At 45.0% G+C, this 71,647-nt stretch overlaps 4 protein-coding genes and 1 pseudogene across 4 annotated transcripts; 3 read left to right on the plus strand and 2 right to left on the minus strand.

The window, feature by feature from the left end:
• Positions 1-17,264: 17,264 nt before the first annotated feature.
• LOC125514737 (DIS3-like exonuclease 2) lies at positions 17,265-22,439 on the plus strand. Its single transcript, XM_048680090.1, has 6 exons — positions 17,265-17,791; positions 17,911-17,964; positions 18,055-18,120; positions 19,048-21,264; positions 21,358-21,429; positions 21,515-22,439. Exons 1-6 carry the CDS (start codon positions 17,405-17,407, stop codon positions 21,902-21,904), a joined length of 3,186 nt encoding a protein of 1,061 aa, XP_048536047.1. The 5' UTR covers positions 17,265-17,404; the 3' UTR covers positions 21,905-22,439.
• Positions 22,440-23,350: 911 nt separating this feature from the next.
• LOC125514738 (alpha-amylase type B isozyme) lies at positions 23,351-25,431 on the plus strand. Its single transcript, XM_048680091.1, has 3 exons — positions 23,351-23,645; positions 24,030-24,974; positions 25,081-25,431. The coding sequence occupies exons 1-3, from the start codon at positions 23,463-23,465 to the stop codon at positions 25,330-25,332; spliced, it is 1,380 nt and encodes a 459-aa protein (XP_048536048.1). The 5' UTR covers positions 23,351-23,462; the 3' UTR covers positions 25,333-25,431.
• Positions 25,432-29,915: 4,484 nt separating this feature from the next.
• On the minus strand, positions 29,916-33,114 carry LOC125514739 (putative F-box/FBD/LRR-repeat protein At5g56810). Its single transcript, XM_048680092.1, has 4 exons — positions 32,544-33,114; positions 30,766-31,647; positions 30,499-30,651; positions 29,916-30,417 (listed from the first exon to the last, which is right to left on the minus strand). The coding sequence occupies exons 1-4, from the start codon at positions 32,547-32,549 to the stop codon at positions 30,046-30,048; spliced, it is 1,413 nt and encodes a 470-aa protein (XP_048536049.1). The 5' UTR covers positions 32,550-33,114; the 3' UTR covers positions 29,916-30,045.
• Positions 33,115-35,180: 2,066 nt separating this feature from the next.
• On the minus strand, positions 35,181-36,852 carry LOC125512578 (annotated as a pseudogene).
• Positions 36,853-45,907: 9,055 nt separating this feature from the next.
• LOC125512579 (ethylene-responsive transcription factor ERF109-like) lies at positions 45,908-46,995 on the plus strand. Its single transcript, XM_048677669.1, has one exon. It carries the CDS (start codon positions 45,990-45,992, stop codon positions 46,554-46,556), a length of 567 nt encoding a protein of 188 aa, XP_048533626.1. The 5' UTR covers positions 45,908-45,989; the 3' UTR covers positions 46,557-46,995.
• The last annotated feature ends 24,652 nt before the right edge of the window (positions 46,996-71,647 follow it).

The following is a 71,647-nucleotide window of genomic DNA, read 5'->3' on the forward strand; positions in this document are numbered from 1 at the left end:
CGCAGACATCTTTCAGCACTCACCCTTTGGCGATATTATAAAATCACTAAAGTCTCTCTTTTTATCAGAAGAGCCCTGGCCGGACTACGGTCAGCGAGATTGGGATGCGGACGATGAAGAAATTCAAAGCCCACCCACCACCCACTTTGTAGCCACTGTCGATGATTTAACCGACATGATCGACTTCGACTCCGAAGACTTCGACGGTACGGACGCCGATGAAGGAGATGATGAAGAACCAGCGCCTATGGGCCCTGGAACGCCACCTCGTCATATGACGTATACATGGTGGACGCATCAAAAGATGACGACGAGGAGCGGAAGGACGCACCGAAGGCTTGTTCCCTCGAAAAGCAGTCAAAGCGGCGACGCAAGCGCCGTCCCAAATCCCGTCTTGACAGAAATAGCGATCACACAGACCCAGCGTTGGAGCAGGGCAAACCGCTGCCGGACAACGGCAATCCGGATAATCAAACCGAACAAACAAATCCTATCAAGGATAATGGTCCGGACGACATAACGCCGGACAGACACCCGGAGCAGCAGACGGCCCGTAAAAGGCTTGTTGCTACCGCGAGGAGTCTGAAAAAGTAGAAGCAAAGGCTCAAGGCCGCGCAAGACACACTCCAAATCAGATGGAGTAAAATACTCAACACTACAGCAAGGTACGGCGACAATCGCCCCTACAAAAGCTACCCAAAGCGGAAGCTGCTACCCGAATTCGATGAGGAGGCCTCAGAACCCCCACAACCAAATATCAAAGCAGCCACCTGGTCGGATAGACGACCCCTCTACCAACACAGAGCGGCATACAACGCCGCTCACAATACAATACGCGACCCATGCGAGGTCTCGCACCCAAAGGACGGCGCAACAAGATCCATTTATGGACCACGCAATCGCGCCCCAGCATACAATGCAACACAACAAACATCCGAACAATGCGGTACACCCAGCTACAGAGGTGCCGCACACCCCCTATGTTTCACCGATGAGGTGCTGGACCACGAATTTCCAGAGAGATTCAATCCCGTAAACATAGAGGCATACGACGGAACAACAGACCCAGGGGTCTGGATTGAGGACTACATCCTTCATATCCATATGGCTCGAGGAGATGATCTCCACGCCATCAAGTACCTACCCCTCAAGCTCAAAGGGCCAGCTCGTCACTGGCTCAAAGGCCTCCCCGAAAGCTCCATTGGAAGTTGGGAAGAGCTCGAAGACGCCTTTCGGGCAAATTTTCAAGGGACTTATGTCCGACCTCCGGATGCGGACGATTTGAGTCATATAACTCAACAGCCCGGAGAGTCAACCCGAAAGCTTTGGAACAGGTTTCTTACTAAAAAGAACCAGATTGTCGACTGTCCGGACGCCGAAGCCTTGGCAGTCTTAAGCATAGCGTCCATGATGAATGGCTCGCCAGACACCTCGGCCAAAATAAGCCGAGAACGATGGCCGCATTAACAAACCTCATGACCCGCTTTTGCGCGGGTGAGGATAGCTGGCTAGCCAGATGCAGCACCAGTGACCCCAGTACATCTGAAGTTAGAGATGGAAACAGGAAATCATGGCGCCACAGTAACAAACGCCGGAATAAAGAAGACAACACGAAGGGCACGGTAGTAAATGCTGGATTCAAAAGATCTCGGCCAGGTCAAAAGCCGCCCCCTAAAGGCACCAGGGATGAATTGTCCAGCCTCAACAAAATTCTGGACCAGGTATGTCAGATTCATAGTACCCCTGATAAACCTGCTAATCATACCCACAGAGAATGTTGGGTCTTCAAGCAGTCCGGCAAGCTCAACGCCGTACACAAGGGGGAGGATACACCAAGTGAAGACGAGGACGAGCCTCCCAAGCAAGAGACGGGGGAACAAAAGAAATTTCCACCAGAAGTCAAAACAGTAAACATGTTACACGTAATCAAGGGAAAAAACAACGCGGCACTCCCAGGAAAATATACCCAAGTGCCTGTCACCATGAAGTCCTGCCACTGGTCATCTCAACCGATCACTTGCGACCATCGCGATTACTCAGCAAGTATCCGACACGCAGGATGGGCTGCCCTGGTATTAGACCCAGTAATAGGCGGATATCACTTCACAAGAGTCTTGATGGACGGCGGCAGTAGCCTAAACCTAATATATCAGGATACAATCCGTGAGATGGGGTTAGACTCAACACAAATTCGCCATAGCAATACTACCTTTAAAGGAGTAACGCCAGGCCCAGGGGCTCGTTGTACGGGCTCCCTCCTACTACAAGTTATATTCGGCTCCCTCGATAACTTCCGTCGCGAGCATTTAACTTTCCACATCGCTCCATTTCAAAGTGGCTATCAAGCACTGCTCGGACGCGAAGCTTTCGCTCGCTTTAATGCAATACCACACTACGCCTCCCTCACACTCAAGATGCCCGGTCCACGTGGCATCATCACAGTGCATGAAAATATCAAGCGATCCCTGCGCGCCGAAGAGAGTGAGGTTGCCTTGGCAGCCGCACACTAAAGGCGCCCGGACAAGCGAAAGCATCCAATAGGTCGTCAAGACCTCAGATACAACTAATCGAGTCTGGCGCCGCTACTTATACCGAATAAATGGTCACACCCCTATTTGTCAATACAAGGGGCTCAACACGCGTAGACGAGTGGCAATTTCTTATCATCTTGAATTATACATGCTTTCTTTAAAAACTATCTTTTTGCACGACAACTTTTTCACTTAACTTACTCTCTTTTATAGATGATCATCATGCTACACCCGTCCAAGATACGGCACAAAGGAGACACATGCGCAGACGTGTAGCAGGGACCCGCTCCAAGGATTCTTTTTAGATTAAGACCCTGCATAAACCTTTTTTACTGTCTCTTGTTGATACATATCCATCGTTGAGAAGGATGCTGACGTCTTGGCATGTGGCCACGCCAGAACAATGCACGTACCTGGACACAAGGGGCTTCTTACAAAGGCCATTATTTAGGCCCGGTTTATACCACAAAGACCGAATACCTTAGGGAGTGTTCGGCGTCGCGGGTTTGGCCCTATATGCATCAGCTCCGAATCATTGTCTTTGGTTAAATGTTGGGTTTGCCCGGATCCTGTGTTTTGGTGCCTTACGTTCCGCTTTACCGGCTAAGGTAGCACCAGGAGAACTACTGCGATTGTGCCCTGGTTCATCCGGACGAGCACCTCAGTAGAGAAAGCCGAAAACTGACTGTCATGATATAGCGTGAGACTGGTCAACCACTCGATGACCTGTGGGAATGTTAGAATTCCTACGCCTTAACGAAGGGCCGTTTTCCGGCCAGGCATGTACGCACCCCGGAATCGGGAGAGTGCGGAGCCACTAGGGGCTATCTAGTAGCCCCACTGTCAAACTCCTATGGCTAAGTGAAAGTGTTAAAGCATTATAGTCCGGTTGCCTCGCTCGCTCCGCTATCACCTCCTTAATAGGACCAAGACGTTGGGTTAAGTGTGAATGCGTGTTTTTGCGAGCACCTCCGCATTATATGCGTGGGGGTTGAAGCCGACGACTGCAATCTTTCAGGTTATACACATGTATACATAAACGACCTCCCAGGAGGCATCATATTACTTTCAGGCAAAAGTATAAAAATAGCCTTATAAAAATTTATAAAAGCATTTCGCTTACAATGAGATTACATATCACTCAAACATGATATTTTTTGAGCATTGGGTCTCTATCAAACGGGCACCCTCAAGAACTTCTTCAAAGTAGTGCTCAGCAGCCTTTCAACCTATAGCCGAATCCCGCGCTGCAACACTGGTAGCATCCATCTCCGCCCAGTATGCCTTAACACGGGCAAAGGCCATCCGTGCGCCCTCTATGCACGCCGACCTCTTCATCGCATTAATGCGCGGCACCACGTCAAGGAACTGCTGCACCAAGCTGAAATAGCTGTTCGATTTTGACCTTTCCGGCCATAGCTGATCCACAACAGACCTCATGGAGAGTCCGGACAACCTATTTAGTTCGGCCCATTCGGCTAATTGGTCAGTCAATGAAAGTGGACGCTCGGGAGAATGGAATTGCCTCCAAAACAGCTAGTCTACTTCACGGTCCGTCTGACCCTGGAAGTACTTGGCCGCATCGGCAGCGCTCGCCGCCAAGTCCATATACACATCCTCCGAACTCCACAGCCGATCCAGAGGGGCATACCGTGGATCTCCGAACTTCCTCCGCAACATAAAGGATTTCCCAGCTACAATATCCCCGGCTTCCCGCAGCTCCTCCTTCTTTGCCCTCATAGCAGAGCGGAGGTCTTTTTTCGTCGCAGCAGCCTTCTCAAGGTCCGATGCCTTCGCTTGGTTTTCCTTTTCAAGAACCCGGCAACGGTCGGCGGCGGCTTTTAATTCTATGGCCATCTTGTCTCGGCTCTCGCCATGCGCGGCCTTCTCGGCTTGCAACTCTTCGGCCGCCTTCAAAGCAGCCGCATTACCCAACCTCACTTGTTCCTTGGCTCGGGCAAGTTCTGCCCGCAAGGCTTCAACAGTGGCAACTCCATCTGCAGTCACAACATATTAAAGATACTGGCATCATGCTGCTCTTCCTATGTGGCGTTTACCAGATAATGACACTTACCATGTGCCTCGTCAAGCCTTTTGTTAACAAGCTCGATGTCGGCGTCTGCCGCATCCAACTGCCATTCTAAATGGGCAAACTCGCTAGTCCGGCTAGCCACCGGAGCTTCCATCACCTGCACATAGAGGCAGTATGGTTATTACCTGGGAATATGATCCTCTGTTCATCGTCGTTTCCGACGACAACCAGAGTCTCAAGGGCTACTATCTACACAGGGCACACCTAGCATGTGCAGGACTATCATACATTCTTTTACGTACCTCAAAGCCTGTCAGTAGACTCATAAAAGCTTCATGCAATCCGCTTTCGGCGAACGATATTCTCTCCATCACCGTATTCATCAGCACACGGTGTTCATCTGAGATGGCCGCTCGCCCCACCAACTCCCTCAGAACATCCGATCGCACACTAGACGGTGCCAGACTCTTTTGTCTGCTCTCTTCAGGAGCCGGACACTGGGAGCTTTGGGGGTCAATGGGATTATCTTCTGGCCTCACCGGACTCGGAGAGGCCCTTCGCGACGACACTTCAGGGTCGCCCGCTTCCGGAGCGGAGGAGTCCGGAGGAGGCGTTTCGCTCTCCATCATCTCTGGAAGAAGATCCCCCGAAGACGAGCTCATTTGAGAGGGGCTAAGGCTCGAACTACAAAAATATATGCGGTGGTTATTTTCTCAGAAGAAAAAGATGGCAGCGTTGGGGGCCCGCGTCCGCCCGCATTATCCTCCACAGTATCTTCCTTCAAGGGCTCTGGGCAAGGTGCGGTCTAGAGCATCTTTTCCAATACCAGATTTTCCAAACCCTCAGGGAGGGGGGCCGAACACCGAATCAACTTCGCCTTTGTTAGCCAGTCCTGGTCAAAAAGCGGACTCTCAGAAATAATTTCGTAACAAAGGAGAGATAGTATGTTCGGCCGGAAGATGCCTTACCTGTTCGGCGGCGCGGTTAATACTCAGGCCCACGTCCTCGGTGATTTCCGGACACTCCACCTGAGGTCCGAAGAATGACTTGTACATCTCCTCGTGCGTCAGGCCGAGAAAATTTTGAATGACACGCGGTCCCTCGGGATTGAACTCCCACAGGCGAAGAGGCCGGCGTTTGCAAGGCTGGACTTGACGAACCAGCATAACTTGTATTACCGCAACCAAACTGAAATCTTCATTGAAGAGATCTCGAATGCGGCTTTGCAGTATAGGCACGTCCTTGGCTGGACCCCAGCTCAGACCTCTGCTGATCCATGACATCAGTTGTGGTGGAGGGCCCGAGCGGAAAACAGGGGCGCCCGCCCACTTGGCACTTCTAGGAGCCGTGATGTAGAACCACTCCTGTTGCCACAATTCAGATACCTCTGGGATGGAACCTTTGGGCCACAGAGCTCCCGTCATCTTGCATATTGAGGCACCTCCACACGCTGCATGTTGCCCCTCGATCATCTTCGGCTTTACTTCAAAGGTCTTGAGCCATAGGCCAAAGTGAGGGGTAACCCGGAGGAAGGCCTCGCACACGACAATAAATGTCGTGATATGAAGAAAGGAGTCCGGAGCTAGATCATGGAAGTCTAGCCCGTAATAAAACATCAAACCTTTGACGAAAGGATCCAGAGCAAGGCCTAGACCTCGGAGGAAGTGGGAGACGAACACGACGTTCTTGTTGGGTTTAGGGGTGGGGACGGCCTGCCCTCGGGGAGGCAGCCGATGCAAAATCTCGGCGGTCAGATATCTGGCCTCCCTCAACTTTTTGATGTCCTCTTCCGTGACGGAGGAAGGCACCCATTGGCCTTGAAGGCTAGATCCGGACATGACTGAAGGTTCGGAGCACCTGACCTGAACTTCGGGCGTTTGAGCTTGAGGTGGGGGAAGGATTCGATTGAGCACGGGAGGGAAAAATAAAAGCCTTGTCCCCTTTATAAAGAGGGTGAATATCAAGCGTCCTCTCCGTGTCCGTTTGGACTTGCCTATAATCTAGGAGTCCTAGAAGTGGTTGGGTTACCCACGCCCGTATTGATGAGAATCCCGGAATAAGGGGACACGATCTCTGCTTTAACAAGACATGCCAAGGAAACCGCCTCGCATGACACGCTGAGGTGGGATAATGAAACGACTCGGATAAAGGCTTGGCCGTGGTGTGTCACACTACGGAATACGTCAGCAGATTATATTTGTGTAAATATTATTCTCTCTATGGCAATATGTGGAAACTTGTTTTGCAGAGCCGGACACTATTTTGGTGTTCAAAATCTTATATGAAGTACTTGGAGGAGGAACCCGCCTTGCAATGCCGAAGACAATTTGCGCGCCAGACTCGTCGTCATTGAAGCCTGGTTCAGGGGCTACTGAGGGAGTCCTGGATTAGGGGGTGTCCGGATGGCCGGACTATACCTTCGGCCGGACTCCTGGACTATGAAGATACAAGATTGAAGACTTCGTCCCGTGTCCGGAAGGGACTTTCCTTGGCGTGGAAGGCAAACTTGGCGATACGGATATGCAGATCTCCTACCATTGTAACCGAATTTGTGTAACCCTATCCCTCTCCGGTGTCTATATAAACCGAAGGGTTTTAGTCCGTAGGACAACACACAATCATACCATAGGCTAGCTTCTAGGGTTTAGCCTCTCCGATCTCGTGGTAGATCTACTCGTACTACCCATATCATCAATATTAATCAAGCAGGACGTAGGGTTTTACCTCCATCGAGAGGGCCCGAACCTGGGTAAAACTTCGTGTCCCTTGCCTCCTGTTACCATCCGGCCTAGACGCACAGTTCGGGACCCCCTACCCGAGATCCGCCGGTTTTGACACCGACACAAACTCTGTTCCGTTTCTTTTTTTACCTCCTATTTATGGACTCACTTTTGTTAGGGAGTCGATTGAGGACCAAATGGGTATCTTGTCGCTCATCTCCGGCAAGTCAGGCGTCAGTCTGTCCATGGCGGAGCAGAGAATGCTGCCGGGCTCACCGTCCTCGTCACAGGTGACCACAACCCACCCAACCGACCATAATCCTTTGTTCTTGCATTGCATTGCAACCTCATGCTTGACTGCACATCTTGGTTGTGTGATGTGATGAGAACATATATTGGGTATTTGTTTTGTCATATGATGATGATCTCTTTCCAACAAGTAGTCACACTAATTAAATTCAGAAATCTGTTGGACGGCTCTCAACTTTGCAGCTTCATGGTGTACAATTAAAATTTGGCATTAGACAAAACAAAGTGTGATCTGCCTCTCTAAATTTCTTCGAATTCTGAAGTAGTGCCGGATTGAGATGGAGCTAATGTGAAATTAGCTTTTCTTGAAAAGTGTGCAGCGAAGATTGTGTTAATGCATGAGGTAGGATGCGGCACATGTATGGATCCTGAGACAACACATACCCTCTTCTATGTGTTGTTTCGGGATGCTTATATGCATACTTGCTAAAATAACTATACATGTTCTTTTCTTATAAAGTTCAGATCTGACAACCAAGGGAACATTACCCATCAGCTAAAAATGCAGTACGAAGATAATCCAGTAAAAAGTACTCAGTTCTTCATGCCGATTTAAAAAAACAATTAACCAGTACCTCCTTTTAAATTGGTTGCTTTGCTATACTGCTAGGTTTGAAGGCGGGCTAGGTTCAATTTTTTAAGATGAGCTAGGTTTGATGATGCACCTTAAGCAATAGTTTATGAATCTGTCAATTACTGTGGCTGGCTGTGACATTCTTAAATGAGAAGTAGACAGGCCTTGTATAAGATGCATTATACAGTTCTAATCAAGTAATTATGGACATGTTCAATTACAGGCCAAGCCCTTTGGTGTGCTAAATGATTAAATTTTGTTATCTAACCGAAGCACTTGGAACTTCTGTGTAGAGGGTTATTTTTCCCTTTAAACAAATGAATGCCAGCTCATAACATATGACGATGCTATCCTAACTAGCTAACTAATTTGGCCGTATGAAGTTGTATATTTGAGCTGCGGGTGTTTGTTGTAGTGCATGGAGTTTATCGTGATGGCCCTTTTGAGTCTCCCTTGTCTGTTCGAACTTCAACAGAAAACTAACCAAAGATTAACATGCATGATATGGTAAATTTAAATTGTCAATTTTAAACTTCATACTATAATATTTTACATCTGATTGGTGCTCATGTCTATGTATTCTAACATTTTATTTGCTTGACACCCTTCGAGTTCAAAATAAACTATGAGTCATTGATGACATTACTGACTGACTGTGTTGTATTATAGGACTAACTATAAGTAAAGTAAACCTTTTCAGGTCAGCGTATTGTGATGTTAGCATGCCCCCTGAAGGACTGCGGGAGTTCTTGCCACGCTTAATACAAGTATATGATTTTCCTTGTCCAAGCTAATGTTGCTTAATCTTTCCCCTGTTTACAGTTTTAACATCTGCCTTTTGTATTTATTTCCTAGACTTTGGTATCAAACATGGTCTACGCTGACGATGATGAATCACTTGTTGATGCTGAGGTGTGGTAAATTTCTTTATATCCTACATGTCTGAGCTGGTTATTGTCTGACAGTGGCATGCTCTGATAAATATAATGTGTTAGCCGGACACCACTGAGATTCCATGCTCTCTTACAGGATGTAAAAGATAGGAATCAACAAAAATGTCCATTTTGGCTTACTACTATATTTCCATGGCATATGCCCGATGTCAGACCTCTTATTAAGTGCTTTCGACTTACTTGACTGTATTTTAGTTGCTCGTGATTCTGTTTTGTCCTAGAAAGCAAACAATGCAAATTATACGGATTTTATGATTCAGTTCATGTTCATCACTTGTCCATCCTTGGTACAACATTACATGCAAATATACTCAGTTGCTGTGTGTAAAGAAGTTCATTCCAAATTCGAGAAAAATTAAGGGGTATCTCACCAGGAAGGATTGCTTTATGATCCTTTGTTCTATTTTCTGTTCTTTGTCTAACTGATAACCTGGTCTGTGTCTAACTGATAACCTGGTCTGTATCTAATTATTTGCTAGCTAGCTCTTTCTCTTGCTGCCAATTTCTTTGCTTTACATTGTCATTTTTAAAAATACTAATTATACATGTCAAGAGACTATGCAGTATAGAAGTTTTACATGCAGATCTTCTTGATTTTATATCATGCGCTTATGTGCTTTGGTTTACGTTTCCGCAAAGAAGAAGAAATATTCAGTTCTCCGTGTGAAGTTTGAAAAATACAATTAACCAGTCCCTCATTCTAAATTTGTTGCTTTGGTCTTCTGCTAGGTTTGAAGACGGGCTGGGCTCAAAGTTTTAAGATGGGCTAGGTTTCACTAGTGTGTGCCATCGACTTGGTCTCAACCATCTTAGGGCAACCCGTTGCTTTAGGGAGATGGCGGTCCCTTTGACGGCCTCCGGTCTCGGCTCAATGATTGGGATCGGTCATCGTTGGTGGCGGCGAAGGTGGTATGCAGTTTTGACCATGGAAGAGCCCGTACAACTCAGAAGGCAAAGTTGGGAAGCTCCTACAAAGGTAAATGCTTTGGTACATGCATATAGATGCTTGATCATTTATTGTGAATTATTGAGAAATAAAGAAATAATGTGCTCTTGAGATTTGTTTGTTGTGAAAGGTAAATTATTGTTCTAGATTTGCACAGATACCATCCATTATATACCAATGTGTTCACTTCTGTACTGCTGCAGGCTATGGCATTAGGCCATTAGTATTACGTGTTGTGTGGTCTGACTATTACAATGCATATCAAGAAGTATCTGTGACGAGGCAGCTAGCCTTAAAGTGGATCTACCGCGTGCTACTCATGTCCCCTCTCCCTAAATTCATCCTCATGGATCTGACAAGGTGACTGTCTCCTTCTCTGCTCTCAACGCCTCTAATTTGTTACTTAAAATTGAACTATTTCTCTGTTTCTACCTATTTCCTCTGTCAATGCAATGGCTTAAGCCCCCAGGTAGCTGCATAATTCATTCATGTCATGCGTTAAACAAATCGATTCTACTCAATACCTCTTACCCACTAATTGAACATCAATATAGACTGATTATTACTGCTTAAATAAATCACTAAATGTATCAACATGATTGCCTGTGCTCAGACAATAATATTTATTTCATGTTAATCTACAAATGTTCTTTACCACATGAAGATTTCACAATGGATTGCTTACTAGCTTGGTTTTGTTCTGTAACATAAGTTACATGACACTGAAACATGCATAGCCCACATAGTTTCTTTTCATGTATAATTGTTTCTTTTGTTCACTGGATGCTTCATTACTAAATCTCTACATTTGTGCATATCTTCTATCTGACCTAACACATGTGTACTACATATTGCCATGAGTTTCAAAAATTAGATGTTCCTGGAGATATTCCAAATTTGATTATCTATGCCTATTTGATGTCCAACTTCCTTCTAAGAAAAAAACCCATCATCTATCTCAGTTACTTCCCTTTTATATATAATAGGTACTTTCATTAAGTGCATGCTTGATTAGTAAAACTTTACATTTACACATATGTATCTTACCTAAGACATGTCTACTACAATCCTGATTTTTCTATGGGCATTGAATAGTGAGCGACGGAGGCTGTATATCATGAGGTCTTTCGGCATGGATAGGGCTCATCATACGGCGCCGTCTTCCCGACCTCCTTCCCGTCATAGCCTTATGGGAATTGGCTTACAAAGTGATTCTATACTTTAAATTATATCCTTTCTTAATATATGTGCTTGTCCATTCAGGTTTATCTTCGCTTGGAATTGGTGGAAGCGATTTTATCCCCCATTTTCTTTCTCTATGTTCTGTTTTCTAAGCAACATAAGTGGTGTCAATAATATGTGATACTTGTGCATTTCTATCTTTAGGCAGGACATCCTTTTCACAACAAGAGATGAAAATGCTCCTATTGTACCTTCGCTTTTATGTTGCGTGTGTTGCTTTTGAACAATTGTCTTTTATGTCGCCATTCATGTAAACTACAAGGACATATTAATATCTATGACTCCTAAGGCTGATTCATGGTATGTGTGTGTTGCATTTCCACCGTTCTCTTATTGCTGACCATGTAATAACATTGTGAACTACACCCAACAACGTGAAAGGGGCGCCTCCTACCTGGCACCGCCCAGCTTCGTCTCAGGTGGCGCCACCGGGTGGCGCCCCAACCACTAGTGCTGCATCAAATGCTAGTGCAATGAGTGTCCTCACTCCTTTTGTTTTAACTCTTGTGCTGCATCTTATTATTGCATCAATGTTCCATAAAATTAATCTTATGGCTAAATTATTTTAAAGAGATTGACTACATACATTGACAATTTGCGAACTGTGAGTTCTTTCCTGAATGCTTCTAATACACGAATTGCAAACTACATGAGGTGCTGCCTTGCTACAAGTATGTCCCTCGTAAGTTCGCTTTAGACACGCCTGTTAGATGGAACTCTACATATATGATGCTTAAGCATCTTATTACACATAAAGATAGTTTTATTGTTTTTATTAAGTCAATTTACTCTATCAATTATGGAACAACCCCAACTCACCCCTAATGATTGGCATATTACTGAAGTACTGCTAAGTTTTTTTAGAGCTTCTTTACGATTCAACTGTTGCTTTGCCTGGGGTTTATAATCCCACATCTCCTTTAATGGTGCATCATATTTTAGAAAGCTACCCACATGAAAGCATAAGAAAGTGATTTTGCAGTTATGTGATGTTGTTGTTGCCATGAAAAGCAGGTGTTTGAAATACTGGAAAGAAATTCCAATGTTGTATGCATTTGTATTTATTTTGATCATATGGCTAAACTTGCAAGGTTTGGTAATGTATAATTAGAAGCATGTCAGAGTTAGTTGCAAAGGCCTCCGCTAGCACCAACAACTAGAAAGAAGAAAGGAGCATGGGGAAAGATATTTGGTTCCTCCTCCTCTTCCTTGAGCCCTTCAACACCAACAAAAGCAACGCATTGTAATGACAGGTGACGAGGCTGGGTGTTAGCAACGTACCTTAACAGTGATAAAATCAACTAGTGGAACAAAATGATGATGACTTCCAACATATGGCAGTGGGAGCATGATCACAAACTTACATATCTGATGATTTCCATAATTAACACGAGATGTGCTAGCGGTACCCGGCTCAAGGTATCATCGGAGTTTACTTTCAATCCAGACGGAAGAATACTCGATGAGAAAAGAAACAGTCTCACAAGTCATAGGGCGAAGATACCAATGATCATGGAAGATTGGGAACTAGCCACACAGAGAGCCTAACACAATACGAATAACATAGATTTGTCATTCATGCTTGAAAATCTTTATTTAGACGATGAACAACCAGAAAAATAGTTGTAATATGTAATTTTGAGCAAACTTTGCACTACTCTTTTTCCTAACCAAGGTTTTCCTCCAAGGGGATATTTACCTGGAAGGTTTTAATGAGGTAGCTACTAATAAAGTTCAATATTTATCCATATGACACCTAGCTTCTTTTTTAGTCGAGCTTTTAACTAGTTTTTCCCTATATTTCTCTGTATTTTTCTTGATTTTAAATCTTCTTGTATGTTTTTATTACACATTTTTATATTTTTTGAATTAAAAAACCAAAAGGCCCAGAAGGCCGAGCGACTCATAAGGCCGAAACGGCCCACCAAGCCAAAAAGAAAACCGTAGCTGTGTCGTTCGTACGGGCGCCTCTGTATCTCGCCTTCAGCGAGAGTGTAGGAACCCTCGCAGAAGTGGAGACTAAGATGGACCGGCCCAGGAGCGCGGGAAGACACAACCTCCTTTTTTTGTTCTTTTAGGTTTTACATTTTTTTTGCTTTATTTTTATTTTATTTATAGTTTAAAATATTCTATATATATATTACAAAAATTCTATAAAAATATTTGAAGAATGTTGACCAAACATTTAAAAATATCAAATATGTATAGAAAAAATGTTTATCACATATATGAAAAATGTATTAAAAATGTGTATAAAATTTTTGATCATGTATTTACAAAATGTTAATCAAGCATTTGAATTGTTTTGAACAAGTACTCGAAAAATGTTGATGAAGCATTTGAAAAATGTGAAATGTGTATTGAAAAAATGTTGTCCATGTATTAAAAAATTATGGTTTTTTATTATGTAGATAAAATGTTAATCAAGAATTTGACCAAATGTTGAATAAGTATTTCAAAAATTGTGATTAAGCAATTGAAAAATGTTAAATGTGTATAGAAAAAATGTTCACCATGTATTAAATTTTTTTGACATTTTTTGGTCATGTGTATAAAAATGTTAATCAAGCATTTGAAAAAAATGTTGAAAAAGTATTTGTAAAATGCTGATCAAGCATTTGACGAATGTTAAATGTGTATAGGAAAAAATGTGATCATGTATTTAAACAATGATGAATTTTTTTCTATAATGTATCTAAAATATATTAATCAAGCATTTGAAAAAAATGTTGAACAAGTATTTGGAAAATGTTAATCAAGCATTTGAAAAATATTTAATTTGTATAGAAAAAAATATTGACCATGTGTTCAACAAATGTTAAGATTGCATTTAGCAAAATGTTAATCAAGCATTTGAAAATGTTAAAAATGTGTATAAAAATATTGATCATGTATTAAAAAAATTAGATTTCTATTGAAAAGATGTTAAATGCATATTAGAAAATTATTGTTGACGTATACAAAGGTATAGAAATAAAAACAAAGAAAACCAAATAAACCAAAGAGAAAAGAAATAAAAACTAAAGATACAAATGAAAAAACACAAAAGAAAAGGTAAAAAATAGAAAAGGAAAGAAAATAAAAAAAAGAAAAAAATCTAGAGAAAACCGGCTTGACTTGCTTCATGTAGGCCGTGCCCCGAAAGTACCTTTCTACACCTGAGCTCATATGCTCCTGGTGTGAATAGTAAAATAAATAAAATAGAAAAACATTTTAATAAATTCTGATTTTTTTCGTGGCATACTTTAAAAAATGTTTCTTGTGCATGTAAAATTTCATTACTAAATTAGATTGGTGGAAGTCCTGGCAAAACAAAAACAAAATCAGAGCTTGAAAATGCGTTTGACAGTAACATTTTTTGTAGCATCAATTTTATTTTTTTACCACGTCTTCCACCAATGTCATTTTGTGATCAATTTTTACATACACAACAAACATTTCTTAAAATATGCCATAAAAATACATAACTTTTTGAAATATTTTTTATTTTATTTATTTTACTGTTCACACGAGAAACTCCACGTCAGTCACGCCCCCGCTACTTAACACAAACAATTGGCAGGGCGTGATGGCTAGCGGCGATCGATCTCTTCCTGGAGCTTAAGGGATTCGATCCCTCGTTCTCCCTTTTTCTTCTCTTTTTCTTAACTATGCGTAAAATGGGCTAGCCCGACTACTGTAGCCGCTTTAGTGAGACATCCTACGGTCTTGCTGAAGTGAGACATAGTCGACGCGGTGTCATGCCAACCTTTATAACTGGCATGCCAGGGCAATCCCCGTGGCCAAGCCTTCGGGCCGCATGGGATGGCCCTTTTATAAAAGACCCGACACATGTCATGCCATGTCTAGGGAAGCAAGACATATTCAATGGGACCTGTATATCACCCGTAGTGCAATGCGTACACGCTTTGGGCCGGATCATTTCGGGATGGGGCGCCTAGTTTTTCCTTTTGTCTTTTTAGTGTTTGGGATTTCCGAAAAATGTTCATGTTTCTTTAAAATGTTCACAAATTGGAAAAAATGTTCACAAATTCAAAAAATATTTACAGATTTAAAAAATGACCATGAATTCAAAAGTAGTTTATGTATTTCAAAAAATGTTCCGAATTCAAGATTTCTAGTTAATGTTTCTGATTTATTCTGAATTTTAAAGTCTATGAATAGAAATCTATTTTTTTCTTTTTCATCTCAATAGAAGGAACTGAGAAGTTTTATTGTGTTGGCAATGTATTTTAAGATAGAAACTATCGAGGAGAATAATCGAAACTGGATAAAAAAACAGGAATATATTTTTTGAAAAAGATTGGAAAAAAGATAAGTAGAATTATACTCAAAACAAAAGGTTCACCGATTCAAAAAATATTTGCAAATTCAGAAAATGTTTGTGAATATCAAAAGTTGTTCCATTTTTTAAGTATCCTTAATTAAAAAAATGTTGGCGAATTTCAAATTGTTTCCGAATTGGAAATATGTTCTCGGATTTTGAAACATGTTTGCGATTTCAAAAAGTGTTCATGATTCTGAAAAATGCTCATGATTTTTTTCGAAAATATAAAGATTTACCAAATTTTCATGATTTTTCCATGAGTTAAAAAATGTTCAAAAATTCAAAAAATGTTCAAGAATTTACAAAATTCTCGGGAGTTTGAGAAGTATTCGTTGAATTGGAAATTGTTCTTGATTTTCGTAAAATTTTGCAAAGTTTAAAATTATTCTCGATTTTCATAAAATTTTGCAAAAAATAAAAAACACACTTAAAAAGAATCTTAAATTTGTAATTGTTTGTGATTTTAAATAAATTTCACCAATTTAAAAAGGAAAAAAAAAGAAGACAAACAGAAAACAAATAAAGAAACAGACTAACGGATGACCCATTACCGCGAGCAGATGTGCGTGTTTTGACGCTATCCCCCGACCCGTGCGCAGTATAGGATCCCTGAGGCAGCCTTTCACAGTACTATTCCCAAGCACCTTGAATTTGGTAAGGATTTTTTTTATAAGCTTTTGACAGTGTCCATTGATCCATGGAAGCATTCACCATTCGACGCAACATGACCAACACCACAACAGCGTTGCACGGGTAGAAGCAGGCGACGGGAGCGCAGGTGCAGCACCCGTGCCCGAGCACACAGGCGGAGCCACGACGCACCCATGCGCAAAAACGAAGGAGCATCAGCATCAACGAAAGTCCTAATCTCAGCCGAGCTCAAATACCGTTGGCATGAACAGTTAAAAATTTCAAAGCAAATTAAAAAAAAGCTGTACCTTTTGTGATGTGACAAACATTAAAAAAAAATTCTGAGTGTTTGCAAATTTTCATCATCATATGACATTTGTAGATGTCGTGGCAAAAAAGATAAAGCCAGTGCTCCAAAATGCTTTCGAAAATAGCATCTTTGGACCATCATTTTTCTTTGGACGAGTTCCATGAATGTGATTCAATGATGAAAAATTGCAAGCACTTAAAACATTTCTCAATGTTTGCCAGAGAAAAACCCAGAATTTTTTTATTTTTTTCTATTTTTTCGTTCATCCGGGCTCAAGCTAAGAAACCCCATGCCCCAGCAGCAGAGGGTATATTGCGTGCGTAGGCATCACCCGGAGGGAGGAAAGAAAGAAAGAAAGGGAGAAAGCGACGAGGCGTCGGGAAAAGCGGGAGTCGGCGCACCCCGTCGCCGACCGACCAAACCCTGCCAGCCTGCCGTCCTCGCCCCGCGACGCAACCACGTACGCGGCGCAAGCCAACACAATATCCCAAAGCCGCCGCGCCGTCCGTCCCTCCCCCTCCCTTCCTTCCCTTCCCTCGCCCCACCCCTCCCCTCTATTATATCCTGTCCCCTTCTCGAAGCCACCGCCTCGGCCCGCCTCCCTCCCCCTCTCTCTATCCCTCCCCCCCGCCCTTTCCTCAGCTCCCCACCGCCCTCCGACACCTCGGTTTTTCCCCTCCCGCTGGTATCGCCGCAGAGGGCCGCGACGCCTCCCCCGCACCAGATCTAGGGTTCCCCCGGCCTCCCCCCGCCTTCTAGAACCTTCCCCCCTCCCCTCCCCTCCCCCCACCTCTCTATCTCTCTTCGAGGAACGCGAGAGGCCGCTGCGCATGAGGGCCACCGGAGAGCACGCCGCCGCCGCCATCCCCGTCCGCGCCTCGCCGTCGCCGCCCACGCCCCACACGGAGGACGACGCCGAGCGGAGGCGCCGACGCCGGCCCGCGCGCCGCCCCAAGCAGGCCACCCCGCCGCCGCCCCCGCAGGTCGACGCGGCGGGGCCCAGCCCGTGCACATCGATGCCGCCCATGCGCGCCGACTCCCGGCTCGACGCCGTGGCGCTGGCCGAGGCGGCCGGGACCAGCCGGTCCTGCCCCCTGCTGCCCACGCCGCACCGCGTCGAGGCCCGGGGTCCGGTGGTCGGGACGGGCGCGGGGGCTCCCAGGAGGCTCTTCTTCCCGCCCTACTGGCCCGAGCAGGTCGTGGAGGACGCCCTCAAGGTATAGCGGATCGTGTCGCTTGCAGCTTTGCCGTAGCTCGAACTTTGCGTGAACTAATGTATATTGATTTGTTTTTGAGAGAAGTAATGTGTTGATTTGTTGTTGCCTCCTCTACGCAGAGAGGGAATGTCTTCGCGGGGAAGTTCCGCGTGAATGCTCACAACCGAAACGAGGTAAGCATGGAGTCCTTCTTCCTGATTTGCTTCTTACTGTGCTGTCTCTGTTCTACTGGTGGGTAATGTTTGGAATATGTCATGTTGCAGGCGTACTGCACGATCGATGGCATCCCTGTGGATGTTCTCATTACTGGGCCGGCACAAAACCGAGCGGTAAGTTCACGTCTGCTTGCACACACTGCAACATGAGTGTATCTAGTAAGAAGTGAGGTGCTAACCGTGTACGGTAATTTATAGCAATCCCATACACTACTATTAGTGGATAGTGCAAAGGCTTAATGATGCTTCCAGCCTGTCATTCTGCCTTGAATTGCACGCTAACTGATTAGCCATTTTAGGAAGTATAATGTGCTAGGAACTCAGGTGACACAATGCTTGTCATATATGGCAGGAGGCGAGTCTAAGAACAAAAATTTTGTACGATGTTTGCCGTTTTGCATCTTCTGCTGTTAAGTTGTTTTGTGATGCCACAGGATTGGACATTCAATTTGTGTTCAACTTTCGATTGCTTGTGACTTTGCAAAATATATATGTAGAACCTATGTCTAGCTTGCTTTCCCACAAATTGGTCAAGCACATTGGGAGAATTACCTGCTCTTGGCGTGATTTTGAGTCGACTCTAAACACATGGATGAAGTGGTATGCCCCTTAGGCCAAATAGCATGCTTGAAGCTCTTGCATTTGAAAATGATTTAAGCAAAGCTGCATGATACATTATGTTTATGCTGTGGTCATTTTTCTGAATGTTCTGCTGAAGATGTTGTGCCCTTGTTCGTCTTTCCCGTGGGCAATATTAACCTGCATTCTTTATGCAATCACCTTGTCTGTTTCTGACTTTCTGTCTCTATAATCCTGAGAAACATTCTCTCAGGACGTCTTATTTAGTAGTACAAACAATTCATGCAGTGAATTAATTTAGCTGATATGTTTCTAAGAAAGCATTCTCTTTCCTTGATGTGTTATATGAATAGATATGAATTATGAATGTTCAGTTCTGATCTTGCGTTTCTTACTATATATACCCAGAGTACATGGTTCTCTTACTTGCAATGACATGCTCTTTATTGACCCACTTTGCAGATTGAAGGTGATGTTGTCGCCATCACATTGGATCCTGTTGTTTACTGGACTAGAATGAAAGGGCAGAACATTGCATGCAACCCTGCCACTGGAGGAGTTTCTGTTGCTCGTGAAGTTAGTGAAACAAATGGGAACCATAGTTTGAAGAAAGGACAGGCAGATGCCAGCTGCAGGTTTGAAAAGTGCAGTAATGGCCAACCTGTTCCGGACAGGATGCATAACCATCACAAGAACAGTGGTTTTAGTCAAGCTGTTATTTGTGAAAATGGGCATGCTACTGTCCCAGCGAATTATGAAGACCTGGATGAAGCTAAGACCGAGTTTGCAAGAGCATTACAGAGGATCTGTTCTGTGATATACAATCACCCAAGCAGACGCCCTACCGGGAAAGTAGTATCTGTCATAAAGAAGTCTCCTCGCCGTAGTACTGTTGTAGGTTTTCTTGCTCCTTTCTCAGATTTCCCCGATGGACAGCAGAGAAATCAGATGAATGTGCAGGGTTCCAAGAGGATGAACCATATATCATCCTCAATTTTCACAGGCTTGGTTCAAATCTTGCCTACTGATCCCAAGTTCCCGCAGATGATTGTTAGTATTAGCACTTTGTCAGACGGTATCAAACAGAGGCTGAAAGAAGGTGATACAACTATTTGGAAGGAATTAGTTGCTGCACAGATTGATGAATGGAATGAGGAAAGTCCCTATCCCTGGGCTTGTGTCGTACACTTCTTGGGAAAGGGTGGACAGGTTGAAACACATATGGATGCTATACTGTTTGAGAATGCAATATCTGATGTTGAATTTTCCCCTGAGTCCATGGCATGTCTCCCTGACACTTGCTGGAAGATTCCGCAAGAAGAACTTGCAGCAAGAAAGGATCTGAGAAATGTTTTGACCTTAACAATAGACCCTCCTACTGCTTCGGATCTTGATGATGCAATATCTATTGAGACACTTTCTGGGGGAATTGTCCGTATTGGGGTCCATATTGCGGATGTTTCTTACTTTGTTCATCCAGAGACTGCATTAGATGCTGAGGCTCAGATTCGATCTACCAGTGTTTACACCTTGCGACGTAAAGTATCAATGTTGCCTTCAAGACTTTCAGAAGAACTAGTTTCACTTAATCCTGGGGTAGACAGGCTTGCCTTTTCAGTTATTTGGGACATTGATCCTCATGGAAGCATAGTTAATCGCTGGATTGGTCGTACCATTATCTTTTCATGCTGCAAGCTGTCATATGATCTCGTGCAAGATCTGATTTCTAGTGATTCAAGCCAGTTTAGATCTGCAGCTGCATCTCTTCAAGTGCATGGCATGTTTAAACATGAGGATGTTATAAAGTCTCTTCGATGCCTCTATGAGATCTCGAAAAATCTGAAGGATATTAGATTCAAGGGTGGAGCTCTTTCGCTTGACACTTCAAAGCCCACGATCCTATTTGATGAAGATGGGGCTCCATGCGATAGCTATCGCTATAAAAGGAATGATGCATGTTTCATTGTCGAGGAGTTGATGCTGTTGGCAAATATGTCAGCTGCAGAAGTTATATCCAATGCATTCCCTGATTGTGCTTTACTTCGTAGGCATCCTGAACCTAATCCACGGAAGCTGAAAGAATTTGAGGCATTTTGTGCTAAAAATGGGTTTGAATTGGATTCTTCATCATCCGGTCAACTTCATCTTTCAATTTGCAGATTGAAGGAAGAGTTGCAAGATGATCCCGTTATGTTTGATATTCTCATGTTTTATGCTTCAAAGCAAATGCAGTCTGCGGAATACTTCTGCACAGGGGACCTGATAAGCAAGAAGGATGATTGGGCTCATTATGCGCTATCTATCCCTTTGTACACACACTTCACTTCACCACTTCGAAGGTATCCTGATATAATCGTTCACAGGACACTGAATGCAGTAATTGAGGCTGAACAGATGTATCTGAAGCAAAGGAAAATATCCACTGGGCGGAATGGAGTCAAAGCTACATCTTGTGAAGTTGTGAGTAGATGCTTTACAGGCCTTCAATTTAGTAAGGATGCTGCTGAATCCATAGAAGGGAGAGAGGCACTGTCTGCTGCAGCTAAGAAGTTTAAGGTCCCTAACTCTGAAGATCTTGGCGAGGCTGCTGAACACTGTAATGAAAGGAAGTGGGCCAGTCGCCGTGCAGAAGAAGCTGGACAGAAGCTCTACATGTGGGCTCTACTGAAGAGGAATGAGGTAATAATGGTGCATCATCATCTTTTATCTCCCGCAACAAAGTTTGTGTTGGTAAGCTTTATTCTAACGGATTTGTGGTTTTACTTTTTGCAGACCCTGGTCTCCAATGCTAGAGTTCTGGGGCTTGGACCAAGGTTCATGTCAGTTTATGTGCCCAAACTCTCGGTATGACTTTGCCCCTAATTCTCATGTAATAGAAGCTCTCCATTCTGTGTGTTTTGAGTCGCCTGATCATGATTTTCTGATGTAGATGGAACGGAGGATATACTATGATGAAGTGGAGGGATTATCTACTGAATGGTTGGAAGCCACTGGAACCTTGGTGCTTGATGCATGCAGGAACAAGCCCCAAAAGAGGGGAGGCCAGTTCAGATGCAGTAGAGCAATTGAGGAAGTCGCGGTGGTGGTGAACCCATCCGAGCTAATGTTACCCGAAGACAGAGATGAATCAGGAGCAACTGAGACTGTGGATTCAGTTTTGCTGAGCGACGAGGCAGTGAAAGTTGAAGTTGCCCCAGCCGTTCTGCCCATGGTGATAAGCTACCTGAGCGACATCCCTGTGGTTCTTCATGCAATCGGTGGCGAGGATTGTCCGGTGGACATCGGAGTAAGACTATACTTGTCGTCATACTTCAAGTGACCAGAAACAGCTCGTCATGACAGAGAACTATCTGTGAATTTAACTTCGTCCTAGTCGAACAAGACAGTCGTAATAAAATGTGACAGAAAGGTAGCGCTAAAGAGTCGGTCAGGGTTCAGCAGGAAAACATGTCAAGTTAGTGTTGTAGATACTCCTATCGTTACCGTTCTCCGTTTCTTATTCACCTCCCTGTGGCATCCAAATGATCGTGTGGTCAAGTGGCCTTCCTTTTTGCTCCGAGGCCGCCTGACCAGGCGACTCATATTGGCCGTAGTGTTGTGTATGTGCCAGTGATGTATTCACTAGTTCCTCCTTTAGTACTTTTCTTTTAGTGTGAATCCACCTGCTATTTTTTTACCGGTGGGTTCATGCATGATGTTTTGTTACTTCTGAAAGAAAGGAATATCACTGCTGAGCTCTGTCCGAAGAATATGTCCAAGCTATTCTGGCCCCAAATAAAATGTATTGGCACCTCTTGTATTTTGGTACCATTTGTGTTCAGCTTATTCAAAGCAGACTTGTTTCTTTTTGTGCATGATTAGTTACTGATCTTGGACCTTGGTTATAGAATCCTACTCTTGTTGCCAGCAGTTGTGCTTACAGTTACAGATAGCGTGCGCCTCACCTGGCGGCCGCGGTTCTACGTAGAGAGCACGCTCTTCCGTTTGTTCCGTTGAGTCAGTTGGATTTGCTATGGCCTGGCGATAACGTCTCTGCCCAGCGTTTATCATGGCGCCTGCTTATCCCACCCCAAAGTTGGTTGAGCAAAAGGTGCAGCAGCTTCTTTCTGGTACGGAAATGACGTCGATAATTGCAACCCCCATTCGGAATTCCTTGGGATGAACAATCTATATTTTCTTGCCACATACTCCTACCTTCACGAATTGAATGCTCATCGAACGACTGAATATTTGGATATATGAAGAACTCTTTGGACTGAGAAAAGTTTGAAACTCGCTAGAAACTTTCTGAATCACACGTCCAGTTTTATCTGCATCGAGAGACGCACCACATCCGGGTTATTCAGGAAAATTGCTGCTAGGAATTTGATGACTGGATTTCTGTTCGTTAACCAGAAATGCGAAAGTAACCTCGGAGCCATCTTGAGAATTTGCCATCAGTTGCCGCTTATCTTGCGAACTGTTGCTTAGAAGCAGCGCCTCCGAACTGAACCTCATTTTAGAGCGGAAAGCTGAACCCTTTTGCGGTTCATGAGGTGCAAAAGTATACTACGGAGTAGTTTCCATCCATGTTCTTGCAAATTTTCGTGGCTTGGATACAGTTGCAGTAGACGAAGATTTGTAACCGCAGCACATTATTCCATGAAAAATGCTCAAATGTTGTGTCCTCCAAAAGCAGAGGTTCAGGATAACTGACAGTCGTCTTGGCCGGTGCCTTCTTACCGAAGGCGAAGGCTGGCTCCATCACTTGGGCCATTGAATTGCCTTTTGAGCTCATCGCACCGGCCGATAACAAACTCCGGCCGACATATCCACTGGCCCAAAGGAGCATTCAGGACGAGCACGCCGCAAAATGATTTGCAAGTTGCAATCCCGGCATGCTGCAGCACAGTATAAATACCTGGCCACACACACCAGCTGAATCCATCAGTTCTCCACCGTCCTCTTGCAGAGCACACACAGAGCTGAAGACGATGGCGAACAAACACTTGTCCCTCTCGCTCTTCCTCGTCCTCCTTGGCCTGTCGGCCAGCTTGGCCTCCGGGCAAGTCCTGTTTCAGGTAAGCTCCTGTTCGTCGGCAAGAACTGTCTTCAGACTGTGATCATGTTTTCTTTTGGACTGAGGCCTCCTTTGGTTTGTAGGAATCTTATATGAATTTCATAGAATAGGATTTTCAAATGAAAAATTCCTATGAAGCCCTTCAGTTTGTACGAATAAATTTCTATTACTATGTATGATAGGGTTCAATACTTCACATTTCAAAGGAAAAAATATATTAATCTAGACTCAATGGAAAAATTCCTATCTTATGTATTAAATGACATCTCTTTCTTTATAGAAATTCAGATGCATGTCATCTCATTTCATATGAAGTTCCTATTCCTATAATATTCCTATTCTATGAACCAAAGAAGGCCTCAACTTTGAGTTGTGCGTGCGGCAGGGTTTCAACTGGGAGTCGTGGAAGCACAATGGCGGGTGGTACAACTTCCTGATGGGCAAGGTGGACGACATCGCCGCCGCCGGCATCACGCACGTGTGGCTCCCTCCGGCGTCGCAGTCCGTCGCCGAGCAAGGCTACATGCCGGGCCGGCTCTACGACCTGGACGCCTCCAAGTACGGCAACAAGGCGCAGCTCAAGTCCCTCATCGGGGCGCTCCACGGCAAGGGCGTCAAGGCCATCGCCGACATCGTCATCAACCACCGCACGGCGGAGCACAAGGACGGCCGGGGCATCTACTGCATCTTCGAAGGCGGCACCCCCGACGCCCGCCTCGACTGGGGCCCCCACATGATCTGCCGTGACGACCGGCCCTACGCCGACGGCACCGGCAACCCGGACACCGGCGCCGACTTCGGGGCCGCCCCCGACATCGACCACCTCAACCCGCGCGTCCAGAAGGAGCTCGTCGAGTGGCTCAACTGGCTCAAGACCGACATCGGCTTCGACGGATGGCGCTTCGACTTCGCCAAGGGCTACTCCGCGGACGTCGCCAAGATTTACATCGACCGCTCGGAGCCCGGCTTCGCCGTGGCCGAGATATGGACGTCGCTGGCGTACGGCGGTGACGGCAAGCCCAACCTGAACCAGGACCAGCACCGGCAGGAGCTGGTGAACTGGGTGGACAAGGTCGGCGGCAAAGGCCCCGCTACCACGTTCGACTTCACCACCAAGGGCATCCTGAACGTCGCCGTGGAGGGCGAGCTGTGGCGGCTGCGCGGCACCGACGGCAAGGCGCCAGGCATGATCGGGTGGTGGCCAGCCAAGGCGGTGACCTTCGTGGACAACCACGACACCGGATCCACGCAGCACATGTGGCCCTTCCCTTCTGACAGGGTCATGCAGGGATATGCCTACATCCTCACGCACCCAGGGACCCCATGCATCGTGAGTCATCGTACCAATACTACATCATATCTAAATTTTCTTCTCGTTTTTTCGTTCATTATAGAAAACCACGACCGAACTGATGAAAATAATCGTGATTCTCCAGTTCTACGATCATTTCTTCGATTGGGGCCTTAAGGAGGAGATCGATCGCCTGGTGTCAATCAGGACCCGGCATGGGATACACAGTGAGAGCAAGCTGCAAATCATAGAGGCCGACGCCGACCTTTATCTCGCCGAGATCGACGGCAAGGTCATCGTCAAGCTCGGGCCAAGATACGATGTGGGGCACCTCATTCCGGGAGGCTTCAAGGTGGGCGCGCACGGCAATGACTATGCCGTATGGGAGAAAATATGAGCAAAATTACCAAAGCAGCTCTACGAGTTTTTTACAATATGAATGACATACATATTAGTCCGAGCTCACGTTGTCCACATAGTACGATTTAGTACTTCCTCCATGTAAAAGTGAGGATGAGGGACATTCATTGTATTTTTGATAAAATAATAATCAATAAGGATTTTTGCACTCTTGGCTTACTTAGTGTTGGTTGAATGAAAACTGAGCAGCCACGACCTCGTACGGGAGCATACCGGAGTAGTGGTAGACTCACGAGCGTTTTGTTACGGAATTGTGTTACGGGCGTTGGGTTTAAAGGAGATAGTACTAATGCTTATTTGGTGTATATGGCAATTACGTAATGATCTTACTCATGATAAAAAGGTTCCTCCAGTGGATATTACTGTTGACTTTTTAGTGAGCTATATGAATTTTATTTGTGATGCGAAGAAGTTGAGCACTGAGGAAATACTCAAAGGGAAAATGCCGGTTGCTGATTGGGCTTTGCCCGAAGTGAGAATTAATCCTGCTCCTAAGCCTTGGCCACCTCCTACTACAAACTTTGTTGCTCTATTAGTTGATGGATCTTTTACAATTGATTCTGGCGCCGCAACCATAGGGATGATACTTCCTCCATGTGAAAGTGAGGATGAGGGACATCCATTGTATTTTTGATAAAATAATAATCATTTCACATTGGAAAACGTTTGACAACGGTGCGTCGGCCGAGTTTGCGCTGGTCACACGCTGCGTCGTCACGCGTCCTCGCTGGCACGCGCTACCTCCCCCCAAAACAGCCACTAAATTTGTGAGGGTGAGTGGAAGAACACGAGCGAGGTGCTGTTGCGGAGCTGGGGGTGCTACTTCCACCTCCTCTGCGACTGCGGCTGGGCAGCATCGGGGGGTGCCGCTGGTCACCATGTGCTGGGACCGTGGTCACCGCGCACCGAGAAGCTGGAACTGATGCACTGAGGGCATCTCCAGCCGTTCGGCCCCCCAGGGCGCCTAAATAGAGCGGCCTGCGGGCGTGCCGGCGCTAGTTCGGCCCCTGGGGGCGACCTAGCTCCCAGTCACGCCCCAAGCGCCGGCCCCAGGATGCGGGAAATTTAAACTTGGTCGTCCCCGGTCGGCCCCTGGGGTCGGTGTGGACGCGTAGGCGGCGGGCAACGAGTAGTTGTATGGAGGGTACTGCACGCCGGCGAAGGCGGACGAGGGTGTGCGCATCGCGGGGTGGCCATGGGGGAAGGTCACGTTTGGGTTGAACCCCCCGTGCGCGTCGCCCTCGACGTAGCCGGGCGACGACGATCCCCATGAAGATCCGACGCCTTGCTGTCCCCAGGGCGCGTACTGGGCGTGGCTGACGACGGGTGGATTCATCATCCCCGCGTGGTCGACCGATAAGGAAGACGCCGCCGCACGCGCCGCGTTGTCGCGGGCCTTCTTGGCAATGGCCCTGTTCCGCCGGTCGGTGGTGACTGCGTCGCGTCGCTGAACTTCCACCCTCCACTCGGCGTTCGACATGCCCGGTGGCTTCGATGGCGGCGCCCTCGGCTTCCTCTGCTTCGGCTGGGCCACGGTGCCAGTCGTGGTTGCCGCCGCGCGCGGCATGGCGTACTTCTTCGGCGGCAGGGCGGCGACTGGAAGGCGAGCTGGAGGGGGTTTGGCGGGAGAAAGGGAGGGAATGGCGGGAGGAAGGCGAGTGAGCGGAAGAGATGCGAGGGAAAAGCGTCAAGAAGCGGCGGGAAAAGGCCCTCGGGTCGCCGCCAGGGCGGGCCCACGCACCTTTTTCGCTTGTGCCGGCTCCCCAAGCGTCCCCAGGGCGCCGGGTTCGGCCTGGATCCGTCGGCACCAGTTTTGACCCGAGCCGGCGAAAAACGGGCTTCTGGAGGCGCGACTGGGTCGTTTTTTTGGCGCAGGCGCGGCAAAATCGCCTGGAGAAAGCCTATTGGGGGCGCGGCTGGAGATGCCCTGAAAAGCTGGGACCGGTAATCCACGGAGCTGGAACCGGCGCACTGGCACTGGCAAACTGCAAAGCTGCAAGCCATGGGCATCGATGCCGCAACACAACGATGTTGTGCTGAGACCGTGGACGGCGATGCTGCAAGTGTAGATGGGCGGAGTTGGAACCGGGCAACCACCAAGCTGCAACGACGGGCGACGGCACTGCTGAGGGCAGCGACACCTTGCTACAACCGTGAGGCTATTTTGCTGGAACCAATCAGTAACCATGCTGATGCAACACAATTCTTCCTCATATGACTTTTGTTTTTGATTTAGGCGATTGCAACTTTTTGATTTATCAGTTCCAGCTATGATACCCATCCTTCTCTCTCCTCATTTAATCATGTGTCACGTCATCAAGCCTAGTTGGCATATATGATACCGACTACTAATATGCATATGTTACTACTCTATGTTACTACCTCTATAGTGGGGAGTAACATATGTGTGGTAATATACAACACTTCATTTATTATGCTATAGACTCATCTTGCCTTGATATGTGTGATGTTACTCACACTATCAGTAACTAGCTATGTTACCATTTCCTTCTCTTTTTTCATTTATTGCTTGCCAGATCACCTATTTTATCTAGATATGTGTGACGTTACTATCTACTACCTCCGTCCGGGTTTTTAGGGCCCCTTAGAGCAAGTACAATAGAATTGAGTCAGCGGGCTATAAAAAATAAACTAGTATATTTGTGCTTAGTTGGAGGAAAGAGAAGAGGAGAGAGAAGGTAAGCGGGCTCTTCATGAAGAGCCAGCTCTAGCACGTGCTCCTAGGCATTTTATGAGAATGAAAAGTGGATCACATAACAAAAAAGTAGTATGCTTTTTTCATCTACTATTGTACATATTGACTATAAATGAACTATATATATGACATAACACTGGCTTATAGCTAGCAGCTGGCTATACTATTAACCATGCTCTCAGCACCACATGTCTGTACCATATTTAGAAGGCCTCCGCCTCAAGCACCATGCAAAAGTTAAACCTCGCGTCTTCCCAACAGAGCAATCAATGCATGCGATGCATGCATGCACGCTTGATCAAGGGAGAGAGCGCTAGTAATAAAATACTTCTGTACGCTGCATGCAGGCGTGGGAAGGAAAACCAAAGCGTTCCATGCATGCAGTAACTGCGGGGGCGAAGCTCATTGGCCGCTCGCTCGGCTAGGATATCTCGGGGGAGGTTAGAGCAGATCGTGCCTTGGTCCATGCGATTCGGTCGGCGGGACTTAAAAACCTGGACGGAGGTACTCCCTCCGATCCTTTTTATTCCGCACATTAGCTTTGACTGAAGTCAAAATTTGCTAAGTTTGACCAAATTTATATTAGAAAATATTAACATCTATAACATCTAATAAATATAATATAAAAATATATTCCGAGATGGATCTATTAATAAATGTGTTGTTATGTGAATGTTAATAATTTTTTGTATAAACTTGGTCAAACTTGGATGAGTTTGACTTCAGACAAACCTAATGTGCAGAGTAAAAAGGACCGGGGGGAGTAGTATGTTACTTCCAGTGTGGGTAGTCTTAGACTAGCCACAGTGGGAGTAACTTCAACGGTAACATCGGGTCCAACTCAGCAAATTTGCTTATGTGGCAATGAGTTAATGAGGAGAGAGCTAGTTGTAGTAACTTAGCTAGTTACTGTAACATCACATGTCCCAATGCAATATGAGTCTATAACATAATAAATAAATCTTTGCGTGTTACCACACTTAGGCTGTCCGTAATGGTAGTACCATAGGTAGTATCATGCATACTAACTAAGCAATTTTGATGAGATGACATAGTATTAAATAAAGAAAGAGATGCTTGAGTATCATATTATGATACCGTATCATATTAAATGATGTGCTACTTTGTGTCATGCATGACAATAAATGTAGTATTATATGATACTAACATATGATACTTTACATTATGGATGTAGTATCATACACTAGTATCACATGCATGATACTAGTAATGTAATATTCCCCATTACAACCAGCCTTAAGTTACTACCCACTATGAAGGTAGTAACATAGTTTAGGAAAATGTGTATGTTATTAGTGTATGTTACTCTCCATTGTGGCTAGTCTTAGACTAGTCACAATGAAAGTAACTTAACTAGTAACATCACACATTTCAATACAAGATTACTTATATGGTAGCTAATTAATGAGAGAGGGGTTTATTGGTAACTTAGGTAGTTACTGTAACATCACACATTTCAAGGCATAATGAGTCTATAGCCTAATAAATGAACTCTTTCATGATATCACTCATATGTTACTACCCACTATGGAGATAGTAACATAGACTGTAACATCGGCAAGTTACTATTCTACTCCCTCCGTCCCAAAATTCTTGTCTTAGATTTGTCTAGATACGGATATATCTAACACTGAAACGTAACTAGATACATCCGTATTTAGACAAATATAAGACAAGAATTTTGAGACGGAGGGAGTATGTTACTCTCCACTATGAGTAGTCTTAGGGACGTGATGCCATCCAACATCTCTACGGAGGGCATGTCCCACTTAGTAGTGCAATCTATTTCACAATGAAAACAAGGTGCATTAATTTATCACGAATAAGAAATAACCACAATTCCATTGGACAAAATACTTATAATGTTAAGAGTACACACATAACTGACAACGGTGACAATCAATCATGCATACAAAACAGTTGACAGCTTACAGCCCACGAGCATTATTGTTTCTAAGATAAGACTTGCCCTAAACTCGGAAAGTGAATCCGGACTAGCGAGGGCATCCCTTTGTTGATTTTGTAGCTAAGATATGACTTCTCCTCCAATGTCCACTCCTGCAGCAGGTGCTTGCACTTCCAACACACTGGACTTTTATATAGTTTTATCTCCTCCAAATTCACTGCTGCTTCCATGACACTTCTGGCATAGCTCACGAATTTGTCTTCGGCTTGAAACCTCCCATAGATAGTGAGCTTAGCTAGGTTGTGGTGCTTTAAGTCGGTTGTAGACGGTTCCCACTGTAATCCTTTGTCCTTCTGCTCGCTAAATGGACACATCTTCCTCCGCTCCCCTGTTATCATTTCACATAAATGATCCCGCACCTGCATTCGGTCAGGTAAAAAAATCCTGATGACTCACAGAAAGTTTGAGCTTCAAAAATGAGAATCAGTACAAAAATTTACCAAGACGCGCAGTTCTTTAAGGTTGGGTGCACCTTGGAGTAAGAACATTGTCCAAGAAAGATCGCATTCTTCAGAAATGTTAAGCAAATTCACAATCCTAAGTTTGTGGAACACCGGTAACAATTGTCTTCGACCTTCCAGTTTGACCCAAATCTGCAAAAGAGGGATAATCCAGAATTATGTTAACCAAAATTAATGATTACAGCATCCCCATGACATACCAGCCACATACGCACATCACCGACAACATTGAGGACCTTCACTAACCTTTTCACTTTTGAAGTTCAAATGCAGGTTGCTTATGGCAGTTTTACGAAGCAACTCACTTAACTTGAGCATCTTGTGCCAGGAGAAAGCAGTATTGATTATGCTCACAGTCTGGAGCAGTGGGACATAGCCAAGACAGAAGGGGTCGTCTTTAGTTCTAAAAACATTGAATTTCAGTATTGTGAGCTTTGGTGCCCACTTCAGATGAACCCTCTCAAGACAGCCAGAGGCAATCACTAGTTCACCGAGTTGCGGGTGTTCCACTTCCAGCAAAGACTTAATACCCATGTCACATTCATAGAGGAAGAGGAACTCTAGTTGCTTGCATATACTGAAAATTTTGGGGAAGTCTGATTCTCCTAACCTCAAATTCTCTAGCCTGAGGCGTGCAAGACAACCAAATGTGTTTGGACACGAATCAAAGAATGACATGAACTGTCTCCCATATGTCAGTAGGTCATTATTTGTACAATTTTTACGCACCTTCGTCAAGATTGTAAACTCAACTGAAGCAACCTTTTGTGTTGCTATGGTGTTGGCAACAGTCTGGCCAATGAAAATGGACTCATCTCCCAAGTAGAATTGCATGCGCAACAGGTGAATGGTGTATAAAGTTCTAGCCCTCCTTTCCAGTATGCTCCTGGTTGCTTCCAGCATGGTGCTGTTGAACCGAATTATATCATCTGAGGTTAACTTGCTTGTTGTGTGCTTGGGTTCAAAAGAACCAGCCATTATAACAACTTTTGATAGCATTGCAGGGATCTGCTTCCAACGTCTGGAGAGGATGGTGGTTCTTGTGGCGTCAGCAATATCAAGTCGCTCAACAATGTTGAGCAAAACATCATCAGGCAAAATGCTGAGCCTATCATCTTCATTGTCCTCCTACATATTTCATATATAAAGAAATCAGAGTTGATTTCTCATTAGCCTCGTCACAGATGCAATTTTGATATTTCCCACAAACAATGATGGAGTGTTTACACTTTACCATGGAAAGACGGGATTTTGAGTGTACATTTTATATACTTCCACACAGAAAGATGCAATTTTGATTATACTACAAATTTAACACTTTCCAATAGAAAGACACAAATTTTGTATACACTTACACAGAGAAAGATGCAATTTTTATACTTACCTACAAAAAAGACGCAAATTTAATTGTACTTAAGTCAGTGACACTTATTTTGGGGGGAAAATTTTGTTTTTGCCACTCTAGATTTTGCCAATTTTCCTTATGCCACTCTAGATTTTGACATTTCAGTTCTGCCACTCTTAGCTTTTGACAATTATCACAATTGCCATTCCATGGCAAAACCAAAATAAATTAGAGTGGCAATTGTGATACATTGTCAAAAGCTAGAGTGGCAAAAGTGAAATAAAATTAATTTGCTATTGCCACATAATGGTAATTGTGATATTTTTCAAAAGCTAAGAGTGGCAGTACTGAAATGTCAAAATCTAGAGTGGCATAAGGAAAATTGGCAAAATCTAGAGTGGCAAAAACAAAATTTTCCCTATTTTGGGACGGTGGGGGAGTACAATTTTATACTTACCCATAAATAAAAGGATGCTATTTTGATTATACAATTTTTATACTTACCACAGAAAAAACGCAATTTTAATCATACAGATTTTATACTTTTCCAACAGAGACGCAATTTGATATTTTCCCACCAAAAAAGTTAGATTTGACCACGAGTCCTGATTATGGTTCCTACCTACTCCAATTGCGGGCGATGGATGTCGCACGAGGAAGAGGATCAGGAGGAACTCACCACCATGTCGATGGAGGACTTGCCGAGGGCGAAGACGGATGGTTTGGCGATGAGCGTACGCCAGATGTACGCGGGGAGTTGCCGATCTCGTCTAAAAACAGATGGACTCCCGTGATGTCCGCCCGGGCGGATATAAACCGGCTTGGATCCCGCCTCCTGTGGCAATTCGGAGAACGGAATCGAAAGAGGGCCGGTTTCTGATTGTACCCCGTGAAGAACTGCTTGGACTGCGGACTGCGACTAAAAAGTGCAGCCTCCCTGGTCGCGGGCTGCGATTCCGAGAGGAGCCGCTTGATTGCTTCGATTGCTCGGAGATTGCGGATCGCAGCTCGAAAATGAGCTGCTGCGTCGATTCCAGATTGCAGCTCCCAAAGGGGGAGCTGCTTATTTGGTCGTCTCTTCTCAAGCGCCGCTCGATCCTCATATGTGGGCGTCGACCGCGACGGCGGCGGCGCGAGGGGGGAGCTCGGCACACGGCAGCCGGCGGGGGAACCGGCGCATATCTGACCTCCGATCCCCTTTCCTCTCTGGTGAAACCCTAGGAGGCGGCGCGTTGGGATCACCATTATATGTCCGGCCTGCGATGGAGGAATGATGGCATGGACGGGCTAAGGCCCAAGGTGTGCTTGCACTTTCGTTCCAGTTCCATATCAAAGGTCTAGCTTGTCTTACAAAAAAACAAAAGGAAAAAAAATGAGGTCTAGCTTGTCTTAAAAATGTGCTTCTTGGCTTTAAAAAAAGGTCCATCTTGTCTAAAAGGATTTGGTACTTGGCCAGCTTCTTGGTTTAGATTTTCTTCTTGGGATATTGAATCCCCCCATCATCTTGCAGATAATGTAAGATCCAATATCATCCTCTAGAGAGTTCATATTCACCATTCTTACCGATGAATAGTCCATGTAACGCATACGTTGTCCATGTATGGGTCAGCTCAATACTATCACACGGTTTTGGATTTTTTTAATTATATTTTGGGTGAAAAGATCATCATAATATGTTAAAACTATGTATAATGTGGATAAATAAGAATATTCATCTATAAAATGTATTTAGTTAATAAAAAAATTATTACGAAAACTTTTCTTATAAACTGAAATGTTCATCGCTCGGGGGAAAATATTTCTCTCGTGCCAAACAAATATTTATGCGTTAAGAAAATATCAATGTATTAATTATTATTTTTCTTATTAACAAAAATTTAAGATGTTAAAATGTTACTTGATTACATTAATTAGAGATGAAACCGTTGTGTTGCTGCAGAAATTGTTTGTGATTATTTAATGAGATTGGGTTGCATGAAATGTTAGTATTTAGACTAACAATATGAGAATTTGAAACCAAAATACATATAACTACCGAGTAAAATGCATGGCTAGATTTCATATGCCACTAGTGCAGAATGATGTTATTAAGCCCCACCCATCCTTGCACATGATTTTAAAAGCGCAAACATATGTGTGATGCTTTGCACATGGTTTTTAGAAAAGATATAGTCACAAACAAACACAACCCCACATGAAGTTAGCCAACAAAGACAAAACTAAGAATGGGCGAATGCCATGGCAATAGCTTTGCTCACTGGCCATCTTTTGTTATTGGGCCAAATCCACACCAAATCTTCAAAGAAAATCCAGATTAAAAAGACGGCCAGGGCTCACCATGCCTTCAAGGTTGAAGGGAGAAAAAAAAAGTGAAAGATTGCTCATGTGTTGCAACTTGCAACTAGTGGATAAATATTCTAGTCTGGTAGCCGTGATATACCGAGCCATATTAGTGTGATTGTGCAAAAGTAGAATTTTATTTGATAACCCTTACTTGGTAAGCATTTATTCTTGGTTACCAAAGAAAAATATATTTGATAAGTCAATAAGAGCTGAGGCAATTGATACGATTTTCAGAGAAAACCGATAGAAGAATCAGAGGTCGAAAAGAAAAAATAAAATCAGGGAGAGAGAGAGAGAGAGAGGTGAAAGCACATAAGATTGATGGTAGAAAATATAACCAGAGGAGCTCTACATGTTTTTATTTTCTACACGTCTGAGATATATTATCGCCCGACCAATGTATTTTTCATGAATATGATACCAATATTATCTTTTTTTAGTCTAACTAGACAATTGTCCGTGCATTGCAACAGGAATATAAACATTCTAACAGATTAGCTCGTGACTGCGCGTCTATTATTATATTGATGCGCTATAAAATCTTATCAAGTTTTTGTATGCAATCGTCATGATTTACCGGTGATTTTATTGTTAAGCACTTTTTTGGTAAGAATTTAATTACTTACCAAACAAAATGTGTTTTTGCATAAGTTAATAAAACATGAGACAATTGATTCGATTTTAGGAAGAATGGATGGGAGAAAAAAAATCAAAGATGAGAGAAAAAACTCAAAAAGAAGAAGAAAAGAGTGGGACATATATAAGGAAGGTTAGACGAAAGAGAGGTGAAATGATAACCTTACTTTTTTTAAGTAGTATATATAGGGAAAAGAATTATATGAGACCGGGTCTCACGGGCTAGAATGTGAGACCCACTTGAAATCAGGGGGGAGAGGTTAAATGCTTTATGATTTGTGAATGTCACGTGTCATCCATCAGGATGGGACCTGGTCTCATATAATTTTTTTCCCTATATATAGAGATAACAATATCATCGCTACAAGTGCAGAGCACCACCAGCGGATTGGCCAAGATTACAAAATACGTTGAATGAAATAGAAGACTGATCCAAAAAAACTATAGGAAGGGATCAGCCAAACACAAATTGCGCAGGACGGCGGGAGAAAGAAACCCCATCCATAATCTTCTTCTGCGTAGCGTTCTTCTGCCTGTTGGTCCATGAGTGCTGCTCCGTTACCATCTCCCAGTCCCAGTGCCCCTTGTCCTCAGCACGCCCATTCCTGAACAAGGCTACACGGCGCAACGACGTCGACACTCCCACGACAAACTTCACAAAGCAAATCTGCCTCTTCGTCCCCTGAAAACCAGCCACCACGAGCTCCTTCAAGTGACGCCGCCGAAGCTCGGTGGGCTCCCAGGGTATGGCACGCTCGGCTCTCTTGTTGCAAGGGGCGATGTGGATGTGAAGGGTCTCGAGGGATGGCGCCATCTCGAGGAGGAGAGGGGGCCACGAGACGTCCCAGGAGGAAGGCACGTCGGCGGCGAGCAGTTTCCTCAGCTTGGGCAGCAAGGGCGACGAGGAGCCAGACGGTGACGGCACGACCCATCGTCTTGGTCCGGTGAACCGGAGGATGAGGTTGGTTATGTACGGCGTGCGCCAAGGAATGAGCCAAGCTCACGCTGGTGCCCAATGTATTCACGCGGCCGTCCCATTCGTGTGCGAAAGAGACCGACGCTAGTGGTGTGGTTGCATTGCCTGAGGCTGGGAAACGAGGTGGACTGATCGAATTGTAGCATGGCATCGGTGTCCCGGGAGGCTAGGCTCTCGAGGTTAGGAAGAGCCCTCATCAGCACCCGTCCCAACGTGCACTTGTCAAAGACGAGCTCCCTGATGTGCGAGCTGGGGGCGTCCACCACCAGGTCCCTGTCCTCCCAGCGGCAATCGCAGGACTTGAGTTGCAGCACCTGCAGCTGAGAGCACATGGTGAAGACGCCCTCGTAGGCGGCCTTGGACGTCGAACCCGTAATGTCTTGCAGGACGAGCATGGTGAGCGCGCTGAACTCGTGCAGCGGCGGGAGCGCGCAGCCTACAAGCTTGAGGCTCCGCAGGCACGACGCGCGAGGATCGTGGCAGAGGCCGTGGCTGGGGAAGGTGTGGATGGAATCTTCGAAGTAGATCGGCTTGGCGACAGCCTCCAGGTCGCTGACCCCCCAATCGTCGATGGACTTGGCGATCAGCCTGTTCATGCAGCCGGGGTTGTGGTTGATGAAGAACTCGAGCCTCAGCCTGCTCACGCTACGGCGAACTCCTCGGACGACCTCGTCGTCCAAGAAGCTCTCGACGGAGCGGCTTAGTGCGCGCATGGCACCGCGCTCGTACCTCCTGACTTTTGGCATGAGCTCGCACCTTCTTTTGAACCGAAGATAAGCTCCCTTTATGTCCATGTCGTCAAGGAGAAGGACCAGTCTGTGGTAGCGCGGCGGGAGCATGCTGCCGACCCGGAAGTCGAGGACGGGGAGCTCGCGGTGGAGACGGGCCCAGCGCGTCGACAGCAGCGCGGTGCCGAGCGCCGAGCGGGCGTCGAGACGGCGCAGGACGAGGAGCAGGAGGTCGTCGGGGAGGGCACTCATCCGGTCGTCGCTGGGGGATGACCGCCGCCGCCGGCGCAGGGATCGACCCGTCCGTATCCTGGCCATGATGAGCCTCCACCGGCACGGCGAATGGAATAGCGATCTGAAACCACGGGCGAGAGGGAATCGCGGCCGAGATTTTTGCCGCGGCGATTAAGGAAAGAATGTCGCAATCGCCCGATCTCCCGCTATTGACTGAGCCATGCAAATCGTGCGGCGGTTTCAGATCCGCGATACCTTAGATTTCGCCCGCGATTTTGGGTAATCTTTGATAGTACGTGGCTGGCTCGCACCCGCGGACAACGGAGCGCACTTCGAAAAAATTCTGCTTATCTGAAAAGTAAATTAATAAGAGATGGTAACATAATATGTTACTATAACATAATGCTTTCCAAGACAAGATGAGTCTAAAAGTTAATAAATAAAGCAATCTATAATACTATTATTATGTTATTTTGCATTATAAAAGTAGTAACTTAGACTAGTGTCGATTCCACCCGGTGCCGTGCTTATTCACATCCGCTAGTCTAGCCGAGCTGGTCTGCAGCGTGTCCATCCACCCTTTTTTTTCTGCTTTAATTCAAGCACACGCACATCGACACGGCCCTTGGCCCAGAATCCCTACTGGGCCTGCACAGTGCTGTGTATCTGGCCCAGTGTACCCTATGCAGTTTTATCATAGTATCACCTTTGAAATGCCTCAAAAACAATTATAGTATCACCTTTAATAGTAGAGAAAAATAAAAAATAATTACATGGATGAACGGATCAAAGAATCAGAGAAACGCACCTTGCTCCCATGCATTGCAACGGGAGATAAAATAGTATGCATTTAAAGTCAGTGACAATTATATGTGCAAGCAAAATCCCGTGTGCACACAAAAATGGAACATTTAGCTTTCCGGTTTTGCCGTGTGAAGGAATCAATCCACTATTTTTCCATGCAATGATTGAGGGTATTTAAGAGTTTTGTTACGCCATCAAATGCCAGAGAAGGCCCATGAGTTATTCAATCTACTCTTCCTTTCAATCCCTTCAACCGAGGGGATTTTAAGGTATGAATTTTCTGAATATTTTAGGAAACCTGAAAAAAAATCCTGAACAACTTTTTAAAAATTATGTACACTTTTGAAAAAACGCGAACAAAATATTAAAGAGAACATCTTTTAAAATTCACAAACATTTTCGGAAAACACCAACTATTTTATAAAAACATGAACATTATTTGAATTTGTGAACATCTTTCTAAAATGGGAACATCTGTTGAAAATTCATAAGATATTTATAAAATATGTATATTTTATACATGAACATTATTTTTAATTAAAAAAATTTCACTAAAACAAGAATATTTTTCGAATTTTTTTAAATGACATTTTATTTTTAGAAATCTCGAACAAGTTTTAAAAACAATAAATTTTTTTGAAAAAATGGGAAACTTTTTGCAAGTTCTAAATAATTTTCAAAATAGCAAAAAAATTGGAATTCTTACCATTTTCCAAAATTTGTTTTTTCTACTTTTGAACTTTTTTTGAGAACTTTTAGTTTATCAAATAAATTATAAAAGAAAAATAAACTTGGAAATGAAAAATGAGATAAGGAAAGGAGAATAAAAATAGAAGTAAAACACAGAAAAAAAGAAAAATCGGCCAGCCCATTATTGGTTGTCCTCTACGAAATTTCGACTCTTTGTCGTCCAGTGCGGAAAATAGAATTTTCCCATGTGCCTGGCAGAAAAATAAGTGGGCTGACTTCGTTGGGCCACACCATGCAGCCCACGTATGATAATTCTTTTTCTAGCAGACAAACGCATAAGAATTTAGTACCATCTCGGATAAAAAAAATAATCTTTTCAGCGATGAACGGATGAAAAACTTGGCGAAACGCACCTTGCTTTATTATTAAAAAAATTATAATTATATAGTTATATTATAATAATAATTATTATTACTATTATATGATTATTACTACTATTACTATTATATAGTATTAGTATTAGTATTAGTATCAGTATTTGTATTTGTATTAGTATAGTATTAGTATTAGTACAGTGACCAGTAATTAGTAATTAGTAATTAGTATTAGTATTGTATTAGTATTAGTATTAGTACAGTATAGTATACTATAGTATTAGTATTAGTATTAGTAAGGTATTAGTATTAGTTTTAGTTTTACTAGGTATAGATTTAAATTTAAATTTAGAAATTTAAAATATTTGGGGGGGGGAGGTTTTTTGGCTTTTCCTTTTTATTTTCTTTTTTCTGTTTTTCTTCAATAATTGTTTTCATTCACATATGGTTTTTATCTTTCTTTTCTTTGAATTTTTCTTATGGTACTTGCTTCCGGTTTTATTGGTTTTCAGTTTATTTCTTTCCTTTTCTTCTATTTTGTGTATTGTACAAAAAGTTCACCATGTATTAAAAATATGTTCGTCGTATGTTTAAGAAAATGTTTGCCATATATTAATAACATGTTCAGGGTATCTTAAAAAGATGTTCATTGTGTATTTGAGAATTGTTCGGCCTATATCACAAAAATGTTCAACATGTATTTAAAAATTGTACAGTGTATCACAAAAATGTTCATTGTGTATTTTAACTTGTTCATAGTATATTACAAAACTTTTAAGTATATATATTTAAAATTGTTCAGTGCACACAAAAAATTGTTCATGTTTTCCTATTTTTGTTTACTTTTTTAGAACTTATCCTTTTTTAAAGGTTTTGTTCAAATTTTGAAAAAAATCACACTTTCAAACATTATGCGCATTTTAAATAAAATTTGTTCACGAATTTTCCAAGAAATGTCATTTTTTTTGTGTGGGGGGGGGGGGGGGGGGGGGGGGGGGATCTCCCATGGTAGCTAGTACTTAAACATTAGCACTGCGTTTTAACTGGCCAAAGTTGTCCGCTCGAGTGGCTATCAATGGTGCTTTGTAGCCCGAGGTCAAGATTCGACTCGGCACACCCCATTTTTTTTATTTTTGTGAAGTTTAACATTCGACTCTGCGATCGGGATGGCTGTTTGCCGCCCTTGAGCTAAAACTCTACTGTTGGATGCATGTGGGCATCCAATAGGAGCTCTCACCGGCGAGTAGAAACTTCCTACCTCTGCAAATTCATTATTTTGGCCATCCCGAAATCTCCGGGATGAGCTAAATTTCAAATTTCTAATGGGCTCATATACTCTTAGCTGGTAGTGTAAGAGTCGACTTTGATTTGTAGTGCTGAAAAAGGATTACATGATTTTTTGACCAGTTTAGCCTATGTCGCATGAAGTTTCTTTTGAACACAGTATATACGTAGACGCTCATATTGTCATACACACACACATACAATCACCTCTATGAACATGTGCACACACCCCCACTTTCTTTATGAGCACATCTGAGAGACTGAGTCAGCACATCATCTGAAGATTGACGAAGTCGCCAGAAATGTCTTTATAGTCGACGAGAACGCCTCCTTTTACTAAACGCGCATCGCAAGAAGGCATGAAATAAATCCAGAAATATGAACACCAGTATTAGATCTAGAACTTGAACGCAGGTTGGTTCTGTCGGAGGAAACTGCTTGGTGTGCTCAAACGGGTGCGGCTATGTGTCGCTTGCTGCGATACATCACACATTGTCGCCTACAGTATGTCATAAATGGGCCAACCCAGCACGAGGGAGGAGCACTGGCTCCATAGCACATCTTTTCCTTTTCATTTTATTACTTTTATTTGTATATTTTTGTCTCAAAATAAAATTGTATATCTAAAACGAAAACAAAACAAAAATATACTGCATTTTCTTCTTCAAAAAAACATAGGTAAAAACAAACGAAATACGAAAAGCAGAAAAAAAAGACAAAAACACATGCAGAAAAAAAACCTTTGTTCCGCGGGCACGTGCGCCACTTGTGGCTGTGGCTGGGCACGCGACGGATATTTTTTTAAATAATACATTTTAAATTAATTTTTAGAAATAATACGTCGAAATTTTTTTTTAAATAATACATAATCGGCTCTTACAGCAGGTCGATTAGTACCTTGTCGGCTAACAGCAGGCTGATTGGGCTTCTGCACTTCTGTCGGCTAACTGTTGGCCGATTGGAATTAATTGGCTTACAGTAGGCCGACTAGAACTAATTGACTTAATATAAGTTGATAGTTGCATGCCTTATTTTCTCAAGCCTAAGTTTCTTGTTTCTGGGCACTAAGGTGGGTAAGCAGTGTAGTGTAGTTTTGTACTCTCGCCAAGATATCAGGATTTGGACATATCTTGGCGAGAGTACGAGACTACACTACAATGCTTACTCATCTTAGTGTCCAGAAATAAGAAACTTAGGTCTGAGAAAATGAGACATGCATCTATCAACTTATAGGAAGCCAATTAGTTTCAGTCAATCTACTGTAACCCAATTTTTCTTTTGAGTTGATACTATAAGCCAATTAGTTCTAGTCGGCCAGTTAGCCGACAGGAATGGACAGGAGCCCAATCGTCCACCTGTTAGTCGACTGGGTACTAATCGGTCTACAGTGAACCAACTAGTGTATTATTTTTGAAAAAAGAATTGGTGTAATATTTTTGAAAATTAATTAAAAGACGTATTATATAAAATTAATTAAAAAACGTATTATATAAAAATAATTAGCCAGGCGACGAGCCCCCGTGTGCCCGTTGGGAGGCCCTTGCAGGTGTACCGCTAGTTAGTCTTTTTTTTTGGAGGTAGCTCTCTGACGGCTCAAACGAGCGATCAGAATCGTTGAACACGAGCCGGCCTGAAAGCCTAAAACCAACTTTCGAAAGGTGTGGTACGCCAACACACCCACGACTTGCGAGGATGGGCCAGCCTGACCGGCCGGCGTTGACATTTGCAAAGGACGATGTACGCCGACACAACCGTTACTTTATTGGTTCGCTTTTCACACCCGGGTGACGGTGGGAGCGCTGACTTTCCTAATGCATCATTTGTGAAGTTGGTCAAAGTCACGTAGTCACTGTTCACTCCCGCTGAGAGCGCGACATCATACAGCTTTGCCACATACTATCTTGACGCCGTTGGAGATGCCATTGTTATTCGTTGCTAAAGTGCACGACACGAAACGTTGCTATTGCGAATATGAACAGATTTTATTCGCAAAAAAAGGAATATGATCAGATTTATTGCAGCCTTTTAAAATAAGAAATAAATAGATCGTATAAGGGCATCTTAATGCCGACCCTCAAACCTTTTGTAACCGTTCGGACCATGCTGTTCGCACCGCGGAAGTCATCCAACGCCGACCTATATTGGTCCGCGGGGCGGTTTGGACGTGATTTCTCCCGTCAACTGAAGACAAAAGCGAGGAAGCTTTGCGGGAGTTTGGACCGACCCCAAGCCCGCTTCTGACAGCTCTGCCCACCACCAACCCCTCTCTCCCACGCGTGCATGCCGTCCAGCGCCAGCTGCCCACATTCATGCCGCTGTAGAGCGCCGCTCCGCATTGAAGACGGCTCAGGGCGGACGCAGCCTCCTCCGCCGCTCCCCATCTCCTCCTTCACCACTCTTCTGATGCCCTCCGAAGAGCAGTTCTCCGGCATACAAGACGGCAGGGTGGCCCGCCGAGCTAGCTGGATACGAGTGAGGCAGCTTGCAGCTCCACCTCCCTCGCCTAGCCCGACGGAGCCAGTAGCCGCCCAAGGCCGGCGCGTGGTACAACAACTCGCCGCTCCAGGTCAGCTCGATGGGGAGTGGCGAGTTGCTCCACGGCGGCACGGGCGTCGTCGCTACCTTGACGACGCCGCGTCATGCTGTGCCCCCCGTGTCTGCAACCGCACCTCCAGCGCCTGGGACCGTGCCATGTAGGTAGAGTCAAAAGCCGGGTGCGTGGAGAGCGATGAGTCGATCGCCAAAGCCTCCATGTCCGCCGCCATCATCAAGGAGAAGTAGAACACAGGAGGCTGCTGCCGCTTGGGTCCCATGAAGGCCCACCACCGAGGCGATGCCGACGTACACAACCGGTGTCTTGCCTGGTTCTTATCTTGTGTGGACCTCAATCGATCCCACATGAGCTTCGTGGAATCGTAGGCGCCGCCTTCCCCTCCCACTGAAGCATCAGTCCGGGGTTCCACTCCAATGAGCGGTGGGGAAGTGAGTCGTCCTTTGCGCTGAAACATATACCTCCGGGGCTCTTGGTAGTCCGGTGATCGGGCTGCCGGATATGAGGAAGACAAAGGGATCTGCCATCGGCCATTTAGATTAGGTATTATTATACCTCCAGAGGCAGACTAGCACCGCTTAGTTGATATAAATGTAAGAAAATCCGTCGTGTTTATATGAAAATCCATCATTTTTATATGAAATCTAGTTGTGTTTGCATGAATTTCGTCCGGTTGGTTCGAGATGTTGTAAAAATGTATGCGGCTAGCATTAGATGGCGTCCTCCCGTGTCCGTGTTCTTTTACGGGTTGCTATTGGAGATGCCCTAATAAGCATGTGATTGTCCACATTTGCTACTTATTAATGTAGTTGATGTACTGACTAGGTTTGAAGTACAAAGCAAATAAAAAATACCGACAACTTGCTAACATATCATTGTAGCTCTTCGTGAACGAGCACAAATTATTAATCCAACAAGAACCTAATGATGCGGGCAAACCCTTTTATGGGCATATTCTTCAACAAATACAAAAAGCTTTCAATATATTTAATTTTTGTGATACATTATGGTAGACGTGGGATACGAGGTCCATAGCCCATCTTACAAATCGGGGCCAACCTTCCACCGACAAGTTCACCGCTTTAGGATGATTCTCCCATGCCGAACATTGCCATGTTATCCACTCGACCATTTATGAGATTAGGAGGAAAAGATGTATTTGAAAGAGAGCTGGAGGGAGTGCTTGTTGCAACCTGAAATATGAGGTCCGCATATCGCATTCTACCCAAATAAGTTCTAAAATCCGATAAAATCAAGGATATCATGTCGCAAAGATTGTCAAATAAATCACAACCAAAAAAATTATTCATAGATTTCCAGTAAAAGTATAAAGTTTGTAATTAAAAGATTAATTGCCTAAATATACTTGGAGTGGTTGAAATCGCCACATATCGTCAAACATATTTTGCTACGCCAATTTTTTGTAATTTTCCCACTGGCTTTTTCTCAATGTAAAATTATGTGCCATTTTTTTCTATTTTCGCATACACAGTACATAAACTCATGATGCGGAATCCTTACATATAATTGATTATAAAATTTGGTGACTATTACAAGTTGGGGCCTGTTTTAAGTTGGTTTGCATTTGCTATGACGCAACATCCATGTGCATTGCACATTTTCAACTTCGCTCCTTTTTCCCTTCCAAACTGAACATGATTTGTGTCCACATTAATACTGAATAAAAGAGAGGCCTCCCTCTCTGATTTCTGTTAAAGAAACCATTTGGTTCACTTTGGAAACTACCCTTAACAAGCACCACCAACCTTGCAACATTCATCAACAACACTACCAAAAGAACGAGACCTAAGAGCGGACAACTGAACATGCAGATAGAGATAGACTCGAGCACACAACATTTTACAAATCTTAAGAGATAAACTAAGAACCAGACTTTGGAAAGTGATCAAACTAGACTAAACTCAAACATGGAACAAGAAACGCCAGTGAACTGATGCATCCAGGGAAAGTCGTTAGAGAGAACAAGTTGCACCAACAGGTGAAGTCACAATCAAAGATGAGCTTTAGCCACTAATCCTGAGCACTCATGGACGCCACCCTTGTGATGTCGATACACCTCACTTGCCACTTGTTCTATAATTCTTGCCCCCAGCATCAACACTTTTCCATTTTCCTCACTTATCTGCAAAAATGCTTAATTGGTAATCCAATGACATATCTGTGCGGGGAGAATAATTGGATCACTAACCATTTTCTATCGAAAACAATATCATTTATGCATCTCCAAATGGTCCAGAAGATGGCGGAGACACCAACTATAACATTTTTTGCTATCTTTTGTAGAAAAAAAAATCAAAACACCAAATCATATATTTAAACTATCGGTAATAGTTCTTAAATCAAAGACACATTCTAAAAAAACTCCACACCAATCTAGCAAGAGAGCATTGGAAACATAAGTGATCAATGCTTTGGTCTGGTCCATAAAACACACAACATTTGCTACATTTCCAACCACTTCTCTACAAATTATCCCTGGTTAAAATGATTTTTGTGACCATTAACTAGCGAAATGAAGATACCATCAGCACATTTGTGTCCACATGTGACATGACAAAGAGTAAGAGACGTTTAAGAAAGAAAGCTTAAGGGCACATTTTTATTAACCAGACCAAACCCTACTAAAGAAAATACATCATCTACAGAGATACGAAGGAGGGGAGGGTAAAACACGGAGGCAAGTTGGAGCATTAGCAGCAGACCTAATGGAGGTGCCCGCACTCGACACACCTTCTACGGGACGAAAACATACTAACACTGCTTAAAAAATCAACGAAAAAGTGCTACAAATCCACCAAACAAAACAACAGACAAGGATCGACATTGTTTAAGGGCACATGAGTTGCCCATTGCATTCTCACCCAGTAATTTGAAAATCTGACGAAATCGAGGATCTTAGGATGTAAATCTAGTAAAATGCACCTCGAAAGATAAATTCACCGGATAAAATGGTGACTAAAAATGTACTAAAGTATAGAATTTGTTTTTTTTTGCTGGTAAAATAGCAGTATACAATTGGATTTCAGAAGATTCACAAAAAAGATTGATATGTACTAAGGTATACAGTTTGGCTTTAGAAGATTCGCCAAAAGTCTGATAGTACCAGTAGGCAGTACTGTCAAGAACGTTCTTATATTATGGGACGGGGGAGTAGTATACAATTTGATAGTACGTAGGTAAAATCTATCTATTTTAAAACATGATTGTGTGAACAGCTCAAATATCGTCATAACCAGGCGTCAGCAAGCAGTGCCTAATCAACCCATGCAAGGCATTTCCTCACTCACTCGCCCGTTCCCACGATAAGAACGTGATCGCCGTTTCAAATACGCGTCGACATGCACGTCCTAGAGCTAGCTACTCCTATAAAAGGTACCGCACCACCAAACAACCCTCAAACACCAGTCACCAGAGCACGAGAACTCAACTCCATCGTTCTCCATCGTTCTCCGAGGAGAAGCAAAACTTTATCGCGACGCCCGTCATGGCGCCGAGGCTGGAGCGCGGCGGCAGGGGCTTCCAGCTCCCGAACTCCGAGCTGGAGGACTCCCTCTTCCTCCGCGCCCTCATCTCCGTTGTAAACGGAGACGCCGTCGTCCCCACGCTGCACCTCGAGCCATCGTCCACGCCGCACTTTGCCGCTGCAGTTCCTGCGTGCGCCAGCTGCGGCGTGGACGGGTGCATCGGCTGCATGTTCGTCGCTGCGGCGGCGACGGCCGACTCGAGCAGCGGGGGCGAAGAGTGCTCCGCCGCGAGCTTCGTGAAGGACGGCGGCGTGGGGAAGATCACACGGAGGAGGAGCCGGAGCAAGTTCGGGGGCGTGAGGCAGCGGTCGTGGGGGAAGTGGGCGGCGGAGATCCGCGACCCGCACCGCGCCGTGCGCCAGTGGCTCGGCACCTTCGACACCGCCGTGGATGCCGCCCGCGCCTACGATCTCGCGGCGCTCGAGTTCCGTGGCCACCGCGCCAGACTCAACTTCCCGGACGCGGCCGCGTCGTCGTCGTCGGCGGCTTCTGTTTCTGATTCTTCTTGGACGGCTGCGCAGTCGTAGAACTAGCCGGGCAGTCCTCGCGAGACCTGCGGGTAAAAATGTGTCGTCACGGCTACCGGACTAGGTAGAAAAAGGGGCGAGGGAGCAGAAGATCATGATGCTGGATGATGACAACTTCGTGATCCATGTTTGGATAATTTATTCATTAGCATTTTTGAAAGGATGTTATTTAATCCGAATCAATATTCGTCGGTGAGCATGGCCACCTGTAGTCGGTGTAGCCGCCTTCAAAGGCAGAGGACGTGCTTCAAAATTTGCCCCTCTCCTTTCATGCCCGTGACGCAACTCCCTCTTCTTCAGGTTATTAATTTTCCCGGGTTAACTTTTTTTTTTCTGACAATTTTCATGAGTACTCCCTATAAAAAGAAATATAAGATCGTTTAGATTAGTACATATCGATGCAACACTTTTCATTTTAGGCGGAGCTTGCTTTGGGAATGTGGATACACAACCTTTTCGGGAACAATGTCCCCTTGAAGAATACTTGCTCTTTAACTCGGAGTCGTAGAAACTAGTGTCGTCTTGCTTGCTCGAAACGTGTTTGAGGAGTGATGTGTCTTGTATTCAAGCGACGTTGCTTCGGAGAGCGACCACCAAGGAGCATCTTGAAGTGGAGTACGATAACTTCTACTCCATGAGAGACGTATAGAGGGAGTAACTTATATGAGCGGACTCGTTTGGTCATTCAACTCACAGCCAGATGATATCGAAACCTTGGTAGTACACAATTCTATACTCGACTCTAGAATCTTTTTCCTTAGCATCTCTCGCTCCAAAGTTTAGACACAGCCGCCAAATGTTTCGAAGCACAGGCAAACCATAACTCAGAGCGTTTAGAATATATTTTTCTAAACCACACAGGAACCCCAACCACCCATTCTCCGAGGGTTTGAATGAAAAAATGACCCGCCACCTATTCCGGCCATCCCACGCCACCACCGCCATCCTGCCGGCCGCCATGAGCCACCCCGCGGCCAATCCACCCCAATTTCCGCCCCCCCTTGCGCCGCATCCAGGCCGTCGCCCCCCCCCCCTCCTCGCCCCCATTGCCGCCACCATCACCGCCCAACTCCAGCCGCCCGTCATTGCCTCCTATGGCTTGGTTTTGCGCAGCTGCTTCGACCTTTTGGATTCCGGTAACAAACTTCTTATCAAGAGAATTCCTTTGTGTGAGGCTACTGAGTTGTTATTTGAATTATTGGTTTTTATGCAATAGTGGCGGTCGCTAACTAAGGTCGCGCTCGGCATTGGAGTATTTCCACGTTTTAAAGAGTTTTTTACCGGCTGGTATAGAAATCCCTGAAATTCCCCCTGTGCCCATTCAGTACCCCGGTATTGGACTGGCACATCCCCAAAATTACATGCTGAACCCCTCAACACCCGTGTGAGAGGAGACGCGAGCTATTCCTCGCAAAATTTGTCCCCCGATCGTGACGGCGCCTCCTCCTCCATCCTCCGCCGCCCTCCGCCCTCTGTCCAACAATTCGCCGCCAGTTCACCTTCTTCATCGACTCCGTCCAAGCCGAGCCAAACCAATCCTGCCTCGGATCCAGAGGCCTCTTGGCTCTTGCCGCTGTCACCGTCCATTCTATTGCCGCCACTGATACGTCTCCATTGTATCTACTTTTCCAAACTCTTTTGCCCTTTTTTGACTCTAATTTGATTGATTTGGATGGAACTAATCCGGACTGACGCTGTTTTCAGCAGAATTGCCATGGTGTTATTTTTGTGCAGAAATAAAAGTTCTCGGAATGACCAGAAACTTCACGGAGATTATTTTGGAATAAATAAAAATATTGGCGAAAGAATCAACCGAAGGGGACCCACACCCTGTCCACAAGGATGGAGGGCGCGCCCACCCCCCTAGGGCACGCCCTATGTCCTTGTGGGTCCCACGAGGCTCCACCGACCTCAACTCCAACTCCATATATTCATGTTCGGGGAGAAAAAAATCAGAGAGAAGGATTCATCACGTTTTACGATACGGAATCGCCGTCACCCCCTGTTCTTCATCGGGAGACCAAATCTGGAGTCCGTTTGGGGCTCCGGAGAGGGGAAATCGTTGCCATCATCATCACCAACTTTCCTCCATCACCAATTTCATGATGCTTAGCACCGTGCGTGAGTAATTCCATCATAGACTTGCTGGATGGTGATGGGTTGGATGAGATTTACCATGTAATCAAGTTAGTTTTGTTAGAGTTTGATCCCTAGTATCCACTATGTTCTAAGATTGATGTTTCTATAACTTTGCTATGCCTAATGCTTGTCACCAAGGCCCGAGTGCCATGATCTTAGACTGAACCCATTATGTTTTCATGAATATATTTGTCTTCTTGATCCTATCTTGCAAGTTATAGTCACCTACTATGTGTTATGATCCGGCAACCCTGGAGTGACAATAGTCGGGACACTTCCCAGTGATGACCGTAGTTTGAGGGGTTCATGTATTCACTAAGTGCTAATGCTTTGGTCCGGTACTCTATTAAAAGGAGGTCTAAATATCCCTTAGTTTCCAATAGGACCCCGCTGCCACGGGAGGGTAGGACAAAAGATGTCGTGCAAGTCTTTTCCATAAGCACGTATGACTACATTCGGAATACATGCCTACATTATATTGATGAATTGGAGCTAGTTCTATGTCACCCTAGGTTATAACTGTTGCATGATGAATGCCATCCGACATAATTAACCATCATTGATCCATTGCCTACGAGCTCGTTCATATTGATCTTTGCTTTGTTACTTTGCCGTTGCCACTGTTACAATTGCTACAAAATTATTACTGTTACTTTTGCCACTATTACCGTTACTTCCATATTACTTTGCTACTAAATACTTTGTTGCAGATATTAAGTCTTTCAGGCGTGGTTGAATTGACAACTCAGCTGTTAATACTTGAGAATATTATTTGGCTCCCCTTGTGTTGAATCAATAAATTTGGGTTGAATATTCTACCCTTGAAAACTATTGTGATCCCCTATACTTGTGGGTTATCAGCCACCGTCCACGCAGCCTAAACCCCTTGTTGTCTTCGACGTCCAGATCCATCCGGCAACCTAGCATTTTTACTAGTATGTAATGGTTGCACCTCACCCCTCCCCTCCCCTCTGTCTAGGGTTTGACTCGTTGGTCCAACCATTGGTGTGTTCCTTTATGATTTGGAGTTCCATATGATTCTTTGATGGCCTTGTATAATCTTAGTTCTTCTAATATGCTTGCTTGGGGTGAGATTTGGTCTGCAGTTTGTAGTCTAAGATCCACTTACAACTTTGATTAGAGAGGTGATGCATTCCTTTACATGCAGAAGGATTTTTTTTGTATAAAGGGGATAATGTCTTTACATGCAGGAGGATTGTTCATTTGTTTGCTTGCATTGATACAACCTATTCAATTGTTCGGAATCCAAAGAATCTACTAGACATGTTCAGAACAAAGGGGATAATGTCTTCCCTTCACTTTTATCAATGAACAAGGAAACCACTTAATGGACTATTGGCAATCTTTGTATTGTAAATGGAGAACAATGCCTTTATTGTAGATAATTGTCCTGATACATAACGAGATGGGACACACACACACCCTTCAGTTTATAGTGCAGACAATTTGGAGTAATACTTTTGTTGCTTCCCTTTCCTAGAAGGCTAAAAGTATTTGGAGCTAAAGTTTGGACTTTGAACAAGGTTTCTGCTTAGTGATATAGCATGATCATTAGCTTGTCCTTGTCTTTTTTCAAGTAAAAACATCAGAAAGTTGTGGCAAAAAGTTTATTCATTTTGTGACAACAAACCAGGATGTATTAATCATCCTTTTATTGGTATTTTTTATGGGAGTTGATGTCTGAGATTATTGAGTCCCACACTCTGGACTGAAATTGTAGTATATGTCAAATAGCAGCACGTGAGAGAGATATGTCGGAGGCGATGGCACTAAACTACCTTTAAGCCTTGTATGAAGATACCTTGATTGATGATGTTATACAAAGTACTTTTTTTCCTGATGTGGATATGTTTTTTACTTGCCAAGTAGTCTGAGTAATGTAACATGTTGAATGGCAGGTGCACTACCGAGCTTACTGTTGAATGTCATATTTTTTTTGTTTTATACCATCTTTATGTTCATGTTGTACATAGTTCGTCCTATACGATGGTCTGTATGATGATGGGTCTTTCCAATTTAACCCTTGGACCAACTGATTATAGGGACCTCAGCCTTGGTTTATAGTCAGTGGACAAGCAGCCACCTTCGTGGGATCCCGTTAAGACGCCAAAGTTTGGTATGCCTTATATTTACTATGGCTTGTTAGCTCTCTAATTCTTTTCATTGTTCCGTGATTTCTTGGGCTAATTTTGAAATATGGAGAGAACAATATCGGTCATGGTCATGTTCCCTCATCACTATGCATTTTCTAAACATTTTCTTTGCTAGTTGCAATCATAGAACATCCAAGGAACCAGAAAAAAAATCTTCACATATACATTAAAGTTCCTATGGTCCATTACACTTGTAGTAGTATTTTTGGAAAAAAAATTCATTTGTGCTCAAGATCGCTGCTTTCTTGCAGAGTTATTTTGTGTCTTGTTTGCCACCCCAGAAACCAAATAGTAGCAAAGGAAAGAGCCCCCCCCCCCAAAAAAAAGCTAGTTGTGATGGAATTGTTTGAGGACCTGCTATTCTGTTCATGAAGTGTGTGTCATTCCTGATATGTTTGCACTCTTCTATAATATTCATATTCTGCAGTATTGCAATTTGATAGCAAGATGCTTAGGTTGTGTATGAGTTTTAGCAAGTTTTTCTTGCTATGATGTTGTTTAAGTTGTAAATATTGGATTTTTGTTTTGCACCATCTTATTAATGTTTGAAATTTGTTGTTGTGCTGCTGTTGATTCTGTGGTTCTATACCAAATGTTGTTGTTGTAAATAGTGTTACACTATTGTTGTACCAAACGCGGGATTGTGGGGGTGGGGGTTTTAGGGGAATTGAAGGGATTTGGTGGAGGGAGGAGATCATCAAATCTCATCCAATCCCCAAGCCCCTTGAGGGTGGGAAAACAACAGTACCAAATGAGGCCTAAGGGTTAGATTGGGGAGCTCTTGGCGCCATGATCGATTGTGTTTGGAAGGTTGCATGTCATATCTCCACCACCATGTAACTTCTCTACATCGCTGGACGGTGTCCTTTGTGCTTCTGTTTTATTACCTTGGGTATTGTTGCTTTATCTATTATAAGTTGGGGGAAAGCCTATTTCCGAAACGTATTGCTGGTAGACCAAATTGCACAAAACACTGTTATCTCACCCCACTTAGTGTATCTTAGTCAAAGTAATCTCTAGTTTGAACATCTACAATCCTCATTTTAGCAGACCTTTTTTTGGCAAAAGTTGACAGGAAGTCAAATGATTACATCACTGGAATAGCGAAGTAGGGTCACTAAGGAATTATTACTGTTTAATAAACAATAGTACACATGACATTTTTGCTTTTAGAGGCACTGCTTAATTCCTTCATTTCTTTATATTAGGTGCATTTGTTTTTTGATAAAATTCCACACTGTAAGATGCATTTGTTCTAATTCCTCATAATTTTGTTCTTTGCCCTCTAGAAAAAGGAAAGTATCTCCTAGCTGATTGCATGTATTTCTCCTTGTAGAGAAGAAAAGAAAACTATCTCTCTCCCGATTGTGTGTATCTCTTCCTTTGCTAGCCTAAATGATTTACTTGCCGCTAATCGACGAATTTGACAAGGGTAATTTCATCCTAATTTGTCCATAATTATGTGACTTGGTTGTTGTACCGAAATAATACACCTTGCATAAAGGAATGAAGGGAGCAGACAATAATACACACGACATGTCTGATTTTAGAGACAACTCGAGCGGGAGCGGGCCTTTCGATTTTCAAACTTTCATATCTTTTGAATAAAAAATCCAAATTAAAATCTCCTTTATATTCGTGTTTTTTATGACGAGGGCTTTCAAATAAGTTCCATTTTTAATATGTTTTGATTAATTTTGAATATATATATATATATTTGAAATGGGCAAAAGATTTGCAGCATATATTAATTAAGAAGGATAAGAATGTTTTGTTACAGGCCCGCAAACAACAAGGATTTTACTCTCCCGGAATGATGGTCCCTAACTTTTTTGCGCCCGCGGCGACCTAGAGTTTAGCTTCAAGCTTGATGTTGTTGAGCAAGATTGTTGGCGGAGAGGACTTGTTGCGGAAGACCCTCCCATTTTGTTCATTCCAAATAGACCAAGATATTAGCATGGTAAGGGAAGCCGGGGCCTTGCAATTTGGCATGGAGATGTTGGAGCGGTTGACCCACCAATCTTTAGCAGATTGCTCAAGATGCCATGTAGAAGTGTCAAGGTGCTCAAGGTGTAGCCATTCATTGACCAAATTCCAAAGGCGAATGGTGAATCTACATTTGTAGAAGAGGTGGGCGTCGGACTCTTGCACACGCTTGCATAGGGGGCAAAGGTCGCAATTTGGCCACCCACGCTTTGCCAGTCTGTCAGCTGTCCAAATCCTATCTTTGGATAGCCAACCACGTGAAGAACTTCACTTTAGGCGGCGTCCAGGCTTTCCACACCGCATGTGGCATCAGAGAGTGTGTGGAGCCCATGAATTCTGCCAAGTAAGCGCTTGCCGACGAGTATTGCCTGTTCTCAGTGTGCTTCCAGATGATTTCATCTTGGACGTGCTCCACAAGATGAAAGCCATTGATGAGAGTCCAAAGGTTTATGAACTGCCTAATGTGCTCGACGGTGAAGCTTATCGTGATCTTAATCTTGGAGATCCATGCATCATTGAGGAGCGCATCCTTGACTTTCCAATTTTTCCTCGAGGATGCCTCGAAGATAAGAGGCGCGATTTCCTTAGGCTTCCGGTCTTGAACCCATGGAGCTTCCCAAAAGGGGGTCCTCGCCCCATTACCAACCGTGATTGTTGTGCATGCGTAGAAGAGGTTGAGGTCCATCTCATCGCAAGGATTTCCCATGCTGACCCACATTCTCATTGGTTCCTTCCACTCGAACCAAGGCCATCTCAGTCTTAGGGCTCTTGCAAATTTAGTTGTGTTCAGTACTCCGAGACCTCCCCTCTCAAAAGGTCGGCAGACCATGTCCCAGTTGACCTTGCACTTGGCACCATTCGTCCTGTCCGCGCCAGACCAAAGGAATGCCCTCGCAATCTTGTTTGTGCTGTGTAGGATGCTCGGGGGGACAATCAACGGTGTGATGTAATAGACCACTTGCGAGGCAAGTGAAGATTTGACAAGTGTGGTGCGCCCGATGGTGGTAATGTTGTTACCCTCCCATGGGATGAGCTTGGCCGCCGCCTTGTCCTCTAGGAATTGAAAGTCCACTTTCTTGAGTTGCCACACCGAGAGTGGAAGCCCCAAGTATCTCATCGGAAAAGAAGCCCTCACCGCCGGCAAGCTTTGGGTGATATGCTCGAGGTTTAGGTGTGCACATTTGATTGGGATGAACGAGCTCTTGTTGAAGTTGGTTTGGAGGCCTGAGACCTCCCCAAAGCCTTTGAGGATGGTGGCGAGGTTGTCAATGTCTCTCTTAATGGGCGCCATGAATACCGCAGCATCATCCGCATATAGGGAGGTTCGCATGATAGTGCCTCTACCCCGGATCTTGTGGAGTAGCCCCTTTCTTGTAGCCAATTCGAGAAGTTGTTGGAGTAGGTCGATAGAGATGACAAATAGGAGAGGTGACAAGGGGTCCACTTGCCTGAACCCGCAACGGTGGAAGATTGCGGGGCCGGGCACCCCATTGAGGAGAATCCTGGATGATGATGAGTTTAGGAGAGCAGCCACCCAATTGCGGAACTTGCATGGGAAACCCCTCCTACGCAGGAGATCGAGGATATACTCCCAACGCACCGAATCAAAAGCCTTGCGGATGTCAAGTTTGAAGAGGAGTGATGCAGTCCTGCTTTTGTGTAGCCGGCGTGCGAGATTCCGCACATACATGAAGTTGTCGTGGATGCTCCTTCGCTTGATGAAGGCACTCTGGGCATTGGAAACTAAAACATCCATGTGAGGTCGTAGTCGGATCGCTAGGATCTTTGCAATAATTTTTGCAATCCTGTTTATGAGGCTAATCGGTCTGTAGTCGGCAATGGCCTCCGCCCCATCCTTCTTGGGAAGCAAAACCACATTCGCCGAGTTGAGCCAGTGAAGGTTGGTTCCATGGAGGCCTGGAAGAGGTGCACCACCCACATCACATCCCCTTTGATAGTGCCCCAACATTTACTGAAAAAACTGCCGTTGAACCCGTCCGGCCCGGGCGCTTTATCCTTTGGCATCTCGTTTATGGCCTCCGTCACCTCTTCCTCGGTGATGCAGTCGTCCAAGGTGGACAAGTCAATTTTCTCTAAATTTAGCTCCCCCCAGTTGAGGTCTAGTGCACTGGGGGTCCCTTGCCCCATGACGCTAGAGAAGTGGCTATGAATAATCTCCTCTTTCATCTCATGCTCAGTGACCGACCCTTGATTGTGCTTTAGCCTATGTATGTGATTTTTCCATCTCCGAGCATTGACCTGTCGATGGAAAAATTTAGTGTTTGCGTCACCCTCCTTGAGGTTGGTCATTTTTTCGCATTGTTTCTTGCGGGCCCTCTCAATTACCGCAAGGCTAACCACCCTCCTCTTGAGCTTTGTCCGTAGGTCTCTCTCCTCGTCGGAAAGGGTCCGCACCTCTTGGGCTTGGTCAAGCCGGAGGATCACCAGCAGGGCAGCATGCAGGTGGATCTTTCCCTTATAGAATAGGCCTCTACTTCATTCCGACGGGCGAAGGGCGGTTTTTTTGAGCTTGTGGTGGAGCACATGATATGGCTTGGTGTGGTTTGATGGCTCATTCCAGGCCTTCTCCACCACCTCGAAGAAGCCTGGCATAGAGGTCCAGAAATTTTCAAATTTGAATGCCCTAGGCCGCCGAGGCCCCCTATCATCTGCGAGTAATAGGAGGCAGTGGTCCAATAGAGAAGAAGATAGAGCATGAAGAACATGGGTGCTGAATTGGACATCCCAATCAGCATTGCAGAAGAACGTGTCCAACTTGCACAAAGTCGGGTTTTCTCGTTCATTACTCCATGTGAAACACCTATTTTGAAGATGAATCTCTTGCAATTCACAAGTGTTAAGGGCGGCCCGGAAGCGGTTTATGCGGCTCCTATTAACATTTCTTTTATTCTTGTCGCTAGCACGAATGATTTGGTTGAAGTCCCCATTGGCTAGCCACATCACCCCATTTGGTGGCTTTTGGCTGACAAGTTCGTTGAAGAACACATCCTTGCATGCAGGATCGGTCGGGCCATAGACTGTTGTTAGTTTGAAATGCACCTCGGTGCCCTTGACATGTATCATTGCTGAAAGGTAGTACGTCGTGAGGGTGATGTTGCTCACATCCACGACAAGCTCATCCCAAAGGAGCGGGATCCCTCCTCTAGTTCCAGAGGCAGGTCTTTGGGCAAACCTTTTTAGCCTTTGCCTTCCCAGGAAGGCCGTTGTGTAGCAATCGATATTTTCAAGCTTAGACTCTTGCAAGCAAACGATCTGGCACGATGATGCGGAAATAGTTTCATTGACCGTAGCCCGACGATCTGGATCATTTAATCCCCTGACGTTCTAGCTTAGCATGTTCACAGGTTGCTCTAACATATTGTTACCATGGAGACACAGAGGCAAGAGCTAAGGTAGGAATAACTAGCAGTCGGCACTGCAACCACGAACCGAGTAGCAACCCTCGATGGACATGCCCATCCTAGGTAACAAACACAGAGGAGCACACAAGCTAACCAAAGATGAACTAACATTTAAAACTAAGGTTGCACGGGCATAGAGCTGGAGCATCAATCTATTCTTCTGGTGTCTGCCTCGCCGCATCGCCAGAGACCACCTCATGGTCCAGGCCATCTGCGCCGCCGTGGTTGATGAGCGCGTCCTCCACCGCTGTTGCCTGCACATCATCGACCTTGAAAAGGGCCCTCAAGGCCGCCAGCACGTCTAGAGGCAACTGCTCCTTGAACATGGTCGAGAGCTGCAGCAGAGCCCATTCAGTGACATCCTCGCCATCCTGGACAATGCCCAGGTTACGGCAAACCAGTAGTTCTGCCGCCTTGGCAGCCGGAATGGCCTTGCGACTTCCTCCTTTGCGTAGCCGAGCACTGGAACAACGAAGAGATAGACCACCGGTGCCATCACGAGCAATGTCCATCCCCGCCATCGTCTTGCGCCGCTCCGCAGCCATCAGCGGTAAGGAAGCCCTTGGGGTTCCGCGATGATAGGCTCAGGGCACGGCAGAAACAGAGGAGCGGTGTCTTCCGGCACCAGCACCGTGGCCACAGGGCGGCAGGGGTGTGGGATGGCGCCAGCGGCAGTGGCGGCGGTGTCGTCGAGGTCGGGGATGCCTCGAAGCCAGGGGCGAGCCGGGGAAAGCGATGGCAGCGGGGAGACGAGGTGAGCTGGAGCGCAGATCATGACGGCGCCCCGCGCCGCCGCGAACATCGAGGATGCAGCCGAGCCGCCATGCTTAGAACCAGGCGTTGATGGTAGCACCGACGTCGGGGAGTTGGGCGGCGTGAAGTTGTCGCGGGAGAGACGGCGGCCAGATCGTGGAGACGCCTGACGCACCGGGCTGCGTCCTCTGACCTCGTCCCTGGTGGTGATTGCCGCAAGCATACCCGTGGGCGCGACATCGTGGCGGCGGCCACCACCAGAGCGATCACGGGAGCGGTCCTGGTCCACCCCGCGCGTTGCGGGAGAGAGACCGGCGGATGCGGTCGCCCCACCCCGTCTGACCTCTTGAGCCATCTCTACCGCGGACGTCGTCGCGGTCGTCGGCGTCGTCGCGCCGCGCGTTGCGGCGGTCGTCGCGAGCAGCCGGAGCCGCGCGCCGATGGCCAGGAGTTTCAACTCTTGAAAGTTAGTAGAGCAACTCATAAAATCACAATTTTTGTGCCTACGACTGACAAAAAAAGGTCTTAAAATCTTATTTGTGAAAATTGGTAAGAGCCAAATGAGAAAGTCATAGTTTCAAATGAAAAACGGTAAGTTTCAATGACCGGAACATAAAACTTGTTGTGCTCTTGTGTGGGATGTAACTACTTTACGAATCGTGAGGCAATCGAGCGGCCATACAAGATTTGGCTGGCAGGTGTTTGCTTCCACACCTGCATGCCCGTGCGAATTTCTGCAACTCGAGCTTGTCTTCTCAGGTCGACGCTGGGTCGGCCCAGCTACCGCATATGCGAGGTGGATCAAGAGACGTACCAAGTGATCTTTTTGGACCGGAACGGCCGTTGCTTTTCAGGCCGGCTCGTGTTCAACCATTTCTTTCAGGCCTTGATCTTTTACGACCAAGTGGTAGCGTTTGTCCATCTACATCTGAGAACCAGGCATTTGGCGGATTATACTATAGGCATGTGTGAAAGCTTTGCCTTTCGATGCATATACAAATGAACAAGCAGTTTCGCTTTCACACCCCATGCCGCTGGGAGCTCTGAGTATTCCATTCATCCTAAACAAGTTGGGGGTCAAAGTCTACGAGTCCTCTGTCAGCGTTCGGTTCAACACACAGCGCGCGAGGTCGCGGGGTTTCTGAAATAAAATGCAAGACGGTGTTTCTGTTTACTGGCACTGTACAGTGTTTAGTGTTCGCCATCTCTGATGTAAGAAGGGTTTCAAATCGTGGACACGGATTTTTGGAACATGGTTCCACGCACACCCATTATAAATAGAAAAAGTAAATAAGTAAACGCTACTCTCTTTGATCCATATTAACTGGGGGCTGGGAGTAGTAAAAATTAAACAGTTCTGATATTTTTGTATGATGAATGATTGAGTGTTATACTCACGTGGAGTTTCATGAGCAAATAACATCTGTGGTATTTTAGGCAAGAAGATAAAATTGATGCTTATAGAAAAGACCATTGTTTCAAGTAATTTGGAGGTCCGAATTTGTTTTCATCGCTAAGGTAGTCATTTCTTCGTGAAACTTCACATGTGAGTAGAACAGTTGACCAGAGTTTTGTAACCTAAAGTTTTAAAATTGTTGGATTTTTGTTTTGTTTTTTATTTACTTATTATATTGGGTGTTTGTGGAACCATGCTCATCATTGTATTTTGGTCAAAACCGCCACCTATGGTCAAACGGTCTTTCGCTAAATAAGGAAAAATTAACAGCATAATATGTGTGAACAGTTGTAAACAGCCGTTAGCAGTGAGGATCTGCTTAATCATCCATCCAGGCCTATCCACACTCGCTCTCCTGTTTTCCACACCACCGTTCCCACCACAAGAACGTGTCCAGAAGCTCGTCCTTTAAAATTTGTGCGCGGCGATGAACTCTCTATACTACAGGAGTACTGTAAAAGGCACGGCGGCATCAGACCACCTTAAACACATCACTGAGAATAGGTCAACCAGACAGCACATGAAAGCAAAACTTCCTTGCGACGCCGACCTGACCACGTACGTACGGTACGTCACAGCTGAGCTGCACGAGTGCACGTCATGGTGCCGAGGCTGGAGCGCGTTCCAACGCCCGAACTCCGAGCAGGAGAACTCCCTCTTCCTCCGCGCACTCATCACCGTCGTCCCCACGCTGCACCTGAGCCTTCAACGCCGCCCTTTGGTGCGACTCCGGCCGTGGGGACGTCTCGATTCCCGTGTCTGTCTCGATTCAGTTACTCCCATTGTTTGTGCAGAATCTGTTCTTACTCAATCTCCATATAGTGCAAGTAACAGGAAGTTATTTTCTGCCTTGTGGTAGTTGACTGCATACACTCTGTTCTTCCTCTGTTTCAGACTTTCAGTCACACAAGCACTTTTCTGCCTTGTGGTGCTTTGGTCCAGAGAAGGAGCCTAGCTGACAGTCTTTGGATATGAGATGGTCTTTTTTTACAGGTACCATATGGCAATCAGCAAAGTTCTTCAACCCCCTCTATTCCTGATTAGCTTAGAACATACTTGTTTTTCTTGTGAATGAATGCTTTGTCTGCATACTTATTTGAATAACAGGAAGAAACTGGACCATACTGTTAGGAAATCAGCAAGAAAGTAATTGTAGTTTTTTGTACATCTTTTTCGACATGTCCATATTAAAATATACATGGTTCTGCTTGAATGTTTGATGTATGATTTGAGTGTCCCCTCACACCACCATCATTTTTTCAGCCGAGAAAGAAGCTTGCTCCCAAGAGTGTAAAATGAAGGCGACCTAATGATAAGAGTAACATGATTTTGGGTGTTTCTGCCACTCAAATGTGGATCAATTTTTTTATGATCTGCTGCCATGATGAATTGTTGTGATGAACCGCTGCCAGTATGAATTATTGTGATAAAAGTAACATAATTCTCATTTTATTTTATTCAAGTCGTGCAAAATGATGGTGTAGTCGAACAAATTTGTTGTGTTGTTGTGATAAAAATCTCATTTTTACTCTGTTGTGCACGCAAGGGGGTGTGGGGGCTGGGATGGGAGGGAATGTAGGGGATTGGTGAAGGGAAGGGATTCACCTAATCTCAAAATCCCAGTCCTTTTGGGGCTTGAAAACCTCGTGTGCCAAACAGGGCCTAAAGGATGGCGGCGTGGGGAAGATCAAGCGAAGGAGGAGAGGGAGCAAGTTCAGGGGCGTGCGTCGGCGGCCGTGGGGTATATGGGCGGCGGATCTCCACGACCCGCACCATGCTGTGCGCAAGTGGCTCGGAACCTTCGATACCGCTGCTGAGGTTGCGTGCCTACGATGTCGCGGCTCTCGAGTTCCCGACCACGGACACGTCATCATGTGCATCGGCGTCAGCATCTGGCTCCTCCACTGTGCAGCCGCATCAGCAGCACTTGGCTGAGAGCCTTCATGAGAACTGCAAGTCAAACGCGTCCTCGTCAGCGTACGTGCCCCAGCTGCCGAAGCCGGGAAGGTCGATGGCGAGGGAGCAGGAGATCTGGGATAGGTTATAGAGATTGTGATGATGGATGGTACTACCAACTTCTCGGTTACGAACCTCCATGAATAATGCATTCATTCTTGTTAAATTTTAGTATACACATGAGGTCTTGCATTGAGATCCGTGCAAACTTTTATTTTTCAGATTTCTTTTTTTCTTTTTTATAGATTATTATTTGACTGAGACTTGATTAGATGGTAGTTGACTGAGACTTAGCCACACTCTGGTGCATTATAATTGATCCATTTCAACTTTGAGTCGTATACACTCATACCTTGAATCATCGACACTTAAGAGCATCTACGGCCCGATACACAAAATCCGGCCTCTCAAACGCCCGCAGACAGACGTGTCCGCAGTTTGTGATCGGTCACACCTTTCACAACTGGATAACTCAGTTACAAATCCCCAAATTCATACAATTACATGCAACGTGAAGCATAATCTTGAGCGGAGCCCATCCGCCCTATCCATGTCAGGCGGTTGGTTGTGTCCCTCCAGCACGATAGAGTAGGACATGGGACATGCACCCGACTCACTGCACTCAAGGCATCGTTGTGTCCCATGCTCTACTCTTCCTCATTGGAGCCCGTGGCCTGCATGTCGCTGGTCAATGTGAGGTGACGATGTATCCGTCGTGGTTGGAGCCTGACACGTCCAGGACAACGCGGTTGTGGGGCCAGGGGATGGCGGCCACCCGTACTAACATCGGAGAGTGCGACTTCTCCTCGCCGACGTCCACCACAGCCTCATGTGCCTTCTGCCTCGCACGACGGACACGTCGCGCCATAGCCTCAGTGGACGGGCCTCGGAGGACCTCCGAATCGGCGCGCCAACGAAGGGGCAGCACTTTCGCCATGGCTTTGGGACGCCAGACGGACCGCACCGCCTCCATCGATCGAGGCAGCGGCGACACGCCTCGCGTCAGACCGAAGCGCCATTCGGGCGGACGCTATGGATTCCCACCAGATCGAGTCCGACAGCTATCAGGCGTTCTCCTTGCGAGCGCGGCGGAGTGCAACGCGAACGGTCATCACCACTTCGGGCCCGACTGGGATGAGGTCCCAATCCCTAGATCAGGTGACGGTGGACTCGGTTCCGCTGCCCGTCATGCAGAGATCGCTGGATAGGTGCTTAGGGGCAGAGCAAATGGAGTGGCTAGGGTTTGCTCCATGGAGCGATTATGTGTCGGTTCGTAGTCGGCCAGCATGGGATGGATTCAACATGGCGGACGCGTCGGGCACTCAGGCATCCCCATATTCGCCCGTGATTTGGACTGGATACGAGGGGTGTCAAGCAGCCCGGGCGTTTAGGGCCGGTACGACATGTCCATCTGGGTGATTTTTTTACCGGTCAGTGACTGGGCCATCCGCCTGAGCGTATAAGTGTTGTTTGAGCCGCCTGGCTGTGTATGCTTTAATGCTACAAATTATCCGATGTCCGACTCTAATATCCTGATAGCCTATCAATACCTGGCATCTGAATTTTATTTCTCTGTACACATATAATATTTCGCAAAGACTATTTGGCAAATGCTAGGATTTTAGTCTTAGCAACGAATGACTAGCACACCCTCCGATCACCATCCTACGTTCGGGACTGGGCGTGCAGTTGAGAAGCGGGGGTGAGGCATAGGGCGACACAATTATTCTTTTCCCCGATGGGTGGTGTGCGACCACTTTGCTCATGATAGACTGGGACCACCTAAAATCGGCCGACTCCTTAACTTTGCTCACTGGAAACCTCCGCCTAACGCAATAAATCTCATATCGGAAACTACTACGCAAATTTCATCAACTCTACACTACATGATTCGGTTTTGGGAACCACACCACTCCCTCTTCCACATTCCTCAACATTTCTCTTTCGCGTTTAGTCATCGATGCGGTGGTTTGCGGCGAGTCCGTGGACGAATCTCTCGGCGGCGGAGATTCTCAGCTAGGGTCGCCTAAAGCGAAAGGTGAGCACCATCCACTAATCAAGTGCATTTACTCATGGTTTTCCTGACAGTGGAGACCCTAGTATTTTCTATTATGTTGCTTCGATGAGCGAGGGGAGGGAGAGGGGAGTGAGCGGTGGGGTGGATCAGGCGGCGGTGTGGATTTATTCCGGCCACGTCCTTGAATCCCATGTTATTTTGCAAGTTCTATTTTGTGATGCGCGTGAGAGGAAAGGGATTGAGTACTACAGATTTGTTTCGGCGAAACAATCATTATCCGCCCTGTTCAACCACTTGTATGTGATTCATGTTACAGTAGTGGATTGGTCGCAAACCTGCGAAATTTCTGGGGTGGATTTTCCATTACCCCCAGTACCCCTCCTGTCCATTTCCTGGGACGGATTTTTGAAAATATCCCATACCTCTCCTGCATATTTTTAACGACTATTGAATTGAATAGAGCAACTCTAATAGATTTGCGGGGATAGGTTCGAATCCCTGTAGGTGACCCCTTTGTGTATTGAGGTCATTTATTTTGCCACTATTTGAACTTATGGTTAAAGATAATATCAATCCAGTTACAATTTCTACAGAAATTTCGAGGGCAGTTGCAGCAAAAATTAGGACAGTTATAATTTCAACCAAAATTACCAAGGCGATTCCAGGAGAATTTGAATCCACGGACGTGACCTCTATGTGTAAATACCCTGCATTTTGTACCATAGTTACCATATGCTGCTGATTTTTCACCTTCTAGTAAAATTACCAATATTCTTCCAATTTCACACCATTTTTGTTCAAGTCGTAGTGCCTTTTTCATAGTTCAACTCTTATACATGCATGACACTTTTTTCCACACACACCATATAATAATGGGATAATTGTATTCATACCCTTAGTTGTGTCCCCCTCAACAGGATTGCCCCTAGTTTTTTAAAACACGTGGTCTTGTCCAACCCACTTTGTCGTCTTGTGCTTTTGCCCTTTGACCGTTTGACTGTCATTTTGAAAACACCAGAACTAATTCATACTAAATCAGAAAAATGTGAATAATATACCAAAATGTTTGGAAAAACATCATCTGTATGTCAATGTCACCTGCATTTATGACAGAAGTGTTGGTAAGTGCCCATCCGAGTTTTAGCTCTTATCATACCACTATGAACAGGAAAATCTAAAAAAAAAATAAACAATTCAAAAAAATGGTGGCAAAGAATGACAAATGTTTTAAGTGCTTGCAAAGTTTCATCAGGGAATGACATTCATGGAAATCGTGGCAAAAAACAATCAACACTCGAAAATAGATTGTTTTTTGCCACGACTTCCACGAATGTCATTCCCTCATGAAACTTGGCAAGCACTTAAAACATTTGCGATTCATTGCCACAAAATTTCTTCATTCTTTTAGATTTTGTTCATAAAATTTCATTATAAGTTTAAATTTCGTTAAATTATGTTGCACTATGTAAAATATCTCTATGTTGAATGAAAATGCAATGAGAAAAATATATGTTTGTTTAAAAATTTCGAATGTTATGCTAAGTAACCCTAATTCCTAATATCTTACTAACTACAACTAAACCCTAATTTAACTAATACCGGAGTGGGGGCGTCGCGGGATATCCGCGGCCACCTATGGGACCGGGTGGCCCCTTACTGGTTCGGCAGGGGATGTCGCGTTGCACAAAGAGCAGACCAGTGTACAGCAGCGCGGCAGAGAGCACGCAGGCAATTTACCTAGGTTCGGGCCGCCGCGAGGCGTAAGACCCTACTTCCGTTTTGGTGGATTGATGGTGGAATGAGCGTGGTGATGCGTAGTACACTTGCCCGACAGGGTTTGCCTCGAGACCGCAGCGACCACGCGCGTATGGTGGCCTGCGTTCTTCAACTTTCCAACAACCTCATACCAGTGCCATGGGCCTCCTTTTATAGATTAAGGGGTCACCACAATGGCAAAGTAATCATTATCCACTGATATGATAGCAAACAGTGCTATCATACCTAACTCTGCTGGATGACAGGGCGCATTAAATGCATCGCTTAGTGTCACATCACTGGTCGCCCGGCAACGCTTGCCGGGCTATCTTGCCAGCTCCGCGCCTGTTCTCTTGACACGTCGCAGGACGGGTGGTTTCTTCTATAGGAAACGGCTGCCATGTGCCGAATGACTTCCACTTAATCATCTCGCGGCTTGACACCGCACTGATTGACGACGTGGGTCGTGCTCAAAGTTTTAAATCGTGGGCTAAACCATTTCGCGGCTGCTTTTGCCAGACGCTACAGCCGCTATAGCGGGCAATAGCGGCCGCTAAGACATTTAGCGGGAATCAGAGACAGGGGACTTTCTGCAGAAAAACAGAGTACTTTCAGTATAAATTCAGACAAAAGCAGCAGAAATTCAAGGTCTCGAGGACTATAACAAACAAGTATCACTAGATCACCACGTAAGTTTGTCTAACGGTGCAGAAACAGATGTCTGCACCATGCACCATGGACAGCAGGTTCCTACTAGCGATGGAGTGAAGTTGGAAACGGGCGTGGTGCAGTGGCGAAGAGGCTCCTCATCGCCAGTGACGAACGCGGCAAGTTGCGTGGAGCGTTGGTCGCCACCTTGCCCGTTGCTGCCTCCGGCCCGCCGAGCACAGCTGTGAAGAGCCGCCCAGCCGCCGCAACTTTTGAGAGGGGAGGGAGAGATAGGAACGAGATCTGACGGAATGACTGAGTGACGCTAGGTTTTCTGGATTCACATGGGCTAGAATCTGGCTGGGCCTCTATTTCGGCCCGTTAAAATGGAATCTCGGACGATCGGGCGAAAATGCAGCGACAACTAACCAATTTAGCGACGTTTCGCGCGGCAATCGCGGTCATAGCGTCAGATAGCGGAAAATTGGGCTTCTCCTCGCGGGGAGGCCCCCCAGCCGTGATTGCACCGCGATAGCGCACTTTTCGCCCGCAATTTAAAACTTTGTTCGTGCTTGAGTGGTTGGTGGGGTCGTTCTGCCCCCACGTGCCCTGGCAGACCTTGTCGGGGTACCTTGGTTGCCTGCTTCTTGTGGTGTCCTTGCCCCTTGCCGGGCTCGCCTGCCCGGCAAGGGAGGCCCTTCTCTTGCTGGTATCTTACTCTTCTGGCTCGACCTTGGTCTCTCTGTACTGCGTGTTGGTTCTTCAAATCCCTTAGTCCTTCAATCCATGTCTTGGGTCGGTGTTTCAATCTTGATCTTGTGCCTGTGCACAGTCTGGGCAACAGACCCAGGGTTTGTTGCACCGACAGAAGCCCCTGGGCCTGCCCCGAACATGCTGCTGAGCGTCATCAGGGTAGGGCCTAATAAGTGCACAGGCAAGGTTGCTGAAGGGGTTGGCCCCTTGAGTTTTCCGTTGCTACTTCATCAGCCTTGATTCTGGGCCAGTTTCTGGTTTCCCCGTGCGTGGTGTAAACCCAATAATGGTGGGGCCTCTCCAGTGATGGCATGTGGATAACTTTAATGCACGGGTAGAAACTGCCAATTTACTCTTCCCATAGCGCGCCCTTATCCTTAGCCACGTATGCAGCATGCATCGCGCGGGGTAGGTAATGGAGGCGCATTGCTACCTCTTGAGCACTGCGTTGGATTTCCTTGAAGAGGAAAGGATGATGCAGCAAAGTAGCATAAGTATTTCCCTCAGTTTTTGAGAACCAAGGTATCAATCCAGTAGGAGGCTATGCGCAAGTCCCTCGTACCTGCACAAAACAAATAACTCCTCGCAACCAACGCGATAAGGGGTTGGCAATCCCTTCACGGTCACTTACGAGAGTGAGATCTGACAGATATGATAAGATAATATTTTTGGTATTTTTGTGATAAATACGCAAAGTAAAATAAAAGCAAAGTAAAAAAGCAAAGGAAATAACTAAGTATTGGAGGATTAATATGATGAAGATAGACCCAGGGGCCATAGGTTTCACTAGTGGCTTCTCTCAAGAGCATAAGTATTTTACGGTGGGTGAACGGATTATTGTTGAGTGATACGTCTCCAACGTATATACTTTTCCAAACACTTTTGCCCTTGTTTTGGACTCTAACTTGTATGATTTGAATGGAACTAACCCGGACTGACGCTGTTTTCAGCAGAATTGCCATGATGTTGTTTTATGTGCAGAAAACAAAAGTTCTCGGAATGACCTGAAACTCCACGGGATATCTTACAATAAATAATAAAAAAATCTCGCCAAAGATGAAGACCAGGGGGCCCACACCCTTCTCACGAGGGTGGGGGGCGCCCCCCCAGGGCGCGCCCCCTACCTCATGGGCCCCCTGGAGACCCCCCGACTCCAACTCCAACTCTATATAACTGCTTTCGGGGAGAAAAAATAAGAGAGAAGAAATCATCGCGTTTTACGATACAGAGTCGCCGCCAAGCCCTAAAACCTCTCGGGAGGGCTGATCTGGAGTCCGTTCGGGGCTCCGGAGAGGGGGATTCATCGCCGTCGTCATCATCAACCATCCTCCATCACCAATTTCATGATGCTCACCGCCGTGCGTGAGTAATTCCATCGTAGGCTTACTGGACGGTGATGGGTTGGATGAGATTCACCATGTAATCGAGTTAGTTTTGTTAGGGTTTGATCCCTAGTATCCATTATGTTCTGAGATTGATGTTGCTATGACTTTGCTATGCTTAATGCTTGTCACTAGGGCCCGAGTTCCATGATTTCAGATCTGAACCTATTATGTTTTCATCAATATATGAGAGTTCTAGATCCTATCTTGCAGGTCTATTGTCACCTATTATGTGTTATGATCCGTTAACCCCGAAGTGACAATAATCGGGATACTTACCGGTGATGACCGTAGTTTGAGGAGTTCATCTATTCACTTTGTGCTAATGCTTTGTTCTGGTTCTCTATTAAAAGGAGGCCTTAATATCCCTTAGTTTCCATTAGGACCCCGCTGCCACGGGAGGTAGGACAAAAGATGTCATGCAAGTTCTTTTCCATAAGCACGTATGACTATATTCGGAATACATGCCTACATTACATTGACGAATTGGAGCTAGTTCTGTGTCACCCTATGTTATGACTGTTACATGATGAACCGCATCCGGCATAATTATCCATCATTGATCCAATGCCTACGAGCTTTCCATATACTGGTTTACGCTTATTTACTTTTCCGTTGCTATTGTTACAATCACTACAAAATACCAAAAACATTACTTTGCTTTCATTACTCTTTTATTACCGTTACCATCACTATCATATTACTTTGCTACTAAACACTTTGCTGCAGATACTAAGTTTCCAGGTGTGGTTGAATTGACAACTCAGCTGCTAATACTTGAGAATATTCTTTGGCTCCCCTTGTGCCGAATCAATAAATTTGGGTTGAATACTCTACCCTCGAAAGCTATTGCGATCCCCTATACTTGTGGGTTATGAAGACTAATTTCTGGCGCCGTTGCCGGGGAGCATAGCTCTATTCTTTGAGTCACTTGGGATTTATATCTGCTGAACACCATGAAGAACTTGAGAGATCCAAAAACCAAGATCTATCCTTCAACTACGAGGGGAGGTAAGGAACTGCCATCTAGCTCTGCACTTGATTCACCTTCTGTTATGAGTAAGCTTGCGACACCTACACCTGCTTATGCTATTCATTCTGATATGTCGCATGTTATTGATTGAAGTAAATATGCCCTAGACGCAATAATACAGTTATTATTTATTTCCTTATATCATGATAAATGTTTATTATTCATGCTAGGATTGTATTAACCGGAAACATGATACATGTGTGAATACATAGACAAACAGAGTGTCACTAGTATGCCTCTACTTGACTAGCTCGTTGATCAAAGATGGTTATGTTTCCTAGCCATAGACAAAGAGTTGTCATTTGATTAACGGGGTCACATCATTAGGAGAATGATGTGATTGACTTGACCCATTCCGTTAGCTTAACACTTGATCGTTTAGTTTGTTGCTATTGCTTTCTTCATGACTTATACATGTTCCTATGACTATGAGATTATGCAACTCCCGTTTACCGGAGGAACACTTTGTGTGCTATCAAAGGTCACAACGTAACTGGGTGATTATAAAGGTGCTCTACAGGTGTCTCCGAAGGTACTTGTTGGGTTGGCGTATTTTGAGATTAGGATTTGTCACTCCGATTGTCAGAGAGGTATCTCTAGGCCCACTCGGTAATGCACATCACTATAAGCCTTGCAAGCATTGCAACTAATGAGTTAGTTGCGGGATGATGTATTACAGAACGAGTAAAGAGACTTTCTGGTAACGAGATTGAACTAGGTATTGAGATACCGACGATCGAATCTTGGGTAAGTAACATACCGATGACAAAGGGAACAACGTATGTTGTTATGCGGTTTGACCGATAAAGATCTTCGTAGAATATGTAGGAGCCAATATGAGCATCCAGGTTCCGCTATTGGTTATTGACCGAAGACGTGTCTCGGTCATGTCTACATAGTTCTCGAACCCGTAGGGTCCGTATGCTTAAAGTTCGATGACGATTATATTATGAGTTTATGTGTTTTGATGTACCGAAGGTAGTTCGGAGTCCCGAATGAGATCGGGGACATGACGAGGAGTCTCGAAATGGTTGAGACGTAAAGATCGATATATTGGACGAATATATTCGGACATCAGAAAGGTTCCGAGTGATTCGGGCATTTATCGAAGTACCGGGGGACTTACGGGAATTCGCCGGGGAGTGTATGGGACTTATTGGGCTTTAGGGGAAAGAGAGAAAGGCAGGCCGCGCGCCCCCCAAGGCCTAGTCCGAATTGGACTAGGGGGAAGGGCTGCGCCCCTCCTTCCTTCTCTTCTCGTTTCCCTTTCCTTCTCTCCTACTCCTACTACTTGGAAGGACTCCTAGTTCTACTAGGAAAGGGGGAATAGAGAGGGCCGGCCTCTCCCCTCCTCCACTCCTTTATATACGTGGCCAGGGGGCACCCCATAGACACAACAATTGATCTCTTGATCTCTTAGCCATGTGCGGTGCCCCCTCCACCATAATCCACCTCGATCATATCGTAGCGGTGCTTAGGTGAAGCCCTGCGTCGGTAGAACATCATTATCGTCACCACGCCGTCGTGCTGACGAAACTCTCCCTCAACACTCGGCTGGATCGGAGTTCGAGGGACGTCATCGAGTTGAACGTGTGCAGAACTCGGAGGTGCCGTGCGTTCGGTACTTGATCGGTCGGATCGTGAAGACATACGACTACATCAACCGCGTTGTGCTAACGCTTCCGCTTTCGGTCTACGAGGGTACATGGAAAACACTCTCCCCTCTCGTTGCTATGCATTGATGACCCACAAGTATAGGGTATCTATTATAGTCCTTTCGATAAGTAAGAGTGTCGAACCCAACGAGGAGCAGAAGGAAATGATAAGCGGTTTTCAGCAAGGTATTCTCTGCAAGTACTAAAATAAGTGGTAACAGATAGTTTTGTGATAGGATAAATTGTAACGAGAAACAAGTAACAAAAGTAAATAAAGTACAGCAAGATGGCCCAATCCTTTTATAGCAAAGGACAAGCCGGAACAAACTCTTATAATAGGAAAAGCGCTCCCGAGGACACATGGGAATATCGTCAAGCTAGTTTTCATAATGTTCATATGATTCGCGTTCGATACTTTGATAATATGATATGTGGGTGGACCGGTGCTTGGGTACTTTCCTTACTTGGACAAGCATCCCACTTATGATTAACCTCTATTGCAAGCATCCGCAACTACAACAGAAGTATTAAGGTAAACCTAACCATAGCATGAAACATATGGATCCAAATCAGCCCCTTACGAAGCAACGCATAAACTAGGGTTTAAGCTTCTGTCACTCTAGCAACCCATCATCTACTTATTACTTCCCAATGCCTTCCTCTAGGCCCAAATGATGGTGAAGTGTTATGTAGTCGACGTTCACATAACACCACTAGAGGCTAGACAACATACATCTTATCAAAATATCAAACGAATACCAAATTCACATGACTACTAATAACAAGACTTCTCCCTTGTCCTCATGAACGAACGTAATTACTCACAAAGCATATTCATTTTCATAATCAGAGGGGTAATAATATGCATATAGGATCTGAACATATGATCTTTCACCAAATAAACCAACTAGCATCAACTACAAGGAGTAATCAACACTCTATCAACAATATGCAAATCAAATTCTTGTAGCAAGAGAACCCATCTAATAAGTCTAGGCTTAGCATGTTTATTTTCCATAAGGTATTTAATAGCAGCATGATCAGTTTGAATAGTTACTTTAGAATCAACAATATAAGATCTGAACTTATCACAAGCAAACACAGCTGCTAAAAGCTCTTTTTCAGTAGTAGCATAATTTCTTTGAGCATTGTATAGAGTCTTACTATCATAATGAATAACATTTAATTTCTTATCAACTCTTTGCCCTAGAACAGCACCTACAGCATAATCACTAGCATCACACATAATTTCAAAGGGTAGGTTCCAATCAGGTGGCTGAACAACAGGTGCAGTGACTAATGCTTTCTTAAGTATTTCAAATGCTTCTACACAATCATTATCAAAGACAAATGGTATATTTTTTTGCAATAAATTATTCAGAGGCCGAGAAATTTTTGAGAAGTCCTTAATGAACCTCCTATAAAATCCGGCGTGACCAAGGAAACTTCTTATACCTTTGATGTCCTTGGGACATGGCATCTTTTCAATAGCATCAACCTTGGCTTTATCAATTTCAATACCTCTTTCAGAAACTTTATGCTCCAAGACAATACCTTCATTAACCATAAAGTGGCACTTTTCCCAATTCTAGACAAGATTAGTTTCTTCACATCTCTGCAAAACTCGATCAAGATTGCTCAAGCAATCATCAAAATAGGAACCATAGACGGAAAAGTCGTCCATGAAAACCTCACAAATCTTTTCACAAAAGTCAGAGAATATAGCCATCATGCTTCTTTGAAAGGTAGCAGGTGCATTACATAAACCAAAAGGCATACGTCTATAAGCAAAAGTACCAAAAGGGCATGTAAAAGTAATCTTTGATTGATCTCTAGCCGACACAGGTATTTGAGAGAAACCAGAATAACCATCTAGAAAGCAATAGTGTGTATGTTTGGATAATCTTTCTAGCATTTGATCAATAAAAGGTAAGGGGTAATGATCTTTCTTAGTAGCTTTAT

Source organism: Triticum urartu, chromosome 6 (genome assembly GCF_003073215.2).
Source record: "Triticum urartu cultivar G1812 chromosome 6, Tu2.1, whole genome shotgun sequence".
Classification (NCBI taxonomy): domain Eukaryota; kingdom Viridiplantae; phylum Streptophyta; class Magnoliopsida; order Poales; family Poaceae; genus Triticum; species Triticum urartu.

Excerpts from the sequence above, each read along its gene's own strand:
- LOC125514739 (XM_048680092.1), bottom strand. Across the intron at positions 30,652-30,765 it reads TGAACTTCAAAAGTGAAAAG|ATTTGGGTCAAACTGGAAGG; the intron begins GTTAGTGAAGGT and ends CCTCTTTTGCAG. Across the intron at positions 30,418-30,498 it reads TTAAAGAACTGCGCGTCTTG|GTGCGGGATCATTTATGTGA; the intron begins GTAAATTTTTGT and ends GACCGAATGCAG.
- LOC125512579 (XM_048677669.1), top strand. The coding sequence starts at position 45,990 with ATGGCGCCGAGGCTGGAGCGCGGCGGCAGGGGCTTCCAGCTCCCGAAC.
- LOC125514737 (XM_048680090.1), top strand. The coding sequence starts at position 17,405 with ATGAGGGCCACCGGAGAGCACGCCGCCGCCGCCATCCCCGTCCGCGCC. Across the intron at positions 17,792-17,910 it reads TCGTGGAGGACGCCCTCAAG|AGAGGGAATGTCTTCGCGGG; the intron begins GTATAGCGGATC and ends TCCTCTACGCAG. Across the intron at positions 21,265-21,357 it reads CTCTACTGAAGAGGAATGAG|ACCCTGGTCTCCAATGCTAG; the intron begins GTAATAATGGTG and ends TACTTTTTGCAG.
- LOC125514738 (XM_048680091.1), top strand. The coding sequence starts at position 23,463 with ATGCTGCAGCACAGTATAAATACCTGGCCACACACACCAGCTGAATCC. Across the intron at positions 23,646-24,029 it reads CCGGGCAAGTCCTGTTTCAG|GGTTTCAACTGGGAGTCGTG; the intron begins GTAAGCTCCTGT and ends TGCGTGCGGCAG. Across the intron at positions 24,975-25,080 it reads ACCCAGGGACCCCATGCATC|TTCTACGATCATTTCTTCGA; the intron begins GTGAGTCATCGT and ends GTGATTCTCCAG.